The sequence below is a fragment of the Bos mutus genome, chromosome 10 (assembly GCF_027580195.1).
Source record: "Bos mutus isolate GX-2022 chromosome 10, NWIPB_WYAK_1.1, whole genome shotgun sequence".
NCBI classification, from domain to species: domain Eukaryota; kingdom Metazoa; phylum Chordata; class Mammalia; order Artiodactyla; family Bovidae; genus Bos; species Bos mutus.
In genome coordinates this window covers 49,557,122-49,629,210 of record NC_091626.1, presented here as the reverse complement: position 1 = coordinate 49,629,210, position 72,089 = coordinate 49,557,122, and the positions used below count along the sequence as shown (strand labels likewise).

General features: G+C 42.5%; 1 protein-coding gene and 1 non-coding gene across 2 annotated transcripts; both read left to right on the top strand.

The window, feature by feature from the left end:
• Nucleotides 1–21,712: 21,712 nt before the first annotated feature.
• Nucleotides 21,713–55,580, top strand: LOC102277416 (aromatase). The gene is made up of 9 exons (XM_005900467.2): nt 21,713–21,997; nt 25,183–25,333; nt 38,521–38,675; nt 41,710–41,886; nt 44,348–44,462; nt 47,244–47,358; nt 48,015–48,177; nt 50,602–50,843; nt 52,013–55,580. Exons 1-9 carry the CDS (start codon nt 21,853–21,855, stop codon nt 52,259–52,261), a joined length of 1,512 nt encoding a protein of 503 aa, XP_005900529.2. The 5' UTR covers nt 21,713–21,852; the 3' UTR covers nt 52,262–55,580.
• On the top strand, nt 33,336–33,407 carry TRNAR-ACG (transfer RNA arginine (anticodon ACG)). Its single transcript has one exon. It is a non-coding gene; the product is annotated as a tRNA-Arg (tRNA).
• Nucleotides 55,581–72,089: the final 16,509 nt, after the last annotated feature.

The window sequence follows — 72,089 nt, the reverse complement described above, 5'->3', positions numbered from 1 at the left end:
AAACAGGCGATCCTCCTGTGAGCCTAACTGCTCAGTCTAATATCACAAATACCACGGACCACCTTTGTTGGAACTGCTTTCAGAAATCAATGGCACCTTATTTTTAATATCCTCAGTAAGCTTCTGGTTCAAGATGATGGGTGAAGCACATGCTACAGCCTTTCCTTGTCACCCCCAGTCTCTGAAAGTGATAGAAAAGATAGTTTTTACCTTCATAACTGAATTATAAGACAAGAAGTGTAGCCCTCCTTGGGCCAGAAATTCTGGTAGTGTAAAAAATGTTGGGATCAACCCAATGAAGGAAACAAATCAAAATACATATGGGAGAGAAGAGTATCCCTCCATAAGCAGGACAAAACCCAGTAGGGCTCCACACTGAAGGCCATGGATAAAGGAAGCTGGAGAGAACCAGGGGCAACCAGCAGATTGAAGAGCTGGCCTCAGGAGCTCTTATGCATCTTCTCTCCTCCTACCAAGTGGCAGCTGAAGTGGGACTCTGCCCAAAGAAGCTATGGATAGGGAGGAGTGGGGCTGGAGACACAGAATATACCCAAGCCCTGCAGCCTCGGCGCTAAGGTATTCTGACTAGTAGCATGCCTTCCTCACTCTTCCTGAAAAGAGAGTACAATCTGCAGCAGAATATCTGGCTTCTTCCAGTCCTTCCCCAAAAGGTGGGAGAACAGAAGCAGCCCAGCTAACAAAGAAATTCAGCCACAAAAATGAGCATATAGTTAAGACTCACCAAATATTTGGTGACTGCCAATACCGTGGAAGGGAGTTTATTTCATGAACTGTAAACAGAAGAGTTTATAATCGATGAAACAGGGCTCTAGAATATATTGCATCAGTGGCCTCAAAGACACCAGCAGACATTGCATCCATAAAAGGAGGAACAGATAATGGACATTAGTACTTTGGCTTTTGAGATATAAATCTGAATGAATGGACTGAAAAGCCAAATACATAACAGTTGAAGTGATGGCTGGGAAATTCAGTCAAGGAAGTACCTTAGAATGTGGCACAAAGAGATAAAAGAGATGAGAAATATAAAAGAGCAGGTAAGGAACAAGAAGGATGAATCTGTCAGACCCAGTATTTGTCTAACTGGCAATCTAGGAAATATTCAAAGAAATATGAGCTAAAGATATCCCAGAATTGAAGAGGACCTCCTAAATACTCAGCACTATAAATAAGTCACAGGTATCTCAGTGGGGCAAGTTTTTCATCCACTGTAGACAGACTTGATTTGGGAAGCAGCAGAAAGCCATTTTAAGCCCAATGTAGTGGAAGAGATCATCAAACTCCGTTCTTATTGACAATGAGATATAAGCTAAATTAGATGGAAATTTAAGACATTTTTGCAAGACTCATAAATTAGTTCTGAAGATGCTTGCTGCCTCGACTGTTAGCACCCACACATACAGTTTAGCTAGTAGGATTTCCTGTTTTCTTAAAACTTCCTCTAGTTTCCTTGTATAGGAGTATACATATGCTAGCTTCCTAGCATAAGAGTATCTACACAAATTAGAAGCCAAGGAGTCAAGTAAGAGAGCAATGCCTCTCCTGCATCCTCCCTCAGCATCCTCACCCCTACTTCTGGTTCCACCAGTGGAAATTATTAATGCTTCCCAATGTGACTCCAGCTCCTTTGGTCTCATCATCCCAACTACACTGCTCGGTCCTACCTCCAAGCATTGCCAAAGCCCTCTTTTCTGCTCACCATCAAAATCCTAGCCACGTTCCAAGGCTCGGCACAAGTCCCACCTTTCACATAAAGGCTTCTTGGGCCGCCTTCTGTGCTAGTATCTCTTTATGCTTGTGACGACATCATGCTTATTAGTATTTCCTCCTCCTAGCCTGCAGGCTCCCACAGAGTGGAAAGAGTGCCACACGTGAACAGTTCCACCAAACTGCTTCAGGTGCCTGTTAAAATGAGAATACCCTCAGGAGAGACAATAAGCTGAAGGATTAGCCCCTGGAGACTAATTGTTTTGGTGAGATGATTTCCTCTGACTGGTCAGGGAGAAGGAAGCAAGTGGATAGGAAATGAAGAGAGAGAGTACAGCCAAGGAAATGTGGTGGAGAGTGGCTCTAGAGTTGTACCCATGCCACATCAGTGTCCCACGACCACCAAATTACTCCACAGCACCGGGGTCACAACTGCTGACACAAGGACCACCAAGGAAGCTTAGAGATCATCTCATTCCCAGGCCCCTCAGAGCATCCAAGAAGGTGCGGTTACCTGCCTGCAAGGACACAACTCCAGTCCAGAGACTCTGCTCTTACCAACTGTACCCATACTATCCCTTATTACCCATACTCTCGTGGGAGACTGAAGACTAACGGCAGTAACAGCGTTTATTGAACTCCATGTGTTTCATATAGATACTCTGGTAAGGCTTCAACATGCTTTATCTCTTTTCCTCCTCACAGTTACCATATCAAGAAACACTATTATTTCCCCAGTTTTTCTGATAAGGAAACTGAAGCAGAGCTGTAGCAGTAAATGTACTCGCACAGTGATAGGGAGTCCATCTGAACCCTGGAAATCAGATGGCGCTGGCAGGGGTGCAGGAGGAACTTTGAGTTCCCCCCGTCAATTGTTTTCTCATTCTCTGAACCTGCAATGCCTTTCCCTCAACTTGATGTCTTGAAAACAATACTCCTCCTTCAAGTCCTGCTCATTAGGCCATACCCAGACTTCCAGGATAATCTCTCCTCTACCCTATCATTGATCATGCTTCTGGTTGAACAATTGTAATTTGAGCTTATATTAACAGTAATAGGGCTTCCCTTGTAGCTCAGTCAGTAAAGAATCTGCCTGCAGTGCAGGATACCTGGGTTCGATCCCTGGGTTGGGAAGATCCCCTGGAGAAGGAAATGGCAACCCACTCCAGTGCCTGGAAAATCTCATGGACAGAGGAGCCTGGTGGGCTGCAGTCCATGGGGTCGCAAAGAGTCGGGCACGACTGAGCGACTAACGCTAACACTTAATGGTAATATGGATGACTCTGTCTTGTCCAAATTAACTTCTTGAGGGCAAGGGCCTCATATGGTTCATTGCATTATTCCCAGGGACTAGAACACTGGCTGGTAATTGTAGATATTAAATTTTTGGAGTGAATACAGTAGTCTGCATGGGCACTTGCTCTCGATAAGACAGGCTCCCCCATGGCAGAAACCCAGAGATCCCATCAGTCTGGATGCCCACTGAGGCTTAGGGCAGCTGTGGACAGTGTCAGTATGAAGTGGGTCCCGGACGTGTCCCTCATTCTCCCTCTAAATATTTCTCACTGGGTCCGCTGGCTGCATAATTTACCACTGTATCAAGCCTTCCTCATCTGAAAGATGTTGGCGCCCGGTGAAAAGTTAAATGACATCAAAGTTCAAGGAGATTTCATTCACTTAACAACCTGGAAATCACACTCTACTGGTCAACAAAGGTGGTTCTGATCTGGAAAGAGCCTCTGGGACATTGGAAACCTGAAGTAGTAGGTGGATAAAGGATCTTAGGAGTTGTAAATCCTGCAGGGAGTCCAGAACCCAGCATTGTATTCAAAGTATATTGATTACTGAGTGTTTCTCCACAGCTTTCATTAGATTCTTAGAATGATGCGTTTATTCAAAGTATATTGATTACTGAGTGTTTCTCCACAGCTTCCATTAGATTCTTAGAATGATGCGTCTGGGGCTCTAAAGAGAATGAGAAGAGCCAGAGGAGATGGCCAAACCTGGCCACTTGCACCTCACATTCCCTGACATCCCAGGTCAGTGCCAGGTACATGAGCCTATAGGTGACACTGGCTGGCCTGAGGGTAATCGTGCAAAAGAGCCAAGGAAGGTGAAGAGGGAGAACGCACTGGGGAAATCTGTGAAGGGAAGCTGAGAGAAAGGGTAAGAACCCTGGGCATCAGATCCACAGCTCAAAGAGGTCATGTGGCCCAATCCCCTTGTTTTATAGATAAGGGAAGGAGGTCCAGAGAGGTTAGGTAACCCCACTGTTTGAGGTCAGTCAGTGGCTCCCTCACCAGAGATTGGCCCTGCTCTAGGCCATTTCTATGGCCTCACAGTTTGTTCATTAAACAACAGATAAGCTCACAAGTAAAGGCCGGTATTGCTGCATTTATCTGACTATTTGGGTGGTGGCTTCGGGCCAATTCATTGCTGGAATTTGGCATTTGGAATCAGAGATAGGGTAAGGAAAACATCCCTCTGGGCACATGTGAATGCATCATGACCCCATTAAGAAGCGTAGCTTGTCAACTGTTCATTCATTCCCTTCACCAACATTTACTGAGCACATACTAGGTACAGGCACCCACGGTGTCCTCATCAGAGGCTCCAGAGAGGAGTGAATAGTGAGGATTTGCCTTGGAGGAACTTGCGCTGTGGTGATGACGAAGGACATCCCACTGCAGAGGCAGCTTTGTTACTGCCCTTCAAAGGACTTATCACAACCAGGTAGGTGAGCCAACGCAAGGCCTCTGGGGACCTCGATGTGGTAAATCTTGGACACCAAGGCTCAGACGTGGCTATGAATCTTGCCACAAGAAAGAGGTTCAGTGGCCTCTGGCTGGTGGCCCCGGGGCTGCCCACCCCTGTTTAGGAACCTTTCAGGTTGCTTTTGGAGTTGCGGAGTCACACAGCTCTGTGTGCCAGGGAGACTCTGAAGCTTGAGGAGCAACAGCCGAAACTGCTGGTGCCCAGTCCCAGAGGTTTCAGTTTGACCCGGGGCTCAGTGAATCCTGAGGCAGAGAGGATCCACATCCTTGACTGGGGCCCCAGGGAGGCTTGGGGAGTGCACAAGGTCACAGGGCTGGTTAACCACAGAGCCTAGACTGGAACTTGGGTTCATGACCCCGAATCCCACTACTGTGATGCTGTCACTTCTGCATTTCCTCACCTCAGGTAAAAAGTCAAAATTGGGCTGAAAAATCCCACTACTAATAACCCTTTGAGGCCAGATAACATGTTGTGAAGCCGCTCAGTCACGTCTGACTCTTTGAGACCCTATGGACTGTAGCCTACAAGGTTCCTCCCTCCATGGGATTCTTCAGGCAAGAATCCCAGAGTGGGTTGCCATTTCCTTCTCAAGATAACATGTTAGATCTTTTAAAATTGAGTTGAAAAGTGAAGTGGTGGGAAACCTCTTGAACTGCTGCTATGGGAATGATGCCCAGCCTGGCCTGTTCTGCCTCTCCATGAGACAGGCTCAGCCTGCTGGTGAGAAAAAAGTATGGTTTGGATGTCAAGTGGCTCCTTACAAAAGGCTCTGAGGATGCCATGGGTCTCCAGTCTCTCGACATCAAATCCCCCCCCCCTCCACCCCCAACCCAACTTGTCTCATGGCCTGAAAAGGCCATCATCTAGAAGGCTCTTCAGGGGTCAATGTTGATACTTTAAGACAAACTCACCTGGGGCAGGATATCAGATGCAGCCTACTGGGAAGACAATGGATTGGGTGTCTGAAGGACAAGAGGGCAGCCTCGGACGGGTGAAGGTGAAAGCTGAGGTAAAAGGGCAGTCAGTAAGCAGCTGTGGAGAAAGGAGCAGTTTCACAAGCATGCATTGGAGTCATGGGACCTCAAAGATGAGTAGGAAAGCCCCAGGCCTGCCCGACACCCAAGAGCTTTGGGTCTGTGTGTTCATGTGAAACGTGGATTTTGGTATTTACTAGAGAGGGAAACTTGCCTTTCAGGCACCATCAACTGTCTTTCCTATGTGTAAGGAAAGCTTGTGGCTGAGGTCTCCCTATGGTGCCCTAAAGGAGAGTCCAGGCCAACCACAAATCTTTATCCCACCAGATCTCCCTTGTTGGTTTCTATTATCTCTCCTCCAGAATAAGAAATTCCCAGGGGCTCACCTGAATGCCTGCTAGGAAAAATGACTTACTCACCAGTGTCATGACCCCAACGCCAGGACATGGAAATCAGATCACAGAATGTGCACACGGAAAACTTTTCCCACTTTTAAGTGACCATTGACAAGTGATCTGGCTTCTCTGGATCTCATGTGGTTGGTTCAGTTTTCAAAGGAGAGAACTGTGCTATTGTAAGATCTTGGAGTTTTGCTCCCCCCACCACAACCCCGCCTGCCATCCCAGATCTGATACTCTGTGTTTCCTCGATGTAGAAGTTCATGGGCAATTTTGCCTCCCATCTTACAGACTTGTGGTCCTCACATGATGTCCTGGTTTACAGCACCTTCCTCAGAAAATTTTCCACATACCTCCTGTATCTGAATGTAGTGCCTTGTTCAGACAGGGCCCTAAAAGTTTAACGAGAGCCTCCACAACTCTAATGACTTGGCAGTCAAAAGCAAGAGTCTCTCATGACCCACATCAAAGGGAAAGGAGGAGGGATGTTTCTACTAGGTGAGAAAAGGCTCAAGGAATGAGAGGAAGACACAGACCGCTCCTGGGAGGCTCGCAGGGCAGAACCAGTTGAACTCGGGTGACATGGGGGAGACATGAGGTAGGTTATCTGTGGTTCAGTGAGGCGTCAGAGTGTGGGTAGAGAGAGCCAAGAAATAAGGCTGACTAAGGATAATTCTGGAAGCCTTGTAGTTATGTGGAAGCAAAAAAAGTTTTTAATGGGATCGATGTAATGAAAACTGAGTTGGAAAACAATCTGGCAGCAGCGTGCAGGATGAACTGAAAGGGATGGTCTGAAGAGCAGGACGTCAGGTGACATTGGAGAATAAAAACCTGCATAGAGATGGAAATGGTTCAAACACAGGGGACAGATTTGTAGTGAGCACATGCATAGCCCTGGACACTGTTTCCCCTGTGGGACATAGTTGTATAGGATGTAGATGCAGACCCCCAGCCTTGGGGGACTTCATCTTCCAGGAGCCAAACAGAAGGGAGACAACCCTTAAGAATGAAGACTTCATTTTATTCAGCAAAGGATTTGAGGAAACATACACATCCAATTCAGAAGGATACATATAAATTTAACTGTTGTCCTTAACATCCCTTTAGATGAAACAATGATTTGTGTGTGACTGACCTTATAAACGGAGAAGGCAATGGCACCCCACTCCAGTACTCTTGCCTGGAAAATCCCATGGATGGAGGAGCCTGATAGGCTGTAGTCCATGGGGTCACTAAGAGTCGGACACGACTGAGCGACTTCCCTTTCACTTTTCACTTTCATGCATTGGAAAAGGAAATGGCAACCCACTCCAGTGTTCTTGCCTGGAGAATCCCAGGGACGGGGGAGCCTGGTGGGCTTCTGTCAATGGGGTCGCACAGAGTCGGACACGACTGAAGCGACTTAGCAGCAGCAGCAGACCTTATAAGTCACTCGTAGTTGAAGGCCTGGCGCCACAGCACGACTAGGCAAAGGCAGCTGCAGAAGGGATTTGCACACCAGGTCCAAGTGTGCAACGCCTGAAAGGCTGTGGTGCTTGACACTCAGCAAAGGCTGCAAATGGGCTGGAGTCTGGATTGGACCCATGGAGAGATGTTATGTTTGGCATCACATCTGAAAATCTGAGAGGAGTCCTGGGCTCTATAACATCTACCCATCTCCACAACTGTGTCATCCGTGTAGTCCTTGAAGTCATCAGATCTTGGGAATGCCAAGAGTGGAATGAAGGGTCCACCAGAAAACTTCAATTTGGGGAGATTTTTCCCAACAGAGGCTTTTGAAAACCACTGGATATTAGATTTTAAGGTAATGTTTTGCAAAAGTCTACAAGGAAGACATTAATTTGCATTCAACTGACCACTGAGAATACGTTTTGATCATTAATGGAGCAGAGGGTAGGGTTAAGGTCCATTTCAAAAATTAAGATATGGGTTCAAAGGTAAAGGGAAATCTTGTGTTAGAGACAAGACATTTTTAGGGAATATCTTTAGAACCTTGTGATAATGTGTTTAGACTGGGATATGGAGCAAATATTCCTAGGGGGTAGGAAAGTAAGGGTAAGGGGTAAGTAAAGAAAGATTTTGAGAATGACTGGGGAAACGATATATGAGAAAGTTGGGGTGGGAGGAGAAGTTTAGAAGGAAGTTAGTGGATTTGGTTTTAGCCATAAATGTGGAGTGATGGTGAGACATCTAAGTGCTGATGTTCACTAGGCACTTGATATTTCAGATATGGGGGTAAAGAAAGAGGACAGGGCCAAGAAGGGAACTGAGGGTGGGTACGCACACAACAGAAAGAGCTAAAGTCAGGAAAATAAATGAGTTCTCAAAAGGAGTATGAAGCCAAGGGCTAAGCTCTTAGGCTGGGAAATGCTCAGGGAGCTAGGAACAGGTACAGAGGAATTTCTTATTACAGAGGAGCAGTGGGAGAAAAGGAAAAGCCTATCAAAACAGCCATGGGCAAACAGATACAAGAAGAGATAGCCAAATGGGTCCAAAGCCATTGGAGTGAAATCAGATGAACAAAGATGGAAGGGGAAAAGGTACAGTCTAGGAGGTAGGAAGGGCATTAAAATCTCTGGGGACTGATGGGAGTGTAGGTAAAGCAGAAGCCGGAAGTTATGAGGAAATGGATTTAAGGGAAATGGTAACATGGGTTATTTGGAAGAAAAAGAAGTTAACCTGCAAAGAAGATAGGAGGCCAGAGATGTAAAAGGAAAACAAGGAGAGGCAGCCAGGAAAGAACCAGGCATGTAGCGAGAGGACACGGAAAGCGTGTTTGGGTTAAGAGTATGGGCTTTCAGCTCTCACAGATTGGTGCTCACCTCCCACTTTACCACCTGCTTTGACATGCTGAGGCCCAGTTTCCTCATCTGTAAAATGGAGGTATAATGAACTCATTCTAGAAAGTTGTTGTGGTGACTGAGCCCTAATACATGTAGAGCACTTGGTGAAACATTCCGGGTGAGAGTGAAACTGATGCTACAGATATCTGGTCTTGTCCACACTCTTCAAGGGACTCTTGACACCCACATCCAGGTTGTTTGTTTCTCTTGTAAAACAGCAATAACAGCTGTTATAACTTTTTCTAAAAATAGAAAAAATTAGTTTTTGGAGATTCATGCCTTTTGAACATTCTCCAGCTTCCATCTTCCTCTCTCTCAATTATCATAGCATCCTAGCCACGCCTCCTTGCTCATCAAAAATGCTAGCACTTAGCCATGAGCAGCCTCTCCTGGTTTCTTGTTAGATTTGGGCCAGTCCTCCCCCACCTTCTTTTTATAAGTTTATCCTCTATATTCTGTCATCAAATTTTGGTGTCCCTTAAGACACCCTTCTCAGTCTATACACTTTCCATAGCCCATAAGTCTGCTTAGACCTCTTTCCTGAATTATAAATTGTATATTGCCTCTTGGATATTCCAAACCTCAAAACTGGTCCAGGTTCAGAAAATGGCACACCACCCCTCTAGATACAAAGTGTGGAGACTTAGAAGGCATACTTAACATTTTCCTTTTTCCTCAAATCATTGTGTTTATATCATGACCACCATGCCAATTTAACCACCAAATATCTCACAAACCTGTCCACTCGTCTGTTTCCCAAGACCACGATACTGCCTTCTATTGCCTGAAAAACTATAGGAGTCTCCTCCACCCTCTCCAACACCCCTCCCCGCACTGTGTTCTTCCCACTGAAGTCAGAGATTTGTATTTTTAAAATGCAGGTATGACTTTGTTCATTCTTTGCTTAAAGCCCTTCGGTGGCTCCTCATTTCTCTTAAGACAAATTCTAACCTTTTTAATATTCCTACAAAACTTTGCACAGGTGTATGTTATCACTTCAGCTCAACCCCAGTGCACCCCACACTCCTCCTGCTCTCTGGGCCCCAGGTCCCCAGCCTTCTTCCTGTGCCTTGCTGACCCTTCTTTCTGCTTTACATCATGCTCACCCTCGCTCTGCTCCCATTGGTCCCAGGTCGCCAGTCTCATTCCAGAGCCCCTCCTTGAGATAGGACCCTCTGCAGCCATAGGTCTTCCTGTCCTCAACTGGATGTTCTCACTCACTTGGGGGAACCATTCAATAAACATCTGTAACTTCTCCAAGACTCTGTCAGTCCCTGGGGGCTGAGGTCACATCTGTCTTCCTCCTTGCAAGAGCCCCAGTAGTCAGGCTTCTATCTATGGAGACTGAGATCAGAAGGTGTGTTAGGGAAAACCAAGGTGACTGGGTTGTGGGGGCATGAAAGAGAGATGGGCCAGGTGTACTAGAGAGAATGAGGAGGGCAGGCTTGGCACCCAGCGCTCAGACCCTAGGTGGCTGTGTCTTCTCCCTGCTGGGCAGGTCACTGCCATGCTGCAAGGTAGGATCTGTTAGGGTCTGGCCAAGTTGGACAGCACTTTTGCAAGGTAAGAGCCTGCCTTCGTACCTTGCAGAGGGTCAGGGCTGTATCAGGGGATCTGGGAGGCCCTTCCAGCACTGTGGGGCCCAGAGTATATTCTGACCCCAAGACACTGGTACACCCAGCCTCTGCTGTGCCCCCAGCTGACTTTGCCCTTGCTCACACTGGGGACTCTGTACTGGTATTTCTTTATCTCGAGGTTGTAGGGCATTAAGGTGGTAGGATACCTGTGCTCCACGAAGCATGGGAGCATGGGCCTAGTTCAACAGGAGGCCAAAGTCTCTGCTTGGTACAATGTGGGATGCTTCAGTGAAGGAGACCACTCTGCAAACAAATTCCTGGAGAGCCAGGTATGTGAGATGGCTTTTGAAGGTACGTAGCCACATGTGTGTATATGTATGTTTGTGGGTGAGGGGAAACTCTTCCTGGCACAGGGACGTATAAGTAATCTCTCTGAAGTTCTAGGACCTTACTCCATTCCTGTACCATAGCTCAAAGGCCTATGTTCAACCTGTGTGGCCCACTGGAATGTTCTACTGGACAGGAAAACCAATATGCAAGGCAGGGAGAATCTTTAAGGACCTTTCCATTCAGAGGTCAGAAACGCTAACTTTTTAAAAGGGAGTTGTTCTGAATAGGCTGGGAATGAATATACATAACTGAAAGGTCCGTGAATGTAGAGACCAAATGAATCCCATACCAGGGAGCTAATGCCATGATTCAGAGCATGGGCTCTGGAAACAGACTCCACAGGTTCCAGTCCCACCTCTACAATAACTAGCTGGGTGCCCAAGGGCAAAATACTTATCCACACTTCAGTTTTCTCATTTATAAAATGGGTACCATCATACTTAGCCTACTTATTGTGAGGATGAATGACTTACTATTTGTAAAGTGCTGGGAACATTGTGTTGACACACAGCAAATGCTTTGTAAGCATTAAAAAAATTCTCATCCATTGGGTCTTTAGTGCCCTTTGAGGCATCTTTATGACATATTTTTGAGGAAGATGAGGAATCAGGCTTCTTTGCCCCTGCAAACATTTAGACATACAGGCAGTGCTAACATTGTGCAGTAGTGCAGGACAGTAAAATGACCATTCAAGCTGAAACCATGCAAGATAATCCTAAAAATTGCTCGGTTCAGTTCAGTTGCTCAGTCGTGTCCAACTCTTTGCGACCCCATGAATCGCAGCACGCCAGGCCTCCCGTCCATCACTACCTCCCGGAGTTCACTCAGACTCACGTCCATTGAGTCAGTGATGCCATCCAGCCATCTCATCCTCTGTCGTCCCCTTCTCCTCCTGCCCCCAAGCCCTCCCAGCATCAGAGTCTTTTCCAATGAGTCAACTCTTTGCATGAGGTGCCCAAAGTACTGGAGTTTCAGCTTTAGCATCATTCCTTCCAAAGAAATCCCAGGGCTGATCTCCTTCAGAATGGACTGGTTGGATCTCCTTGCAGTCCAAGGGATTCTCAAGAGTCTTCTCCAACACCACAGTTCAAAAGCATCAATTCTTTGGCACTCAGCCTTCTTCACAGTCCAACTCTCATATCCATACATGACCACAGGAAAAACCATAGCCTTGACTAGACAGACCTTTGTTGGCAAAGTAATGTCTCTGCTTTTGAATATGCTATCTAGGTTGGACATAACTTTCCTTCCAAGGAGTAAGCGTCTTTTAATTTCATGGCTGCAATCACCATCTGCAGTGATTTTGGAGCCCACCAAAATAAAGTCTGACACTGTTTCCACTGTTTCCCTATCTATTTGCCATGAAGTGCTGGGACCAGATGCCATGATCTTCGTTTTCTGAATGTTGAGCTTTAAGCCAACTTTTTCACTCTCCTCTTTCACTTTCATCAAGAGGCTCTTTAGTTCCTCTTCACTTTCTGCCATAAGGGTGGTGTCATCTGCATATCTGAGGTTATTGATATTTCTCCTGGCAATCTTGATTCCAGCTTGTGCTTCTTTCAGCCCAGCGTTTCTCATGATGTACTCTGCATAGAAGTTAAATAAGCAGGGTGACAATATACAGCCTTGACGTACTCCTTTTCCTATTTGGAACCAGTCTGTTGTTTCATGTCCAGTCCTAACTGTTGCTTCCTGACCTGCATACAGGTTTCTCAAGAGGCAGGTCAGGTGGTCTGGTATTCCTATCTCTTGAAGAATTTTCCACAGTTTATTGTGATCCACACAGTCAAAGGCTTTGGCATAGTCAGTAAAGCAGAAATAGATGTTTTTCTGGAACTCTCTTGCTTTTTCGATGATCCAGCGGATGTTGGCAATTTGATCTCTGGTTCCTCTGCCTTTTCTAAAACCAGCTTGAACATATGGAAGTTCATGGTTCACGTATTGCTGAAGCCCGGCTTGGAGAATTTTGAGCATTACTTTACTAGAGTGTGAGATGAGTGCAATTGTGTGGTAGTTTGAGCATTCTTTGGCATTGCCTTTCTTTGGGATTGGAATGAAAGCTGACCTTTTCCAGTCCTGTGGTCACTGCTGAGTTTTCCAAATTTGCTGGCATATTGAGGGCAGCACTTTCACAGCATCATCATTCAGGATTTGAAATAGCTCAACTGAAATTCCATCACCTCCACTAGCTTTGTTCGTAGTGATGCTTTCTAAGGCCCACTTGACTTCACATTCCAGGATGTCTGGCTCTAGGTCAGTGATCACACCATCGTGAATATCTGGGTCATGAAGATCTTTTTTGTACAGTTCTTCTGTGTATTCTTGCCACCTCTTCTTAATATCTTCTGCTTCTGTTAGGTCCATATCATTTCTGTCCTTTATCAAGCCCATCTTTGCATGAAATGTTCCCTTGGTATCTCTAATTTTCTTGAAGAGATCTCTAGTCTTTCCCAGTCTTTCCCATTCTGTTGTTTTCCTCTATTTCTTTGCATTGATCGCTGAGGAAGGCTTTCTTATCTCTCCTTGTATTCTTTGGAACTCTGCATTCAGATGCTTATATCTTTCCTTTTCTCCTTTGCTTTTTGCTTCTCTTCTTTTCACAGCTATTTGTAAGGCCTCCCCAGACAGCCATTTTGCTTTTTTGCATTTCTTTTCCACGGGGACGGTCTTGATCCCTGTCTCCTGTACAATGTCATGAACCTCCATCCATAGTTCATCAGGCACTCTAAAAATTGTACTGTGATCTATAAAAATTTTCTTGAAACATGAAAAACTCTATTACTATAGTTGTTAAGTGTATATGGAAGTGTAAAAAAAAATAAAACCAATATTTTAATACATTGTAATATAAACATTCGAAACATCGCAATTCTTAAAGTGTTTTTTTCTTTGTAAAAAATATTTAGCAAGAGTATGTCAGCAGTCCCTGCTGTCTTCTTTTTGTAGAACTGGAACATTTTTTTCTATGCCTTGCTGAAAAAAAGCCGTAATATTCCTCCTTTATAAATTTGCATCAGCTTCCAATATCTTATACTTTGTGCTCCCAATATTGTAATATCTCTCTGAGAGTTTCTTAAATGAGAAATTTTTGCTCTCAGCACTTCCTCTGCAACATCATTCTCCTTCACTTTCTTCACTTATGCTTTTAACACTGGTTTCAGGTTTCATCAATGTAGACAGAAACCCTGAGGGTCTTGACTGTCAGGAAGTCACAAGGAGCTTACTCAGAATGAGCTTTACTTACTCAGTAAAATTTCAGTCTGGAAACTGAGTACCTAAAAACTCAATCTGTTCAAAGGAACTGCTCACTAACAAAGGAACCAAATGATAATAGACACAAGGCTGACTTTTCAGTCTCAATTTACATATATTTTTTAAAAAGGAAAAAAACTACCCAACATATGTGCAAGAAGTTTTAGTGCCTTGCACTTAGCTGTTAATGATTACTTAAATAGTAGAATAATAGGATGAATCAATAGCGTGAATCAGGCAACTGAATGAATTCAACTATGTCATGAAATTTCTGTTCTTGCCAGAAATGTGTCCTTGATTGCATATCTAAGATCTCATATAGATAAGGGGAGAAAAGTAATTATATATACTTCAGGAATCTGATGAAAATTATGGCTTCTTTCCCCCATAAAAGAGCAGATATAACATTTTATTCAGTATTTCAAGGAGTTTGCATAACCCCTGATATCCACTTAAAAACTTCATTAAGAATCTAGAACTTTATCGCTAGGTAAAACTCAGCCAGTTGGATCATAAAGAAGGCTGAGCGCCAAAGAACTGACATTTTTGAACTGTGGTGCTGGAGAAGACTCTTGAGAGTCTCTTGGACAGCAAGAAGATCAAACCAATCAATCCTAAAGGAAATCAATCCTGAATACTCATTAGAAGGACTGATGCTGAAGCTGAAGCTCCAGTACTTTGGCCACCTGTTGCGAAGAGCTGACTCATTGGAAAAGACCCTGATGTTGGGAAAGATTGAAGGCAGGAGGAGCAGGGGACAACAGAGGATGAGATGGTTGGATGGCGTCACTGACTCAATGGACATGAGTCTGAGCAAACTCTGGGAGATAGTGAAAGACAGGGAAGCCTGGCATGCTGCAGTTCATGAGGTCACAGAGTCAGACATAACAACTGAACAACAAAAACCCAGCCAAAGTCTGTTTCAAGAGCACTGCAAGTCTTGGAAACTCAGAACACTTTTCAAGGGAAGATAATCCTTGGAGTAGTCACCTGGGACCAGGAACTGAATGGAATGGTTGCTCATTCTTCATTACATAAGACTATTCAATATAAGTCTCTTCAACAAACTACAATCCTTGAAACTCTCTTCTGAGAGTATAGGTATTAGAAATCCTTATTGAAAAGAAAGACTCAACACTACATTGTTGAAAAACACTGCAGAGAGGAGTGGCCAAGATGGCAGAGTAGGAAGACCTTGTGCTCACCTCCTTCTGTGGGCAGTCCAAAATTTTGATTATTTACAGAGCAACTATCCATGAAAGTGATTTGAAGTCTAGTAGAAAAGATCTATAGCTCAAGATTTAAAGAAGGAACTATAATATGGGTAGGAGGAGCATATATATAGTAAAGTCAAGACCCATACCTCCAGGTAGGTGAATCCACCAACAGGAGGATAATTACAATTGCAGATATGGCCTCCAATAAATGAGGGGTCCAGCCTCACATAGAACTCCTCAGTCTGGGAGTTCTACACTGGGAAGATGAGCCTCCAGAACATTTGGCTCTGAAGGCTAGTAGGGCTTGCTTTTGGGCTTCCCAGGTGGTACTAGTAGTAAAGAACCTGCCTGACAATGCAGGACACTTAAGAGATGTGGGTTTGATCCCTGGTTAGGAAGATCCCCTGGAGGAGAACATGGCAACCCACTCCAGTATTCTTGCCTGGAGAATCCTGTGGACAGAGGAGCCTGGTGGGCTACAGTCCATAGAGTCACAAAGAGTTGGAAATGACTGAAGCAGCAGCAGAAGCAGGGCTTGCTTTCAGAAGCCCCAGAGGATTGTGGGAAATAGAGACTCCACTCTTAAAAAGTGTACACAAAACCTCACGTGCTCTAGGGTCAAGGGCAGAAGCAGTCATTCAAAAGCTAGCAGGCCCACTGGTGGATCTTAGAGATGCTCCTGCAGAATCAGTAGGCAACTGAACCTCAATTTGAGGATGACACTAGCAGCAGCCATTTGGGGGTGTGGATCCCACCACAAGGATATTGTTGCTGGTAAGCACCATTTTGGAATCCTCCATCTAGCTTATTAGTGTCAGGACCTGGCTCATCCCCACCAGCCCATTGATACCAGTCCTGGAAACTCCCACGTCAGGTGACTAGGCTAGATGGGGACACATTCCAGCCTACCAGCAGGCCTGTTTATATACAAACCCCTGAGCCTCTAGACACCCTGGAACATGGCCCCCCAACCAGGGGACCAACATTAGCCCTGGACCCAGTTTCACTCATCAGGGAGAAACCAGCCCTGGGATCTCCTGGGCCCCAGCCCTGCCCACCTACAGGCCAGCATCAACTCTGGGACCCCTGAAGCCCTACAGGCAAAGACCCCGAAGACCAGATCTGCCCACCACTGAGCTGGAAGTAACCTCAAGACCTGACTTCACCCTCCAATGGGTGGACAACAGCCCTAGGACCCCCTGGGCCATGGTTTTACCCACAGGCCGACGGACAGAGCTCTGGGACCACCAAGGACCTGCAGCTGGCTGTGTCACAATCCAGTGAACTCACCAGTGTGCCAGCACCAGAAATGGGAACCCCTAGGCCTACAGCCAGAGAACCCATGACCTGACTCTGCCCATCAGTGGACTGGCAGTAGTGCCAGCACCTGCCCTTATTGGTGGTTGGGCACCAGCCCAGGGCCCACCCACCAGCAGGCAAAACAACCAACCCAGGATCACAGTAGCCCCAGAGCCAGCTATGTCAAGACCCAACCTACCCACCAGGAGATTGGCACCACCCAGGAATGCCCTGGGCTCTGGCCCTGGCTAACAGCAGGTCTACAGCAGATCCAGGACACCTTGGGAGGACACCCTGGGAGGACATCCTGGGAGGACAACTCTCAGCCAGCCAAGTCAGGATTTGACTATCTATCAGATCTAGACCCTTAAATCTATTTCTCACCTAAATACATAAAGAGAAATATTAACAGACATAAAGAGAGAAATTGACAGTAATACAAAAATCGTAGCGGACTTTAACACCCCTCTTACATCAAAGGACAGACCATCTAGACAGAAAATGGATAAGGAAATATTGGCTTTAAATGACATATTACACCAGAATAAATTAATAGATGTATAGAATGGTCTATCGAAAAGTGATGCATGTGCATGTAAATCATTCTCCAGGATAGATCACATCCTATGCTACAAAACAAATCTCAGTAAATTTAAGAAGACTGAAATAAAATCATGCATCTTTTCCAGCTACAAAGTTATGAGCCTAGAACCCAACTACAAAAATGCATAGAAGCTAAACAATATACTAAACAGCCAATGGATCACTACAGAAATCAAAGAGGAAATTTAAATATCTGGAGACAAATGAAAATGAAAGCAAATCATAAAGGTAAGAGCAGAAATGAAAGAGAAACTTAAAAAGAAAAGATCAGTGAAACTAAGCGCTAGTTCTTTGAAAAGATAAGATTGGAAAACATTTAGCCATACATCAAGGAAAAAAAAGAGGACCCAAATCAATAAAACCATAAAAAGTTACAACTGACACCACAGAAATACATAGGATCATAAAAGATTACTACCAGTTATATGCCTATAAGGTAGACAATCTAGAGGAAAATGACAAATTCTTAGAAGTCTACAACCTCTCAAGACTGAATCAATAAGAAATAGAAAATATAAACAGACCAATTACTAGCTATGAAATTGAATCACTAATACAAAAACAAAAACCTCCCAACTAAAGTCCAGGACCAGATGGCTTCATAGGTGAATCCTACCAAACACAAGATAATCTAACAGTCTTTTCAAACTATTCCAAAACTTTTCAGAGGAAGAAATACTTCCAAACTAATTCTACAAGGCCAGCATCACCCTGATACCAAAACCAGATAAAGATAACACACAAAAAGAATATTACAGACCAATATCACTGATGAACATAGATGCAAAAATCTTCAACAAAATATTGGAAAGCCAAACTTGACAATACATTAAAAGGATCATACATCATAAATAAGTGGGATTTATACCAGGGATGCAAAGATGGTTTCATATCTGCAAATCAGTCTATGTGATTCACCACATTACCAAACTGAAGAATAAAAATCATAAGATCATCTCAATAGATGCAGAAAATCTTTTGACAAAATACGATATCCATCTTTGATTAAAAAAAAAAACTCTCAACAAAGTGAGAATAGAGGGAACATAACACACTAAAGCCATATATAACAAGCCCACAATTAACATCATACTCAATGTTGAAAAGCCGAAATATTCTTTAAGTTCAGGAGCAAGGATGCCCACTCTTACCACTTTTATTCAACATAGTTTTGGAAGTCCTAGCCACAGCCAACAGAGAAGGAAAAGATACAAATGGAATCTACATTAGAATGGAAGAAGTAAGACTGTCACTGTTTGCTAATGACTTGATAATACACATAGAAAATCCTAAAGACACACCCAGAAAATTTACTAGAACTCATCAGTGAATTCAATGAAGTTGCAGGAGACAAAATTAACATGCAGAAATCTTTCTATACATTAATATTTATTAATATTAATATTTAATAATATTGCATTTTTATACAATAAAAGGCACACTACTAGAGAAAATTTAAAAAATAATCCCATTCACAATAACATCAAAAAGAATAAAGTACCTTGGAATAAATCTAATCAAGGAGGTAAAAGACCTATACTTGGAAAACTATAAAGACACTGATGAAAGAAATTGAAGATGACACAAACAGATGGAACGATATACTGTTCTCATGGACTGGAAGAACTAATATTGTTAAATGATCGTACTACCCAAGGCAATCTACAGATTCAATAAAATACCTATCAAAAGATAACATTCTTGAAAGAACTAAACGAGTAATTCTAAAATTTGTATGGAAACAAAAAAGACCCCCATTAGCCAAGACTATCATAAGAAAGAAGAACAGGAGGTATCACACTCCATGATTTGAAACAAAGCTATAATCATCCAAATAGTATACTTCTGGCACAAAATCAGACACATGGATCAAAGGAACAGAGTGGAAAATGCAGAAATGACTCATTTCTGATATGGGCATGTAATCTACAACAATGAGGAAAAGACAACCTCTTCAATAAATGGTACTGAGAAAACTGGACAGCTACACACAAAAGAATCAAACTAGACCACTCAGACCATATACGAAAGAAAATTAAAACTAGATTAAAGACGTCAATGTAAGACCTGAAACTTTTAGAAGAAAATACAGATTTTGACACCAGTTTTAGCAATATTTTAGGGGATATGTCTCCTCAGGCAAGGAAAACAAAATAAAATAAATGGGAATACAGTGAAAAAATCTTTTGTACAGCTAAGGAAACTATCAACAAAACAAAATGATCATCTACTAAATGGGAGAGGATGATATGTCCAACAGTGTTAATGTCCAAAATATATAATGAACTCTTTTCAATATCAAAAAAAACAACCCAATTTAAAAATGGGCAGAAGACTTGAATAGACATTTTCCCAAAGATACACAGATGGCCAACAGTCACATAAAAACATGTTCAACATCACTAATTATCCAGGGAAATGCAAATCAAAATCACAATGAGATATCACTTTATACCAGTCAGAATAGCTATTATCAAAGAGAGAACAAATAAGTTTTGGTGGGGATGTGGGGAAAAGGGAACACTTGTGCACTATTGGTGGGAATGTTGATTGCTATAGCCACTCTGGAAAAAAGTACAAAGCTTCCTCAAAAAATTAAAAATAGAACTATCTATGATCCGGCAATTCCACTTCTGGGTGTTTATGGGAAAAAATGAAAACACTAATTCAAAAAGATACAGGAACCCCTATTTTTTTGCTGAATTATTCACAATAACCAAGATATGGAAGCAATCTAAGAGCTCGTTAACAGATGAATGGATAAAGATGATGTGGGGAGTGTGTATAAAATGAAACATTACTCAGACATAAAGAGGAGTGAAATATTACGATTTGTATCAACATAGATGGACCTAAAGGGTATTATGCTAAATGAACTAAGTCTGACAGAGAAAGGCAAATACTATATATGATTTCACTTATATGTGGAACCTAAAAACCAAAACAAATGAACAACCATAAGTGAACAAAGTCATAAATACAAAGAACAAATAGGGGTTGCCAGAGGTGAGGGGTTTGGGGGAGGGAAATAGTTGAAGGAGATTAAGAGGCACAAACTTTTAGTCACAAAATAAGCTAGTCATGGGTATGAACTTTACAGTGTTGGAACACAGTAATAATTACATAATATCTTTCTGTGGTGACAGATAACCACTAGACTTATCATGGTGATTATTTTGAAATGTATAGAAATACCAAATCACTATGCCATGTGTACCAAGAACCAAAATGGTGGTGTACTTCAATTAAACCTCAAAAACAAACTCATAGAAAAGGAAATCAAATATGTGGTTGCCAGAGGCAAAGGGTGGAAGCTGGTGGGGGGGCGGGGCAGGGAATTAAATGAAGGTGGTCAAAAGGTACAAACTTCCAGTAATAAGATAAATAAGTGCTTCCCTTGCGGCTCAGCTGGCAAAAAATCCTTCTGCAATGCGGAAGACCTGGGTTCAATCCCTGGGTTGGGAAGATCCCCTGGAGAAGGGAAAGGCTACCCACTCTGGTATTCTGACCTGAGAATTCCATGGACTGTATAGTCCATGGGGTTGCAACGAGTCGAACACGACTGAGTGACTTTCACTTTCCAGTAATAAGTACTAGGTAAATAAGTACTAGGAAAGATAAAGACAATATGATAAAGATAACCGACACTGTGCATCTTATATATGAATTATTGAGAGACTAAGTCCAAAGTGTTCTCATCACAAGGAAAACTATTATTTTTCTATTTCTTCAGTGTTGTATCTGTATAAGATGATAGATCAGCACTAAACTCATTTTATAATCATTCCAGGATGCATGTAAGTCGAATCATTATATTGTACACCTTAAAATTATATACTGCTGTATGTCAATTACAACTCAATAAAGCAGAAAAAAAAATGCTCTCCAAGAGGAAAAAGGAAAGAGAAAACCACATCAGAACCAGAAAATCAAACTGAAAATTATCCTGTACAGGAGATTAGCTGCTGTGGAGAGCTTGGTGGCTGGGTGGCATCTGAGCCTACTGCTGGTGGTATCAACCAAGCCATCTCTTTTCTTCCTGCTTCCCCACTTCTCTTTTTCCTCCTCTCTTTTTTTATTCTTTCTCTCCTCTTCTTCTATCCTACCACCTCTGTCATAGTCCAATGTGTACTGCTTCAAGCAGCACATGGTGCAAGAGGTTTTCAAGCTTTATTAAAGCCAATAGGAAAAGATTGTCCTGTTGAATTCAATAGACAATTTATGGGAGGCTCTGAGAATGCCTCAGTGATGCCTGAGAAATACCTTCTGACTGGAGAAGCCTACCCTATGGGGGAAGTAATCCCAAGCAAGCAAGGTAGTTGGGGATTGTGCTTTAAAAAATGTATTTGGCTTCGGGGGGAAAAATATTGCCTAAACAGAAACTGCTGATGAAGTCACAGAATGACTCCACCTCTGGAATGAGCTGCATTTTCATGTATTTTGGTATGAAATTTGGCTCTTAATTGAGAACTCAGTCACTCTACCCACTCAAGGGCAAGGTGATAAGGTTCTATCAGACCAAGCGTCTAAACAAACCTGAGACTCTACCAAGGTCAGAAATGCTGCACTTCAAGCCAAAAGATCTCTCTTGGGCTTGCTTGTTTTGACTCGTGACTATAAATTTGTCTTGTCTAAGTGTCCAATCATATTATAAAACAAAGTGCCAATCTCTACGGTACAGCATCCTCTGAAGCAACAGGAGTCCTAAATGTACATTTTGGGGATTTTCTAATTTTTCCACTCTTCTGATCTCCACAGGACTTTAAATTACTTCCCCTGAGATCAAGTAAAACAAAATGCTTTTGGAAGTGCTGAACCCAAGGCATTACAACGTCACCAGCATGGTGTCCGAAGTTGTGCCTATTGCCAGCATTGCAATCCTGCTGCTCACTGGATTTCTTCTCTTGGTTTGGAATTATGAGGACACATCCTCAATACCAGGTAAGGTAGTCGTCTATTTCTGTATCTAAAGAGATTGTTTCCTTGGGCTTTTGATCCACGAGGGTAAAGGAGATTCTACAAAATGACAAAGAGTAAACCTGGGGAGCTGGCTGAAGTCCACAGCATGTAAGCAAATGAGGACTCAGGTGAAAAAATGTTTAGCCAATTATCTGCACATGTTTAATGACAACATTAAAACAATACCTCAGATAATCTCTTCCAGGCTACACTTTACTTTGGTAAAATAGACTTGGCACAAGTATCCTTTAAAATAAGTTTAAGATGGGGACAGCAAAGTAAAATTCCAGGAACTTATTTTTCTTTTGATTCAAATTCGTTCCAATTTTGCTCTGAAGGTGAAAATGTCTCTGGAATGCCTTCTGTCCCCATTTCTGTCTCATTCCCACTTTGCCTCAGCCATGTCCTCTGCCCTCTCCCTTCTCAAACTTATTCCTTCTCTTTATCCCATTCTTTATTTTCTTTTATTCTTGGATAAGGTGGTGATGTTGATGCCAACATAAGAGCTGGATGGATCCTGGATAGTGGAAGAAAAATGGGGGACCACTATCATTGCCTTGAAAACCTAAAAACATCTTCACAAGCTCTGTGGACCAATCAAAAGTAGAGCATAATATAGTTATCCAGATAATTCCAGTAGAAACACCATCACTCTACACTGTCATACTAACTCAGAATTCTCAGAAATATCAGATTGCTTTTTAATTTTCAGGGAAAATTCCTCACAGCAAGCATCTGTCTCCAGTCCCATAAGATACTTGATAAGGCTTTATTTCAAGAGCATACTCATTACACACTTTCAAGTGTGGGCCTCTTTGCACAGTGATGGAAAGTGGGAGTGTAGGGCTGCTGCAAAATGCCCTGGGTCTGGTTTCTTTATCATTTTTGAGAGAACGGCCTGTCTCTCTGTTTGATTCAGCCTGGTATTTTAGGTTACTTTAAATGCCCAATGTAATGGAATGCTTAGTTGGTTTTCTTCTCTACTCCCTGATAGGGGTCTGAAGGAAGACTGTTCCATGGTCTTTAGCTCAATGAACCCCTTCTCCGTCACTGCCCCTTTCTCACTGGATTCTCTTCCCCCAGTGGGCACCCAAGTCAGGGTCCATGAATGGTAGAGGGGAGGGAGGGGCTATTTTTAACAAGTCGCCCCAGAGGTTTGCGTTGCAGGTGATGGTAGAACTGCCTTGGACCTTTGGGCAGGTGGGGGGAGGCAAGCACAGAATGAGCATCCCTGAAGCTCTGGACCAGGAGCCAGAAAGGGGCAGCTCCTCTGTCTACCACCTCTGGGCTGGGGATATCAGGCTGTCACACGCTGACAGTCTGTGACACTATCACACAGTGCTGTCATTCTCAGCCCTGCCTGAGGTGGGTCCTCACGTGGACTTTTCATTTCCCAGGTGGTTTTCCTGAGCACTCAGGGTTGAGAGCCACAGAATGGAGCCCAACCCCTTCATTTGAAAGAAAGGGAAATTGAGCACCAGAGACAGCCTCTGCCTGGTCCAGGCGGTATGAGTAACTGTGGAGCCAATCTCTTCTGTTCATAGGTGAGGGGTTAAAGCCCCAGAAGAGAAAGGGCTTGCCAGCATCTCAGCTGGAAGGCAAGTGGGAATAGGGGGAGCAGGGGGACCACCAGGAAGTCCTAAATCCCAGATGGATGTTCATTTTGCTACTAGGGAGCTTCTATTGAATAGTTCCATGCTTTCCCTGGGGAAAGGTGAGGTCTGGTTAGAACTCTCTAGTTCTAGAACCCTCTAGGCCAGATCCCTCCAATCATCAGCTCTCTGGGCTCTGAGTTTTATGCATATGGAGAATCTCGGGGTCAGTGGAGCCAAAGAGTTGAGAAGGTACAGTGAGCCAAATCCCTCAGTTTAAAAATTTTGAAAGCAGTTTCACACCCACTTTCTCCTGTGAACCTCTGGGCACTCTGGTGAGGTAAGTGTGTTGATCCCTACTTTGCAGATGAAAAAGCTGAGACATAAAGAGGCCAGATGTCCATGGCTAGTAGACGACGAAGCTGGGACTCAAATTGAAGCTTCCTCAACTCACATTTACTGAGAGGCCCCGTATTATCAGGTCATGGGGAAGGGGGTCCAGGAGTGTGAGAGGTAACCCACATAGGCAGAGGACATAGTGCCAGGGAGGGCCGTGAGGGTTGGAGAGGAATCATTCCTACTTGGTGATGTGCAAGCTTCAATTTGGAGAAACTGCGCCAGTTCGCTGATCTCTGACAAGACTACTGTTACCTGGCGCCTGGCAGCTCTCCCTTCCCCAAGGTTACAGGGTGATGTCTAACCTTGCACGTGGGCCCTCTCCCCCAGACCCTGTCTCTGCCCTGTGCACCACATTCTTTATGGGAGCGCTGGGGAAAAAGGTATGGTGACACAGTTTCCTTTTGCCTGTTAAAAATCTGTTCTACATAAAATGCACAAATAAACATGTGATCACAGATCAGAACGAAAAGGAGGATGCTAGCAGGATCCCAGAAACTCCTCTTGTGCCTTTCCAGTTATACCCTCTGTCACCCCCAGAAGTAAATAGCCTTCTATTCTATAATGATCACTCCCCTGCTTTCTGATAGATTTTTCACCTAATTTCATATTCTAAACAATATCCTTCAGTATTACCTGCTCTTGCATGTTTTAGCAATAGGAATCCTATATTCCTTATTCTTCTGTCTTGGTTTTTTCCTTACATTTTTGCCTGTAGGTTTCATTCAGGTTGTGGCATGCAGCTGCAGTTCATATAGTATGCAGTTACATGAACACCTCACTGTTTAGTCACCTATTCTACTGCTAATAGACATTTGGGGTGTCTTCATTTTGGGGCTATTGTGAACAAGGCTGCTACGAACATTCATGTGCACAGGTTTGTTTTGTCTAATGAGGTTTAGCTTAAGATTCTCTTCTTAAACCAGTCCATTCAGACTGAAATGATTGAGACCATAAGGAATTGGTGTGGTGTGGACTACTTTTTACTTGTAGAGCTGTGAAGAGCCTCATGTTAATTAACTTGTGTTGTTTTAATTATTTTGTGTGTGTGACTCACCCATATAGATCAGAAGATATAAAAGGACATTTGGATTTATAGGAACAAGAACAACAGTATCTTAAACAATTGCTCTTTTGAGTAGTGCTGAAATACTGATTATGATCTGATGACTTTCCTAGGTCCCAGCTACTTTCTGGGAATTGGGCCCCTCATTTCCCACTGCAGGTTCCTCTGGATGGGGATCGGCAGTGCCTGCAATTACTACAACAAGATGTATGGAGAATTCATGAGAGTCTGGGTATGTGGAGAGGAAACCCTTATTATTAGCAAGTAAGTCTCAATAATTGGAGAAATACTTTAAAAATCAAGGTTGGGATATTTCCTATTAAAAAGCAAACTCATTTTGATATTTTGCCATCTTTGTTTCCAATGTCTTTACTACTTAAATAAAGATGAGTGATTACCAGGTTAAAAATCTAACACTTGAGACAAACAGAATAATTGGGTTTTGCTTGAAACCTGAGGCATATATAATGAATTCTGGAAAGACTGGAAATTATTCAAAATATCTCTGAGCAGGGAATGTGGAAACCTAGAATACAGAGGATTTGGTTTTGACAAAACACTTGAAGGAGAGGTGTTATCTTTTATACTTCCCTAAGATTTTGGTCTTAACTGTAGAAGTAAGCATGAAAACAAATGAACAAATAGTAATAAAAAAACAAATACCTGAGGGGAGCGGAATTCTGATTGCATCAATTTGCTGATGTGTTTCTAATGCCAACAGGAGGGTAGACAGCAGACGAAGAAGGCGTTCTTCTCTTTACAGAATGCTGCTGTCCTAAAGTGACTGTCAGTGTGCTGGTAAAAGCAATGGTATTCTCCTGCTCCATTACATTTTCCAGATAACTGGTAGACTGAGTTCACTTCAGTGTTAACAAAATATGGATCAACTAAAGAACTAGCTTTGTGAAATATTAGTTTTCTTACTGACTGATCATAGAAAATGAAGCATTTAAAATAAAGCACATATCATAGATGTTCAGCTACTTTGCTAGAATTTAGCAAAGCTAACTGCCAGAATGTCTCATTAATGAGATTTTATATTTATAATCCCTGACAAAGATTTACTCAGAAACTAAGACTGACCAGGGTATTTTACTTATTTATTAGAATTGTTTCTTCAGATACATAGACTATTGCCCAGAAATAAGTGAAGCATTTCTGGAAACTACATTGGCTTTTTTTCATGCCATATTATACATCATTTCTGAAAATACCATGGTAAACACAAAGCCTGAATACTTTGAACCAAATACTTGAAAGAAGGGAGGAGGGGAGAAAAATATGTTATCCTTTCAAATATTTCTACCTATCCAAGAATGTTATTTTGAACCAAACTAATTCCTCAATCGTTGCCTGGGTGTTTTCCCATTTCATTCAGTTTGCTGTTGTAAGAGTCTTAATAGTAACTAAGACAGACCATGTTTATATAACTAAACATGTTTATACAGCTTCAGCGGAAATGTCATTTTGGGTGGAAATGTCATTTCACTGGGTTAAAGTCAAACACCCCAGTACAGTGGTTCTCAGACTGTGGTCCCCTGACCAGCAGTAGACACATCTGGCTTTCCATCCTTGGTCCCTCCCTGACACTCTAAATGAGAAAATCTGGGGTCGGGGCCCAGGGATCTTTGTCCATGAGGCCTCCAGGTCATTCTGAGGCACACTCCAGTTTGAGACTCACTGCTCTAATGGTGAGAATATAGGTGCTCTTAGGTTCTACTCCTCTTGGTGTATTGAGCTCTGCTTAGCCAAATTTAAATGAATTTGACATGTTCTCACTTTCAGAATCATTACTTCACTCATTTTTGCAGCCAATTTTGAGTCTCAAAATTGTCCTGGAACAGATGACTATTGAGCTTGGGGGACTGGGACACTACCTCCTGCTCTTTGATCTCCCAGGGCAGCAAGTTGCCTTCCAGCCCTCCTCAAGTCAGCATCTGCCTGTCCCTCAGATACAGGTGAAGGGACCCACAGGATATTTATCCAAAAGGATGACACCTGCAGCCCGGGATCTAGAGCAGTGCTTCTTGTCTTGGCTTTACATCAAAGTCACCCAGGGGGCTGTTCAACATCCCAATGCCCAGGTCACATCCCAACTTTTATAGTCTCTTGATGGGGGGACCCAGGCATTGATGGTGTTTAGAGCCCTCCAGGTAATTCCAATATGCTGCAGACTGGAGGGAGGAGAGGAGGTAAGAAGCTCCCAGGACAGAGGGCTTTTCCCTTCAGTATGGGGAAATGCTGAAGCAGGTTGGAGTGGATTCATCTAATTTTCTCCCTCTAAGGTCTAGGTCAGGTGATGGAGGTGCAAGACTAGACCTGGAGGGAAGAATGAAGCACCTGAGAAAGGATCAGATGACCAGGACAGAAACAGCTCATAGACAGTAGATACTCAGATCCCCAGAATAATGCCCAGGAGCCTCACAGGCAATTCCTGAAACAGGATCCTTGTCACAGCACGTGCCATCTGACCAGTCTGCACCTTACAGGAATGTGACCTTACTGACCCTCAAACTGTCAGGTGCTTCCTTCACACTGAGGACACAAACAGCCTTCTGCCTGTGCCCAGCTCCATCTCTGCTCTCCCCGTTCTTCCCTAGTCCTGTCCTCACAGGCTCTTCTCTGGTTGGAGTCTCTGTGTTCTCTATAATTGCCTCTGAGCCGCTCGATTTTGTTGTTAAGGGCTGAGCTCCCCACAGGAATAGGACGTGTTTGTCCCCATCTCCTTCCCTCGCTGCTCTTCAGATCCTTCCAGAACTTCCTGTACCTCTTGAAGAGACCCCACTGGACCCCAGAAAGCTTTTTCTTTGAATAATATGCCAGGTCTTTTCTCTTCAGAAAGTTTGATATCTGTCATCATTACAACTGTGCTGAGATTATGGCCCAACTTTTCAATTCAGCTTAGTTCTGAAGTGGTTGGGGCTGCAGAACTTTGGGTGGGGGGAGAGTCAGGCACCAGGGCTGCTGGGCTTCTGCCTGAGCAGCTGGGGGGCGGGGGAGGCATCTGATCATCTGTAGGTAAAGTGTGCACAGTTCCCCAGGCAGGGTGCTGTAAATAATGAGGGGCCACAGACACTTCGTGCCCTAAGTATATATTGGTGTTTGCAAGAATATCAAAAAGAAGAACATGGGTAGCATCAATAAGGGAGTAGCACTTAATACGCTAACAGGGGTCAAATTGGCCCATCTGCTACCAGTTTAAATACTATTGTTATAGTGTTTATATATCTGTTTTAATAGTGCATAAATTTATCCCCATGTTGTGGGATTTTTATGGTAAAACTCAGATAGTTCCAGGCAAACCAAGATGGCAAACCCACACTATTATCAGGTAAATATGTGCTGTATAAAAGATGAGGTGGGTGGAACATCTTTCGGATGGGGAAAAATCAGGATTCCATTTCAGATATGTTGACTTGACTTGCCTAGTACCACTGAATGGGATATTAAGAAGGAAGTTCTGACCATCCAGACCTTCTACTGTAGTCATAAACTAGCAAAGGAGCTGAGGAGGAGAGCCAGACAGAAAAGGGAAAACCAGGAGAGTGTGGTGGTCTGAAAGCAAGATGAGGAATGCGTGGCAGGGAGGATGGAACTGTCAAGTATCCAGATAGTGCCACAAGACTAGACAGAGATGTGAGCATTGCATTTAGCACCAGGGAGGTTAAGGGTGACCTTGACAAGGGGAGTTTCAGTGGAGTTCTGGGGGCAAAATGTGGCCACTGTAGAGAATGGGAGAGAAGAATTGGAGGTGGCAGGTACAAACTCTTCAAGGAGTTTGTCCTAAAGGAGGCAGAGAAATAGAATAAGGTTGAAAGGGGTATTTGGTCCAAGTCTTTTTGTTTGCTAAGATACAAGATACTATGACATGTGTGCTTTGATGATAATGAAGAGTCACAGAGGAAAACCATCGATGCAGCAGAAAGGAGGAGTGTGCCAGGTGAGATGACAAAGAGGTTCAGGTGACATGTGGAATTGGCCTTGAATAGGGACATGGAAGTTCATCCCCAGTAACAGAAGTGAAGTTGAACATATGGCACTGATCCTGATGGTTGGACTTGCTTCTGTTTTCTCATTAAAATAGGAAATCAAGCCTCTATGTGTGTGTTAGTGGTGTCCAACTCTTTGCGACCCTATAGACTGTAGCCTGCCAGGCTCCTTTGTCCATGGGATTCTCCAGGCAAGAATACTGGAATGTGCAGCCATTCCCTTCTCCAGGGGATCTTCCTGACCCAATCAAGTCTGTAGTTGAGATTAAAGGTGAGGAAGTAGAACAGTGAAGAGAGGAGGCAGGATATAACAGTCATAGAGGAGACAAGAGCATGATTGGACTCAGGAAATGTACTAGATTGGGCAACTGCACCATGGGCCCATTTGAATTTAACTGAGACTCCTTCTGTGTGTGTGTGTGTGTGTGTGTCTTTGTGCATCTATGGTTTTTCCCTGGCCCCATTCAGCTGCCAGGTGCAAGCAGACTAATCTAAGAGTTGGCTTTAGCAGGGTTGAGATTTTACCAGGGAACGAGGACAAAGTAAGTAGAGGTCCAAGGAGGTGAGGATGCATGACAGGCAGAGACTTTAATGATAAACAAGAAATATTTTCCCAACTTTTTAGTAAGAAAAGTTCAAATGAACAAGAACGTTAGAAGAACAATCTCCGAACAATCTCCCTACTTTTTGTCCCCTGACCTTAACCTTCTGAAGAAACCATGTCAGTTGTCTTACAGGATGCCCCACATTCCATATGCCTTTCATTGTCTCATTATGGTGCATTGAACATACTCTTCTATTCCTGGTATTGCTTATAAACTGAACACTAGGTTTATAAGCTCAATTCAATTCAGATTAACTGTTTTGTAAGAGTATTTTCCTGTTTAGTCCTAGATACTTCATATTGCATCATAATCGGGAGCCCAGGGAAGGTGGTCCCATATTATGAATACTAAATCTGATCAGCTTAGGGTCGTTGCAGTCAGGTCTCTGTTATATTCATTTTCTCTTGCAGTGACCTCAGTATTAGAGCTGCATAAGATTATTAGAGGGCAAAGGACAGGGAAAATGTGGTAAGACTAATGGAGTGTGAGTGACAGGCACAGAACAGGTGTACAGGAAGCAAGTGTTTTTGAATGTTTGGTACCAGTTGTTCCATTGATTATCTCCCCATATTTCTAGTACTCATCAGTCTTGAACCTCACCATGGGTCTGTGAGTTCTTTAAACTCAGAAGGGAGATCTTTTTTTTTTTTTTAACCACCTAAATTTCTTTTTTACCACCTAAACTGACTTCCTGACTACTTTTCATTCTGAAGAGACAAAACATTTGCCTTCTTTGGAGATAGCTTTTGACTTCGGTCATGTTTTGAGAAGAATAACAACTCCAGGGACCAGGCATCTTAAACTACCCAGTATCCTTTCTGAGCTTGGGGACTCTGGTCTCTTCTCAGTGGTGAGAGGCCCTCACTCTCTCAGTCAGTCAATCAATGTAACATCCCCCTTACCTAGTGTTACAGCCGGTACAATTATGGGAAGGAGGTCTCCTCTGTCCTCCTAAATGTCAGGAGAGCTCTGGGCTGAGGTCCTTAGCGCCTCACCAACCTTCCCTTCTTCGCTCTCCTGATTTACTCTGGTTAGATAAGACCAGCCTACTTTTGATAAGTGATCTTGTTTTAAACTGCTTGTCTTTAGTCACACTTTCCTTGCTGTGTGTATCACCTCTGTCTTGCCTGCATGTGCGTGCTAAGCTGCTCAGTCATGTCTGACTCTTTGTGACCCTATGGACTGTAGCCCGCCATGTTCCTTGGTCCATGGGATTCTCCAAGCAAGGATACTGGAGTGGGTTGCCATGCTCTCCCTGAGGGGATCTTCCCAGCCCAGGGATAGCTTGTATCTCCTGCATTGACAGGTGGGTTATTTACCACTAACACTACCTGGGAAGCATTCTTTGCCAAGTCAGAGCCTCTGTCTCAGGATAAGTAAGATATTGGTGCCCCTTAAAGAACACATTGCCTTTAAATGGTAGCTCTTTATTAACCGGCATTTAGTTGGATTGATTTGGGATTTCTTACTCTCTTTTTTTAAATTGATGAGGTAGTTCCTCAAAACATATGGAAAGACCAATATCTTTTATGAAATATGCCAAAGCTCTAGGAGTCAGAGTAGAAAAATACTGTTCTGCCTGTTTCCTAATTAAAATGTGTATACTAGTTTGTGAATAATGAGGAAATAAATTGCTTGCTTTCTGCTTTAATTATAGAATGAGGAGGGGGAAGATGAGAAAGCTAGAGGCCTAAAATCTTTTAATTAATAAGAGTTTCAGTCCTTTTATACCATGACATTTCCACACAGGACAAAATTTGGCTAGTTGGTTAAACTAATTCCCTGAAACACAAATAGAAGCATCTGGATATTTGGTTTTTTGCTTTTATAGTTGCTAGGAAGAGAAAAACTTACCCAAAACTTAGGATAATTTGATTAATATTATCTGGGATTAAATCAAGAATATATGTGACTTAGAGAGTATTTTGGTTTGAAAATAAGATTTTGTTCCTAAAATATATATCAAGTAAATTCATTCATATGATAATTTTGTTTTCATCTCATAGCACTGCCATTATTTCAGGGGCTTTCTTTTAAAGTTTAAATGGGATCTTGAAATCCATCACAGATGTGTGGGTTTGGCTAGTACTTAGCCCACCACCTAATCTACTCAGTTGGAGCTGAGCTCCTTTGGCCCAGGGTCTTCTATGGCAATATGTTCTCACAGGCATTCACTGAACAACCTCATTAGAGATAAGTCATCCTTTCAGGAGCCAATTGCAACTTGGAGCGAGAGGACCACTCTAGCCCACTGGAAGAATAAATGCATAGGGTATAGTAGCCACTCCCAATCTTTGAGTGTTGTCTGTTCAGAAAACAGCCATAGTAGGAGAATTTGCAGTTGAGAAACAGAATTTTAGTATAGAAGGAAGGATGAGCCAAAGTAGTAGTGAATACATGAAAATCTGTACAATATTAAGCACCAAAATAAGGGAGAAAATAACATCTAAAGTAAAGCTAACATCAGAAATAAGTTATGCGTCTAGAATTTGCACAATTGAGCACTGTGTGATTCTTTCCAACTTCTATCCCCTGCACACCAGAAAAATTCCAGATTCTCCCTCTTTTGCAATGTCAAAAAGATGTTTATAAATATATCCTAGGGATTTTACTGGCAGTCCAGTGGTTAAGACTTCACCTTCCAATGCCTGTGGTGTGGGTTCCATCCCTGACAGGGGAGCTAAGATCCCACACGCCTTGCAGCCAAAAGAATCATGACATAAAACAGATACAATATTGTAACAAATTCAATAAAGACTTTAATAATGGTCCACATCAAAAAAAAATTTTTGTTTAAAAATATATTTACTTTCCTGTTATAACGTGCATATTTTCCTTTATTCCTCTGCTCAAATGTTTGATCCCTTTCTGATGTCATGATCTGTGTCTCTTCTGAATTCCACTCTGGCCTTGGACACATGGAATAGTGGGAAAGCTCTAGAAGGTCTATTTTAACTTCCCTAGCAGACTTGAGCAGATTGGCTCTTGAGCCCCAAATTTAAGGGTTATATCATTTTAGCTCTGCCTCTGGCAGCTCCTCACCAGAGCACACAAAGTGGGCATCTTTTATACACATTCTGGCTTCTGTCTTGTAAATACTGCTGAAGCACAGACTAATACTGGTTCACCCTGCACTGACTTTCTTCATGTCTCCAGCAGCTGCACTGCAAAAAACCTCTACTTCTCTCCTCACCACTCTGTCCCTCTTTTTAATTTCCAAACTCTGCTTCTTTTTTCTGATTATCTCTGTGAAAAAAAAGGCTGTCAATTTGAAGATACTCAAGTGGAAATTTTTTGAAGTTTCAGAAACATATAAGGAGGAAAGTCACTCTGCTATGCTTATGTGTCACTAAGATGTATTTACACTTGGCCATGTGGTCCACATATAAATACTGTGTGACATAAACCCTGTAATCTGAAGAGCCTGTTGTCCTGCCCTACAGAGGGGTCTGGGTAACAAGCTTGGAACAGCTGTGCTAGCACAGGGAGGTGGAAGGTGGTACATGAGACCTAAGGTTGGTCCAGTGATTTGTGTAAGCTTTGTATAGGGTGAGATTTATGCTGAGATTTTTTTTTTCCCTCTGATGGGCAAGGCTGAGTGAGGTGGTAATCCTGTCTGCTGATGACTGGGTTTGTATTTTTGCTTTGTTTGTTGTTTAGATGAGGTGTACTTCCCTGGTAGCTCAGATGGTAAAGCGTCTGTCTACGATGCAGGAGACCCAGGTTTGATCCCTGGGTTGGGAAGATCCTTTGGAGAAGGAAATGGCAATCCACTCCAGTACTATTGCCTGGAAAATCCCATGGACAGAGGAGCCTGGTAGACTACAGTCCATGGGGTCGCAAAGAGTCGGACACGACTGAGCGACTTCATGTACGTACATGTACGTAGATGAGGTGTACTGCACAGGGTGCTAGTGGGGGCTGGGTGATGCCAGGTCTCGTATTCCAGCGGTGTCCTTTGTGTGAGTTCTCACTATTTGATACTCCCTAGGGTTAGTTCTCTTTAGTCTAGGGTCTTGGAAGTCAGTGCTCCCACTCCAAAGGCTTAGGGCTTGATCTCTGGTCAGGAACGAAGACTCCACAAGTGGTTTGTTATGGCATTAAGTGAAATTAAAATAAATACCCCAAAATGAGAAACCAAAGATGAACCCCAGACAAATGACAGTTACAAAATCAGGCAAATAATAATTATGATAATGGAATATACACCTATACGTACACACCCATAAGCAAAATCAAAACAGTCCAACAAAAACAAAGTACAGTAGATTGATCTGGTGAACAAAGGAAATACTTATATCTACCAGTTAAGAACAAAACTAACTAAAGCACAAGCTGGAAAACAAAACTAAAGCACAGTGCCAAGTGGGGAATAAAACAATGGAAACAAAACTAACAAATACATTGAGAGGAAAGGAAAGAAAGAAAAGAAAGAAAGAATAGGTATGCAAAGTTAAATAGAGGTAGATAAAGAAGATTTATATACATTAAAGATTAACTGCAAGGGGAAAAGAACAGTAGGAAAAGCAAATAAAGGGATAATGTAGAAAAAATAATAATAGGTTTAAAAATTAAAATTAATAAAAGGAGGGAAAAAAAGGAAGAAGAAAAAAAAAAAGGCAAACTCCATAGAACTGCAAAAACCCAATGGAGAGGCAGAGGTTTATAACAACAATAAAAAATGTGACTGAGAAAAAAAAGCTCAAAAGCTTAATTAGATTTCATAGTGTCAATAAAATCAACAACTACAACAGAGGGGGGTAGGAAGGGGGAAAAAAAAAAAGAAAATTAAAAAAAAAAATCCAAAGAATCTACAGAACAAATCAAAACATAAGAATAATAAATGTTTTTCTTGAGTCACTGCTGTCAGAGTCCTTTCCCTCGCTGGGAGTCACAGTCCGCCTCACCTCCCTAGGATGCCCTCCCACACTGTGCTGATCTCTGGACCTGCTGTGGGGCAGCTCAGATTCTAATCTGGTCCTATTCCTGTGTGTTCTTTTCTCCAATGTCCACAGCTATCAGAACTAGTGCGTTTTCTTTTGTGGGAGCTCTCAATGACCTTTTATATATTTCACAGACACAGAGTCTGCCTAGTTGATCATGTGGATTTAATCTGCAGCTTGTACAGCTGGTGGGAAGGTTTTGGGTCTTCTTCCTTAGCTACACTGCCCCTGGGTTTCAACTGTGGTTTTATATCCACCTCTGCATGTGAGTCATTCATTGGGGTTTGCTCCGGAGGCTGCACTGGAGGACTTGAGTCTGTCCCTGTGAGGGCCAGGTGTGGAGGTGGAGCAGCTGTTTGGATTGCAGGGGTTCCGGCGGCACCAGGTGCTCAGGAGAGTTGGCAGCTAGGACAGAAGGAAATATAGAGTTCTAGAAGGGTATGGCAACCAGTATTGGCCAATACGCTCCAGTATTCTTGCCTGTAGAAACCCCCTGAAAGAGAAGTCTGACAGGCCACAGTCCACAGGGTTGCAAAGAGCTGGACATGACCAAGCAACCCTGCATGCTTAGACACAAGACTTTTGTTGCCTGTGGCAGCTTTGCCCCAGTAAGGGTTGAGTGTGAAGGTGGCGCAGCTGCTTGGCTTGCAGGGACCCTGGCAGCGCCAAATGTGCAGGGACACAGACTGCCTCCACTGCAGGAGTTCTTGCCCTATCAGAGTCTTTTTTTGAGCCTCTTGTAACTGGCAATTGGAAGGCCTCTTTGGCCAGTCTTTCTCCATAGTTCTGCCCATTCAGGCATTTAGAGGGCTCCCTTGCCTGGGGTCCTCCTCTGTTGTTCCGCACGTCAGACACATAGACGTGGCTGGGCTCCTACTCTGTAGATCAGCATGTCAAGCACTTAAAGGGGCACCCTGGGTAGGATCCTACTCTGTAGTTCAGTACATCAGGTGTTTGATGGGCCAGCCTCTCTATTGTTCAGCTGAGGATGCGAGTTTTGCATGGTTCTAGAAGCCAATGGCACCCCACTCCATTACTCTTGCCTGGAAAATCCCATGGACGGAGGAGCCTGGAAGGCTGCAGTCCGTGGGATCGCTGAGGGTCAGACACGACTGAACGACTTCACTTTCACTTTTCACTTTCATGCATTGGAGAAGGAAATGGCAACCCACTCCAGTGTTCTTGCCTGGAGAATCCCAGGGATGAGGGAGCCTGGTGGGCTGCTGTCTTTGGGGTCTCACAGAGTCGGACATGACTGAAGTGACTTAGCAGCATACATTATTTTATGCTGGTCAGGTACTCTTGTCTGCTCTCAGCTGGTGTTCTGCGTGCATTTCTGTGTCTGAAGGTGTATTCCTGATGTATCCGTGAAGAGAGATGTACTCCACGTGCACCTACTCCTCTGCCATCTTGTCCTCCTAAAATTTTTTATTGAAGTATAGTTGATTTACAATGTTTTGTTAGTATCAGGTATACAGCACCACTTTAATTGAAGAGACTGTCTTTTCTCCACTGTATATTCTTGCTTCCTTTGTCATAAGCTAATTGACCATAGGTGTATGGGTTTATTTCTGGGCTTTCTCTCCTGTTCCATTGATCCATATGACTTTTATTCCAGTATCACACTATTTTGACTACTGTAGCTTTGTAGTACGGAGAAGGTGATGGCACCCCACTCCAGTACTCTTGCCTGGAAAATCCCATGGACGGAGGAGCCTGGTAGGCTGCAGTCCATGGGGTCGCTAAGAGTCGGACACGACTGAGCGACTTCCCTTTCACTTTTCACTATCATGCATTGGAGAAGGACATGGCAACCCACTCCAGTGTTCTTGCCTGGAGAATCCCAGGTTCGGGGGAGCCTGGTGGGCTGCTGTCTATGGGGTCACACAGAGTCAGACACAACTGAAGCGACTTAGCAGCAGCAGCTTTGTAGTATACTCTGAAGTCAGGAAGCCTGCTTCCTCCAGCTCCATTTTTATTTCTCTAGATTGCTTTAATTACTCAAGGTATTTTGTGTTTCCAAATTAAAAAATTTTTAGTTTCTAGTTCTGTGAAAAATGTCATTGGTAATTTGATAGGGATTACATTGAATCTGTAGATTGCCTTGGGTAGTATAATCATTTTAACAATATTCAATCTTCCAATCCAAGTACATGGGTATATCTTTCCATCTGTGTGGTCTTCAATTTAGTTCACCAGTGTCTTTAGTTTTCAGAGTACAGGTCTTTTGCCTCCTTAAGTAAGTTTATTCCTAGGTATCATATTTTCATTGATGTTATTGTAAATGGTAGTGTTTCCTTAATTTCTCTTTCTGATCTTTCATTGTTTGTGTATTTTTGCAATATCCACAAATCAATTGGTGTGGTATACCACATTAACACACTGAAGAGTAAAAACCATGTGATCATCTCAAGAGACACAGAAAAAGGTTTTGATAAAAATTAACAGCCATTTGTAATAAAAACTCACCAGAAAGTGGGCACAGAGGGAATCTATGTCAACATAATAAAAGCCATGTATAAAAAACCCACAGCAAACATACTCAATGGTGAAAAGCTGAAAGCTTTTTCTCTAAGATCAAGAAAAAGACAAGGATGCCCACACTTGCCATTTTCATTTGCTATAGTTTTGGAAATCCTAGCCACAGCAATCAGAGAAGAAAAGGAAATAAAAGAAATTCAAATTGGAAAAGAAGTAAAACTGTCACTTTTGGAGATCACATGATATTACACAGAAAACCCTATCCTTTCAATTATTAAATTATTTAAATGATTGATTTATACTTCCAATGCCATAGCCTAACTCATAAGCAGCCTTCATAAAAGAGCTTCTCACCAAAGTGAGCCTCTCTGCAGAAGAATTCTGTACTGCTGTCCTAAGATAATATTCTCCTCACATGTGGAGGCCCCATGATGCGTTCAGCTAGAATTTTTAAAAATTCTATAATACTCAGTGTCTTGTCATGCCCTAATTCTATTGGTATTGGAGGTAGGAAGCAAGCCCTGGAGGAGATCTGTGGGGAGGGGGGCTGCCTCCTTCCTACCTACTTGTTCCGAAGGCTGAGCCTAGGCTGTAAGAACTGGTCCAGGAGCGAGGGTAGAGGGCAGAGTAGTGCAAGAAGAACTGGGAAGTTGAAGGAAGCCTGGGGTATTGGCAAAGTCCCAGGGATGCCACATCAAGGGCTATCTAATGGCTCAACATATCCTACATCTTGGGAGAACTCTGTGACCCTCTAGACCCTGGTGATTCATGATGGATGCAGAGCCCCAAAAGAATTGCTGTCACCACCACAGAGAGCCTTCCAGGTCCACCCAAGTCAGTCAAGCTCAAGGCAGAGGTACCCAGGTATATCCTTCAGTTCCAGAATGATACCCCTGGAGGGACCAGGCCTGATTAGAGACTCTGGGGAATAGGTGGTACAAGGCAGAACTGCTGCTTCCAGACTAAAGTGATGAGACTTCAAATATTCCAGCATCTCCCAATCCTGAGATTCACCTCCCGGGGAGGGGAGAGAAGGGCACCACCTGGCTGCTTCAGGGCTGGAGGTTCTTGAAAACGTGGTGATATGGAGGGTGCAGTTTCTTACAGCCTTGCAGCTTTGACCACATTAATGGGTAATATTTTAGAGACTTGGTGTTAGAGAAGAAGGGCAAATAACAAATAACTCTGTGTGTGTTGTGTGTGTTGTTTGTTGATCTTTAGTGATGCCCAAACAGAGAGCTAGTAGTTAGAAATGTTTTAACTGGAGGAGGAGGTTCTTGTGCTAACACAAATACTTATTTAATCTAACACTAGAAATTATGCATTTTTGTCTAGATCAAATGCATTTGCTACAAGAGCCAACAGGTAGTCAAACTCATCATTTTGAGTTCTTGACCCTTAAAATTCAATACCAAGTTTTGCTTTTGCTGCAGGTCCTCAAGTATGTTCCACGTAATGAAGCACAGTCACTACATATCCCGATTTGGCAGTAAACTTGGGTTGCAGTTCATCGGCATGCACGAGAAAGGCATCATATTTAACAATAATCCAGCACTCTGGAAAGCTGTTCGACCTTTCTTTACAAAAGGTATTCAGGTGCCGGGTACATTCTGCTGCTTTGTCTATGAACATGTCTGTTTTGAAATCATTTTTAACTTCTTCTGCTTCATAGTTTTAAAATGGTTACAGCTAACATTCATTACTCATGTATTATATAGTAGGCACTATTTTAAACACTTAATTCTTAATTCCACAGCAACCCCAGGTGGTAAATAATAATACCACCTACATTTTGCAAATGAGAAAACTGAGGCATAAAGAGGTTAACTATCTGGCCCGATTTCCATCATTAGTAAATGTTAGCACAGAAGACAACCCCAGAGCCTACATATTTAACCACTTCGATCTGGTTCTTCCTGTTTCTACATCCATCTCATGGATTTAAAAAAGAATTGGCTCTTTATACACTTAATGTCACTTCAATTAAGAATTTAGTGTGTCAGCCATATTTCGGCCTTCCCTCATAGCTCAGTCGGTAAAGAATCTGCCTGCAATGCAGGAGACCTGGGTTCGATCCCTGGGTTGGGAAGATCCTCTGGAGGAGGAAATGGCAACCCACTCCAGTATTCTTGCCTGGAAAATCCCATGGACAGAGGAGAGGAGCTTGGTGGGCTACAGTCCATGGGCCGCAAGAGTCGGACACGACTTAGTGACTAAACCACCACCAGCCATATTTAGCATAGCCAACATGTTTGCTGAACCATTGGTTGACATCTCACATGTTTTAACAGAAAACAATTTGCAAATAACTTAGAGAATTTTAAAACTGTGAGTGGCTATATATGTCATTTCTTCCAGGCTCTGAGTTTTTTACTTAAGTAAATACATTTCTAGAGAGCTTGTGACTTTTCCCCAAGGCAACATAGCCAGATTATGGAATAGCAAAAGCTAGATTCCAAATATCTTTATCTAGTGTTTTCCCTCTTTACCATCTGCCACTGGAATTGAAGTCTTATAGTTTTATGGGTCAAAAGTCTGATGTGGGTCTCACAGGGCAATAATCAAGATACTGCTGCTGCTGCTGCTAAGTTGCTTCAGTTGTATCCGACTCTGTGCGACCCCATAGATGGCAGCCCACCAGGCTCCTCTGTCCCTAGGATTCTCCAGGCAAGAATACTGGAGTGGGTTGCCATTTCCTTCTGCAATGCATGAAAGTGAAAAGTGAAAATGAAGTCGCTCAGTCATGTCCGACTCTTAATGACCCCATGGACTGTAGCCTACCAGGCTCCTCCATCCATAGGATTCTCCAGGCAAGAATACTGGAGTGGGTTGCCATTTCCTTCTCCAATCAAGATACTGGGAAAACTATTCCTTTCTGGAGGATCTATGGAGAAAATGTTTCTTTGCCCTTTCCAGCTTCTAGAGGCTGCTCACATTCTTTGGCCCATGGCCCTATCAGTGATATTACATTCTGTTTATACATTTGAAATGTGGCTTCAAACTCTTGAACTTGAAGGAAAATCAGACATCAGCCTGGAACTGATATTCAAGGCCAATCCTTTCATGCAAAGGATTGATTCATGAAGGAATTAGCTGTCCCACTTGTGGATGTGACAGTCACCCAGAAAACAGCATCCCCACCTTCCATATCTCCAACTCCTTCCTTAAGTTAGAAATTATGCTGCCAACCCAAGCTTCCTTTTTATACATGGGTGGAAATGCTTAGAGTCTAGAACCACTTACAGGTCTCTTTCTTATTTGTAAAGTGTGTCTTCAGGGGCTCTGCAGTACAGCTGATTTGCTTTGTTTGAGCACTATGAATTTGACAGAAAATCTGAATAACAAAAGACATAAAAAAGCAATTACTCCTAAAGAAAACTCAAAGAAACTTAAAACAAGGAGAGAAATAATTTTAAGAGTTAAACTCTCAAGTTAGACCATCTACCATCATGACCCACTAGCTTCTAAGACAGTCAGGGACAAAGCAAAGGGAGAGAATAGAGCTAGTTAACTCTACCAGGTTTCATTCATTCCTCTATTTGACAAATACATTTGGAGACCCACCATGTACAATGGACTTGAAGTACAAAGCTAATAGGTTATCATTGCCCTGAAAGAGTGCACAGTTCTATGAGAAAGACTGCTCAAACAAGGATTTGTTTTGTTGTTATGACATTGATTGAGTACAATAAATGATTGCAGTTTGAAGAGAAACTAAGATTAAGAGAAAGTTCTATTTGGTAAGGGCTTCCCAACTGACTCAGTGGTAAAGAACCCACCTGCCAAGCAGGAAATGCAGGTTCGACCCCTCAGTCAGGAAGATCCCCTGGAGAAGGAAATGGCAACCCACTCCAGTATTCTTGCCTGGGACAGAGGAGCCTGGTTGGCAATAGTCCATGGTGTTGCAAAGAGTCAGACATACCTAGCGACTAAACAACAACAAAAACATTTGGTAATTTAGAAAATTAGCTGCGACCCCATGGACGGTAGCCTACCAGGCTCCACGGTCCATGGGATTTTCCAGGCAAGAATACTGGAGTGGGCTGCCATTTCCTTCTCCAGGGGATCTTCCCAAACCAGGGATCAAACCCAGGTCTCCTGCATTGCTGACAGACACTTTACCATCTGAACCACTAGGGGAGCCCAACCTATACCAAATAGTAAGCACCTTAGATCAAAACAGTAAGATCCAATTTAAATAGTTCTGTAGCAATATTCTGCCATCCAATGAAACATAAAATATCCTATTACCAAATCCAAATCTTCTTTAGAAGGGTATATAATAAACATGGAAAATCACAGATTTGTGATTTATAACCACAAGTATTACATAGTTCAATTGCAATCTCACAAATGATTTGTTATCATATGAAGAAAAGTATAATTTTGAATAGCCTGTTTTTAAAATATTTATTTTTTTCATTTTTAACCATAAATGTGATGACCTGCTGTAGAAAATTAAGAGAATACAGAGAAAGCATAAAGAAGAATATGAAAATTTCCACCCAGTTATTGAATAAAAATATGTGGTCAGTTAAGCTCCGAACATAAAAAGCCAAAATTGCCTGATTGCTGTGTGTCCTGGAGTTGGAGGTAGCTCACTCTGATGTTGTCCCCTTCAGCTTTGTCTGGCCCTGGCCTGGTGCGCATGGTGACCATCTGTGCTGATTCCATCACCAAGCATCTGGACAGGCTGGAAGAGGTCTGCAATGACTTGGGCTATGTGGACGTGTTGACCCTCATGCGGCGCATCATGCTGGACACCTCTAACATGCTCTTCCTGGGGATCCCCTTGGATGGTACTGAAATTTTCATTCTCATGACTTGACATTCAGCCTTTTACTAAACAGGGCATGAGAAGGATAATGAACTCATGGAAAGATACACTTTTTTGTACACTGTTCTTATTTAAATCTTTCCAAGTATTCCTAAAGTGTTTTCCTAGTATGTCTGCATCCTTTATTTATAAACTCTTAAATATTCATAGCAAGAGCCATCTTCTATTTCTTTTGTATCTCTTCTCATTGCTCTAGGAAATAGGATAATTCTACCCACAGCTGAAACTTAATAGATGTGATCATTTCATTTGGTCATAAATACATCCTACCACCAAACCTATGTATTCAACCATTACCAACCTTCTTTTGTATATGATATATATGCATACATACACACATACATACAAACCCATAGCCACATTCAATCTATTTAACTTTCTATGTATATATACAAACACACACACATAAATATACACTTACACCTCTCCCTCAAAGCCACTAAGTATGAAAACTTTGAGCTGATGCTGCTTAAAATGATGATGATAACTACCATAAATTTAGTATCTACAATGTGCCAAGTAGTATAAAAAATTGCTTCACATAAAGCTTGTGATTTAGCATTTATAACAATCCTGGCAAGATTTCTCACTCAAGAAGATGCTTTCCTCATTATATTATAGAAACAAACATTAAACACATCCATTTAACTCTACCACCAACAAAAAAAACCCCAAACATTAATCACGTGGACTCATTCCATTCTGCTGTTGTCAGCTTAAAGAAATTTCTCCCGGTTTGATTTCTAACAGTGTTCACTGATTCATACATTCATTCAACTAATATTTATCAATTGCGTATTTTATGGCAGGTTTAGGTTCTGGGGTTACAGCAATGAACTAGATAAAGTCCTTGCCTTCAAAGAGTGTACATCCCAGTGGCCATATGAAGAGTAAACAAGTTACTGTCTAGTAATATTTTAGGCAATAATAAGTGCCTTGAAAAAAAAAAGTAGGGCAAAGGGCTAGAAAGTGAAGGGGGGCAATTGGAGACAAGCCAAAACTATAGTGGAGAGAAGGGGTGATCAGGAAGGTCTCTGATCCTCTGATGTGGAATGGACATCTGAACAAAGCCCCAGATGAAGTTTAGCCCTGAACCCCCTGCAGATCTGAGGGAAGAACATCACAGGAATAAGAACAAGGCATGATTTTCACTCTTGCCCACACCAACTGAGCTATCACACCTGCTCCCTGATCTACCACATTTGGACAAGCAAACAAATGATAAGTCCTCCCTTCCTTTTCTCCACTCTCCTTGTCTCCTGTCTCCACTCTTTAATTATTTCTTTCAAGAGGACATTATAGTCTGATTGACATCAGGATGGGTGTCTCATTCACTCTGAGGACCTTAGTCACAGCCTCTTGTCTGAACTCCTTTCAGACAGGCACTGTAGAAGTCCTATTTGCCTGTCCCACACACTCCTAAGGACTGACAGTTACCTATTTTAGAAGTCCCTTCTCCTTGATTCCCAAACAGCCTTGACTCTTAGGAGGGGTAAGGAAAAGTGCATTGTACAACTCTCTGTTAACTTATGGATGCAGATTTTGTTGCTAAGAGCCTGCATAATCCATACAGAGTTATGTGTATTTCCACCTGCTCACTGGGTCCTTGTTAAATTCTCAATGGTCCTGGGGGACACGGTGCACCAAAGAGGAAAGGACATGGCCCTGAGGTCAGATAGGACTGGGCTGCAGCCTAAGAGCTGCCAGCCACACTGGCTGTATGCTGTTGGGCAAACTTCTTCATTTCTATGAATTGCAGCTTCTGCATCTGCACAATGAGGACATTCTCACTCCCTTCGCAAGACTCTAAGGATGAAATGAAGTTTCTTTGTAAAGCACCTTACCCTGCACCTGGTGTTTAGCAGTTGAAAATACATGTCTCTTCCCTTCCCTTGTGTATAATTTGAGAAAAGCAGTGTTTTTTCTTTTCTCTAGTATTCAATGTAATTCAAGAAAATCAATTAAGAACTGACTGTTCAGGAGACTTAGGATAAGGCATTGAAGACTACAACATAAATTCTACACTCTGAACTGAAATATAAGCAGAAGAATGGCAAGGCTTTTTGCCTTTGGTACCAAATTGAGGCCATAATAGCATTAATTACTTTTTATTTCCCATGGTCAGGAAAACAGAAGGTGTTGGAGGCTCAGCCAAAGAGAAGCATGTGAGATTCTAAGCTGGATCTCTACCATAAACATGAAAACTGGCAAATCTCTGGTTAACTTGGCCATTTAGGTGCTAAAGTAGAATGAATTAGTGTTGATTTCTTTGGTGACATTCACGTGGCTGTAACACCCACTGAAGACAGAACTTTGTCCTGCTTAGAGTCCAAGATGCTAGGAGAGTCTACAGGGGATCTTCTTTCATCAGCATACCCTTCTTGGACTCATATTTTTGCTCATCTGCTCTGATGTTTTTGCAGAAAGTGCCATCGTGGTTAAAATCCAGGGGTATTTTGATGCATGGCAAGCTCTCCTTCTCAAACCAGACATCTTCTTTAAGATTTCTTGGCTGTGCAGAAAGTATGAAAAGTCTGTGTAAGTAACACATTTTGGAATAATTATTGATGAGACTGATTTGTGTGTGTCTCAGATATATCTGGCCTCTTTGGCAAGCTTTCTCGTCCCCAGAACCACAGGGAGCTGTTGATTAAGATGCTGGTGAAGCACTTCTTACAGCGCTTTGGGCACATGTGGCCAGACCACAGCGGAAAGGCAGCCTTTGGCCCAGGGATGCTTTTCATCTAGGAAGCTAAGAACCCCAAATCTAGAACTAGGACACTGCAGTGTGTTTTGAGTTGAAGACAAAAGGGTTGGCTGAACCTATCATTATTATTTGTCAAAATTTTCTTTTCATGTCTAGAAAAATGGAAACATGAAATCATTTATTGTATTACATTGAAACAATTTAATTTAATGCAACTTGTAAGAATTGACAGTAGTCACAAAAGAATTTTTTCATGATGAACTTTTATAAGGTGTGTTTTTTTTTGTTTGTTTAATTATACATCTTATGTCTTGGGAGATCCTAAAATTGTCATTAAATGGCTTTGCCTTGGTCTCAGACTAGTCTAGCAGAAGACTGGACAAATGCCCAATGCCTGCTGGATAATCATTGGGTTTTTAGGTGCAAGTGTTGTTGTTGTTTAGTCACTAAGTCATGTCAAACTCTTTTGCAACCCCATGGATTATAGCCCACCAGGATCCTCTGTCCATGGGATTTCCCAGGCAAGAATATTGGAATGAGTTGCCATTTTCTACTCCAGGGGATCTTCTTGACCCAGGGATCAAACCTGTGTCTCCTGCTTGGCAGGCAGATTCTTTACCATTGAGCCACCAGGGAAGCTTCAGTGTATAAGTTGCCAGCCACTAAACATGCCACCTCTAACCACCAATGGAAAACCCAGGGGATTTAGAGGTAGACAGACCTGATTTGTATCCTATCTCTACCACTTAGTAACCAAATGGTCTTGGGAAGTTCTTTAAAATAAAATATAACCTACTTTCCAGGGTGGGATATGAGTTAATGAGATCCTCTACGTAGGTCAATCAGCACAGGGCATGACACGTAGGCGACAATAAACATGTTAGCTGTCTTCATACCTCTGTTCATATCTTACTCAGATGTCCAGACTGTCTTAAATTCTCCAACTCTTAAAGTTCCTAAACTTGGTTGAAGAGCTAACTTCATCCATTAGCACATGTTGAAATTCAGTAATATTAGTCTCCAAGGAGGAACTCAGCTTCATGTTGCTCTTACATGTTCGCAACTGGTCGATGAGTATCAGGTGGATGATTTGGACACGTGGTCCTTTAAATACTTCTCTTTGTCTCAACCAGAGCTTAGTGTGACTTGAATCAATAAGGTCAATTATTCATCTCTTCACTCTGGTCAGATTTTGTGGTGGTTTAAAGAGTCATACTGGTCTGCAGCTACATTTGGTCATTATTTTATCTTCACTATTGTCAGCAGGCCCACAGAAACTTATCACATGAGACTGTTCCTCTTTGTTTTCTTTAAAATTAGCTCAGCAACATTCTCTCGATATATAAAATTTGCTAATGGATAGCGAACTAGGTAACATCTCCTATGACCGAGAGCAGTAAAGATCTAGAGAAATTTTTTAGTCTTCTTCCCCATATGCCCTTGCAATATGCCAATATTTGTTTTTTGTTAAGATATCAATAACATATAAAATTATGTTTCAGTTATACAACATAATGATTCAATATTTGTATACTCGGCAAAATTATCATCATAATAAGTCTAGTATCTTTCACCATACACAGTTACAAAATTTTTCTTGTGATGAGAACTTTAAAGATCCCTCTTAGCCACTCACAAATATACAACACAGTAATATGAACACATACTGTTCATGACATCTCAGTGACTTATTATAACCCAAAGTTTGTATCTTTTGATAATCACCACCACCAGTTGGCCCCACCCTCAGCGTCATGCCTTGGTAGACAACCATCTGCTCTATGTGGTTATGAACTCCCACTTTTATTATTTTTAAATTAATTAATTTATTTATTTTACTTTACAATATCGTATTGGTTTTGCCATCCCACTTTTAAAAAGATTTCACACGAGGCTCTCCTGGTGGCTCAGGGGTAAAGAATCTGCCTGCCAGTGCAGGAGCACAGGTTCGATTCTGGTCCAGAATGATTCCACATGAGCCAGAGCAACTAAGCCTGCGGGCCACAACCATGGAGCCTGTGCTCTAGAGCCTGGGAGCCAGGACTCCTGAGTCCAAGTGCTGCAGCTACGGAAGCCTGCATGCCGCAGAGGCTGTGCTCTGCCTCAAGAGAAGCCATCACAATGAGAAGCCCACACCTCAACTAGAAAGTAGCCCCCACTCACTGCAAATTGAGAAAAGCCCAGGCAGCAGTGAAGACCTAGCACAGCCAAAATGAATAACTAGAATTAAAATACAAAGATTTCACATATAAGTGAGAAAGATTCCACATGCAAGTGAGAAAGCCAGTATGTATTTTCTCTATCATGCCAATACTTAAAAAAATACATTGGATTTAGCCTTTTGGTAACAATTCTCAACATTTAACTATAGGTCATAGCCTTGATTTTGCTACCAGTAGCTAGATATGTGGCTAACTCTGGTTCCTTGATATGAATTGTAATGTATACATAATTTAAGGATATTTGCACGTAATTAAGCATAAATTTGGTTATTCATGAGTACTAATAGCTTCATCTACAGCATTTCATTTTATTTAAATGGCAAATAAATCTATTTTTTGGTGTCTTAACTGAGTACAACAGGTAGATTATATTTTCACTTTTATTTCCAGCAAGGACTTGAAAGATGCCATGGAAATTCTCATAGAAGAAAAAAGACACAGGATTTCAACAGCAGAGAAGCTGGAAGACAGCATAGATTTCGCCACTGAGTTGATTTTTGCTGAGGTACAGATCTCCACTGACCATAATTCCCACACAACATATGTGTATGACTGTATGCGAGCGTACGCAGTTGTTCAGTCATGTCCTACTCTTTGTAACCCTATGGACTGTAGCCCACCAGGTTCCTCTGTCCATTCTCCGGGCAAGGATACTGGAGTGGCTTGCCATTTGCTCCTCCAGAGGATCTTCCTGACCCAGGGACTGAACCCAGGTCTCCTGCATTACAGACAGGTTCCTTACCGCTGAGCCACCTGGGAAGCATGTATGATTGTGTATAGGTGTCTAAAAATTCGCCCTTGTCAATTGCTGCATGTTTCTGCTTTTAAATGTTTGCTTTAGTGTTTATATAATACCCAAACTAAATAGCTCAGTATTAGACAATCTGATTAGACTGATCCTTAAGATTTAAACATCTCTGTGTCTGTACAATACAAAATATGAAAACCAGGGAGTGCAAAGACATTAAATACATAGATAAATGTCTAAACTGTTCAGCTTTGAGCTGAAGATTATTCATAAAAATGTCCATTGTCAATTCCAGAGACTTGTAATTCCTACGATTTCATTTTGTTGAGGTGATTGATCCTTGAGTGCCACCTCCCTTTCTGTTCTGAACCTCACTCACTTTCCCAATATTTCTCTCCCTTCCTATTCTTCAGAAACGTGGTGAACTTACAAGAGAGAATGTAAACCAGTGCATATTGGAAATGCTGATCGCAGCGCCAGACACCATGTCTGTTTCTGTGTTCTTCATGCTGTTTCTTATTGCAAAGCATCCCCAGGTTGAAGAGGCAATAATAAGGGAAATCCAGACTGTTGTTGGTAAGAATTTATCAAACAAACAATAGAGCTCAGAAAACAATTTCTTGATATTAGCTTCTATGTCCTAAAATTTTTATGTCAAAAACTTTGTTAAAATCTGCTCAGAGAACAATAAGGCAAGTCATTGGGTCGTATTTTCATTATGCCAGACAGGTTAAAATGATGGTTCCTCCTGTGTTTTCCTAATTTTAAAATAGCACATACTCATTGAAAAAATCCAAATAATGGAGAGATGTATAAACAGAAAATAATGTCACCTGAACCCAACCACTTTTCTCCTCAGCCTCATCCCAATTCCCAGAGGGAATCACTGTTATTATTTTGTGTATTCTTCAAGGTCTTTTTAAAGGGTGACATAAGCACATACATGTGGTTTTATATGTCTGTGTTTAAAACACATGAGATCATCCACAAGGATTTGCTACCTTGTCAGTACCAAAGGCTTTTGAAGGTCCACTTAGGGAAATGGCTATCATTTAAGGCAGCGTTTCCGGGTTTCCAGCAGTCCTTTCTTCCAGTTGGGAGCAGAGGGAGGAAGAGAAGGTGATAGCAAAGGCAGAGGAGTAATCAGTTTCCCTCCCCCACGGTCCTGGACTGCCAGGCCCTTCTTCCCCCTACCCTCTCCTCCTCTGCCGGGGAGCCCCCAGGTCCCTGCTCAGCTCTTCCCAACTCCATCTCCTCCTGCTCTGCCTCTGCTTCACATCATTCTCGCATTGCTTCTGATATCCCCACTTTCCCCTAAAAATACTGCCACATTCAAGTCAGAATTGCTTTCTGGGAGAAAATGAAATGCTTTATTTGGAACATGCTTCACATAAGTAATCTCTTTAGGAGTACATTTCAGACACATGTGAAGAGATATCTGTAATGATAGATTTTTCTTTGTTGACTTTAAAGAGTCTCTATGAAACAACCTATTTCTTTGATGAAAGGCAATACATTTTAAAAAAAAATTTTATCTTATTTACCTTTAAAACAATTGAGTGCTGCTTGAAATAGTTGACAATAAGGTGAAATTTCATACAAGTATTAAATATGTGAAAGAAGGTTTCTGCAGATGTGCTGTTGTAGGAGGAAAGCTGCCTGGGAAGGTAGATAGCGAGGAACCACAATAACCCCCAGGCTTTGGTTCTGGAATGTTTTCTCGAGCACCCATTTTAGGTTATGGGTTCTGTGCCAGGTGTGGGGGCACCGTGGTGAAGGAGCCAGAGCCATCTCTGCTGTCCTGGGGCTCTCAGTATCATGAGGAAAAGAGAACTCAACAAGCAGGCTCACTGGAGCGAGAAGGAGAGCCATAGAATGACAGACTGTAGACAACAAGGAGGAAATTGCTCTTGAGATCATAAGCCTTTAATACAATTTCCTTGAGAGGTGAAAAGGGCTTGTGCTCCATGATGTCTCCCTGACAAAACAGTCCTCTTGAAACATAAAACCGGGACAAACACTAGTGCATGTACACGTGCTCCCTCTAGACCCACACACCTGGTCATTCCTAGGAAATGACTTGGATTACCTTCCCCATCAACTGCCCTCCACCTCCCCACCCCAGATAAACACAAAGAGCAGTACATGAAGGGCTGGGTCAGTAGAGTTCTCTGACCAAGTAAGACCTCTCCTGGATAGCATAGTTATACAGGAGACAGACCTGCCTTGGGACTCTGGGTTGAATTTCATTCTATAGAACTGATACTCCATTTGAGAATGCTTTAGAGTTATCTGAGCCTGTCTGACCAGTGTTGGGCCATACTGAGACTGTAGAGGTGTCCACCAATCCCCAGCTCACCTAGGGCTTATCTCAGGACCCCCTTTTGTGTGGTGGGGAGAGGGAGTTCTTGGCACCTTAACACACCAGGTTGTCCTGGATGAGATGGGGAGGAGGGATAATCAGAGACATTTTCTGACAGATGACTGCACAGGATACCAGAAGAGAACATTTCCTTGAACATGATTAAACTCACCATCTCACTTTGACTAAAGAAGAAATTAACATCTTCTAGAATTTAGAGTAGGGAACCAAACTCAAGAACCACAGAGGTGGCAGATAAATGTTTGAAGCAGACTGAGTAGATCTACATCATGCTGCAGAGAGTTTTTCTATAGGGCTCCTCAGACACTCAGCCTCAGCCAACTGCGGCCATGTGGGGATGCGGATCCAATGTTTTTCATTTTTGTTATTTTCTAGAAATTTAGACTTAACTATGAAACCCCTAGATGTTCAGATAATAAAATTCAAATCAAAATTTTCATAAGACGTTCTACAGAACAAGCACAGGATATTTTACTCCAGTTATTGGTTTACATTAGAATTATAGATATACATTTTTTCAACTAAGAGCAAACTGTTCTGTGGAAAATGTATGATTTTAAACACTGACCATATATTGAAACTAACATGAGCTGTGTCTTTTTAATCTTATTCTACAGGTGAAAGAGACATAAGGATTGATGATATGCAAAAGCTAAAAGTGGTGGAAAACTTTATTAATGAGAGCATGCGGTACCAGCCCGTTGTGGACCTGGTCATGCGCAAAGCCTTAGAGGATGATGTCATCGATGGCTACCCGGTGAAAAAGGGGACTAACATTATCTTGAATCTTGGAAGAATGCATAGACTCGAGTTTTTCCCAAAGCCTAATGAGTTTACTCTTGAAAACTTTGCCAAGAATGTAAGAGTCCTTCCTTAAAACTGAGCGTGCCACCCTTGAACGCATCAACTGTTAAATCCCCTCTGTATTTGTGTTTGTACATTTCATTCTATTCACTCATCCCCTCCAGCCTCACCAGGAGAGAACACATTTCCCCTGGCTAGAACATGCCCATCAGTTCTGTCCTCGAGCCAAGGAGGCTGGCTTTCCAGCTCTTGGAAATGTCTTCATGGAGGGCACATGAGAGATCAAAGTGTGAACAATTCAGGCCCTTAATTTGCCTAAAATGAGATGAAGTTTATTTAACCAACCCACTTTTCCATTTAAACTTATCATATTGTCATCATGTAGATTCAGCTGAAGCATCATCATCAATGATGATTAGATGGAAATCAAATGAGAAGAAATGATTTGTTTTTTGCAGTCTGCCTTTGGTTCTCCAAATGGCCCCACAAGTACTAGTCTCTATTCTAAACAGGATTTAGTAATTAGAAGAACTCCCACCTTGTTCTTAATTGAGGTGTACTGGAGATTCTGCCTCTGTTATGTCAAATTCCAGGCAATTTAAAAAAAAATCTGAATTATCCATACAGTTCCCTCTGTGCCCCTTTTTCCATTGCCATATTGGGAAGAGATATGATCTAAGTTAAACCAGTTCTCTAATTCATTTTGCTTCTATGTAAGCAACCCATGCCATGTTGCCAACTGGTCTAAAATAACTAAGCATCTATTAGGTGCCAGAATCCAAATGGGGACAAGACAGAGAGGTGTGTCCCTTTAAATATTTGTATGACAAAAAAATATTTAGATTCTTGGCATTAATAGGACAGGAATGCACACTTTTGCCTAAATTGTCCTTGGCATCAGGTTATATGGCCTGGCACAACAGTCTTTGCCTCAGTGACTGGCAGAACAGCAGTAAAGATGTGGCCTTCCCACAGAGCTAGCTGAGTACTTCACATGAAAACATAACTGGGGATTATTGAGGCTGTGTCTGTATCACAAAGGGTGAATCAAACTGGAAGGAGAAAGTCTTATCTGAGTCATAGTCATTCCTGTCTGTGAAGAAGCAGTATGGCCAAATCACTAAAACCGAGCATTCTGACTGACTGTGGTTTCAGGGTGAATCAAACGGAGACGCATGACTCTAGCCTTTACTACTCTGGCTAATTGTCTGATCTCTTTCCCAGGTTCCTTACAGGTACTTTCAGCCATTTGGCTTTGGGCCCCGGGCCTGTGCGGGAAAGTACATCGCCATGGTGATGATGAAGGTCGTCCTGGTCACCCTTCTGAGACGCTTCCACGTGCAGACTTTGCAAGGTCGGTGCGTTGAGAAGATGCAGAAGAAAAATGACTTATCCTTGCATCCAGACGAGACCAGAGACCGGCTAGAAATGATTTTCACCCCAAGAAATTCAGACAAGTGCCTCGAGCGCTAAAGAAGTTTGGTCAGTCCCTGCCCCAGAGCACTGCTCAACAGAACTCCACATGGGAACCACCCATCTTTGCCAGGTAGTCCTCCTCACATGAACAACCATGGCCTGTGCCGTTTTATAGGCTTACCTCCTGTGGGTTGTCAGCTAGGCAGGAGACACGGTTCATCTGACCAGATCCAAACCAGACACCAGACTGCAAGAGAAAATAGAGGCCAAGAGTTTGTACAGGAAACTGCAGCCCTAAAGACCCAATTCCACAAAACATGCTTTGCATGAAAGTGAAAAGTGAAAGTAAAGTCATTCAGTTGTGTCCGACTCTTAGCAACCTCATGGATTTGCAGCCTACTAGGCTCCTCCGTCCATGGGATTTTCCAGGCAAGAGTACTGGAGTGGGTTGCCATTGCCTTCTCAGTTGGAAAAGACAAGCCACCAGCAAAACTCACCCCAGCTCCTTACTGTCCTACACTGAATTGGGAGCTTTTTAACATCTGGGGCAGAAGCACTCAATTTGATTACAAAGGCCAGGCCAACATCTACGTACCTCGGACCTCCTAGTGTGAATAAAATGGTTTTCATTTGCTTTTTGGTGGGGTGGGGACTACAACATCCATACCCTTGGAGAAATGCTTACAAATTCAGCATTTGACTTTTCCTACAAACTATATTCAAGTAACTCTTGTTTATCTACATGTGACTTGTCTGCAGAAAAAGTTAAATTGAAGACTATCCTTTCCCAATTTCTCAATTTATTCCTCTCTTACCTCTGATACAACAGGTGTAGATTCAGGTATATGAATACAAAGTAACTTATTAATAGCCTGAATAAGATATAATTACTACCATTCATCTGCCATACTAAAAAATTCACACAATACATTTTAAATTAAATAAAATTCCTCTTTTCATGTCTACATAGTTGCTTAGCTCCAGGAGTGCAGTAACCAAGAGATAAATTTAGATAATGGCACCTATTAACTCTTACTGAAGCTTCTGTGATTTTCAGGGAGGGTAAGACTCTGAATGTATATCTAAATCTACAACCCAGTGGGTTCAAACTCTAAGGAGTGCTCCTTGTACCATTATCCTTCTCTCTCACCATTTCTTCCCTCTTCTTTCTTTCCATGACCCTAAGCCAAGAGCAACAAGCATATCAGTAGAGAACACAGCCAGGGTAGAACCCCTACAATCACATTTTATCCTAGCTCCAATTTAACAGTTACCTATGAGATTTAACAGTTAACCTGATTTACTGAATCACCACTATATGTAACCGTAGAAAAATGCACATCTTGGAATTAGCGCCAAATCAGAGGAGTGAATTTTCCAAGTATTAATAGTATTTTCCTTGTGTATTATTGATATGGCCTTACAAGTGTATCTGCTGAATGCCACATAAAAACTAAAAAACTAAATTCATTTACAAATATGTAAATGTTTGCCATTGAGTCAACCTGAATATTCTTCTCATCCTGCTGTTTGGCAGTAGGGCAACAGCTGAGTATAAAATGAGAATGTAAGCTCCTGAGAGTGGAAGCTCTTTTCTTTCTTTTGGAATCCATGCCTGTCCCTTATTCTCACTCCCCATATTTATTTTCAAGATCAATACTGAATTGACACTCTGGCCCAGAGATATTCTAATTGCCCCAGAAATCAAGTAAAGGAGAAGCAGGAATCCTAAAAATTAAAGGATGGGCATTAATAAAGCAGCAAGTATTTGAAATTGAAATTATCTAGATCATCTATATGACATAAACATATGCAGAAATATATCTGTGTATCTGGATGTATCTGTGTTGTCAGGTCTAGAAAATGAAAGTCACTCAGTCATGTCCAACTCTTTGTGACCCATGGACTATACAGTCCATGGAATTCTCCAGACCAGAATACTGGAGTGGGTAGTCTTTTCCTTCTCCAGGGGATCTTCCCAGGGATCCCAGGGATTGAACTCAGGTCTCCCACATTGCAGGCTAATTCTTTACCAGCTGAGCCACAAGGGAAGCAGTCAGGTCTAGATGAGTATCCAAACACTTCAAAAGCTTGAAAGAAAAGGATTTTAGACTGAACGGATCCTCATTAATTCACTTGGTGATTATTAATGGTTTCCTTTGTCTGGCTGGAGCTACATAGTAGAGCAAAACAGACTTTGGATCCCTGTACTTCATCCATCTAATTCTCCTGAACATCTACTGTATTTAATATGCATATATGCAGCCAAGGTCATACTCTGCCTATACAAAGTGAAATGGAAGGTGAATATAGTTGTATATAGATAATGCAGATACAAAAATATGCTCGGGGAAAACTGGGGTGGGGTGGGGGCAAGGAGAGACGGAAAATATAGGTTAGCGTTGTCTAAGCAAACTCTCCCAGAAACAAGTTACCTGGGTAATTGTTCAGCTTGTCACTCTTTTCCCGGTATTGACAAACCTCATAAGTATGTACAGACTTGGCTTAAGGAATATGGAATGTCATTGACTTTACATTGGGTTGATGAATGTATATTTGAAAATCCTGTTTTCGCTTCAGAATTTTGCCTTATTGTTAAGTACTTAATTGTGACTCTGAATGTGCTGTGTATTCTGTCTTCACCAACTCTCAAAGAACTGGAATGTATAAATTATTAAGGAAATGCATACACATGAGGGCTCTATCATTTTCAACCTGTGAGGAAAACTGTAGTCTCCCATCTTTGGAAGTTCCAGACACCTGCCTCTGCCTTCATCGACCTCTTTCTCTTCCCTCCCCCAAATGGAAAATCATCTCATTTAGAAAGACTAATGGGAAATGCCAGTTGGAAGCTGTCACTTTTTATTTCTAAGCAGCACCCCTCACCATTCATGGTGCTAATATTCCACAGAAGTGTGGGGCACTGGCCCACTGGAAAGAGTGCTAGCTGGGCCCTCCTCATTCTCCTGTAGTAGTTGGTCTCTGGAACTGAATTTCTCATCTGTATTTGCAAAAAACTGGCTAAACTTTGTCAAAGTATGGAGTTGAATGGAATTTGCGGTACTTTCAGTTGAACTTAGCTCAAAAACAAAGTCAAGCGCTAAGGGTAAAGACAAACTCTCCGTGGCTCAACTCAAGATGTTACTCATTACTTACTGAAGTTTTTAGCCGGTTTTGACCTATGTCTAGGGAGTCACTGCCATGCCATTTCCACCAGGTCAACAAGACAAAAGGAATGCATATAGATAAGGTAATCTGGTCCTCAAACCCAGCCCATCAGGCATACATGCCTCTTTTATGTTCCACCGAGAAAGCATTACAGGAAACCCAAACAGGGGCTCTGTATCAACCTAGAGGGGTGGGATGGGGAGGGAAATGGGAGGGAGGTTCAAAAGGGAGGGGATATATGTATACCTATGTTGATTTTGACAATGATTCATGTTGATGTTTGACAGAAAACAACAAAATTCTGTAAAGCAATTATTCTTGAATAAAAAAATAAAAAGAAACAAATATTACCGACTACAGAACAAGTTAAAATTCTTATGAGAGTTTTTATGTTAAAGTTAATTAAAGTTAAAGTTCTTATGAATGATTACTATAAGAATAATCTTAAATGCACTGTACTTACAGCCTAAAGCAAATTTTTCACAGACTTTAGCATTTTAACTTACTGATAAAACATTTCTTGTAATAAATATTGTAAGTCGCAAGACCTGGAAGCTGAGCCTGCAGTCCAGGTGTTTTTAATGTTTCTTTCACCTACAGATCTACAAATAAGGAGGCAGTAAAGTCTTGACTCTGGGCCCAGCCTTTTTACAAATGTATACTTGGGTCAAATGTTTATTTACTTTCTCATATCTCAGTTTTCTCATCAATCCAATAGGAATAATAAATTCCTCAGAAGGTTGATGTGGCAATTACAAGGGATAATTTAGGTGCCGCTCTCAGCACAGTGTCTGGTATAGGGCAACCTCTCAGCAAGCCTTGCGCCTGATAATGGTGATGCTCAGTAACTAGGCTGATGATGACACTCTGAAACCTCTTTTCATGCTCTGGAGGGGCAGAAGATGTGCCAGATGCTTCTGCATTCATGATCTCACATTAAATTTCCTGACAACTCTCACATTAGTATGATTGCCTGGGAAGGCCCACACTGTATAGATGATAAGACAAAGGAGACTTGCCCATAAGGACTCAGCCAGTAAAGGAGTTAGATTCTTGGCCCATTTCTCATTCCAAACCCTCAGCCCCTCCATCATGCTGCCTCTCTGCAGCAGGACTCACTGCTGGAAGGCTGAGGAGTCTAGACCCAGGTTCTGGGCTCTCACCCATGTGATGTTGGGTAAACCCTTTGCAAGTCTCACTTCACCTCATGTTCATCTCATTACCCAAAGAAAATAAGTCAGGAAATATCTTGGTTTCATCATCCATAAAATTTGGATGATTCTACCTGCCTTACCCACTTCCCATGAGTGCTTGGAGGCTCATGCTCAAGATAGGTGTTTCATGGGAAAGTGCTGTAAAACTTCACTTAGTATAAGTGGATGGTATTAACATGTGGATTGCACCAGCTGCCTCAACTGGAAATTATCAGATTCCATTAAGCTATTACCTAACCATCAGGAACATTCTTAGTTTTCCATAATCTCAATTCATGTGGTACTGCAAGAAAAAAAAGAGTGGAGGAAAAAAGTAGTAATTTACTATTCAGTTCAGTTCAGTCGCTCAGTCGTGTCCGACTCTTTGCGACCCCATGAATCGCAGCACGCCAGGCCTCCCTGTCCATCACCAACTCCCAGAGTTCACTCAGACTCACGTCCATCGAGTCAGTGATGTCATCCAGCCATCTCATCCTCTGTCATCCCCTTCTCCTCCTGCCCCCAATCCCTCCCAGCATCAGAGTCTTTTCCAATGAGTCAACTCTTCGCATGAGGTGGCCAAAGTACTGGAGTTTCAGCTTTGGCATCATCCCTTCCAAAGAAATCCCAGGGCTGATCTCCTTCAGAATGGACTGGTTGGATCTCCTTGCAATCCAAGGGATTCTCAAGAGTCTTCTCCAACACCACAGTTCAAAAGCATCAATTCTTTGGCACTCAGCCTTCTTCACAGTCCAACTCTCACATCCATACATGACCACAGGAAAAACCATAGCCTTGACTAGACGGACCTTTGTTGGCAAAGTAATGTCTCTGCTTTTGAATATGCTATCTAGGTTGGTCATAACTTTCCTTCCAAGGAGTAAGCATCTTTTAATTTCATGGCTGCAGTCACCATCTGCAGTGATTTTGGAGCCCCAAAAAATAAAATCTGACACTGTTTCCACTGTTTCCCCATCTATTTCCCATGAAGTGATGGGACCAGATGCCATGATCTTCATTTTCTGAATGTTGAGCTTTAAGCCAACTTTTTCACTCTCCTCTTTCACTTTCATCAAGAGGCTCTTTAGTTCCTCTTCACTTTCTGCCATAAGGGTGCTGTCATCTGCATATCTGAGGTTATTGATATTTCTCCCGGCAATCTTGATTCCAGCTTGTGCTTCTTCCAGCCCAGCATTTCTCATGATGTACTCTGCATATAAGTTAAATAAGCAGGGTGACAATATACAGTCTTGACGTACTCCTTTTCCTATTTGGCACCAGTCTGTTGTTCCATGTCCAGTTCTAACTGTTGCTTCCTGACCTGCATACAGATTTCTCAAGAGGCAGGTGAGGTGGTCTGGTATTCCCATCTCTTTCAGAATTTTCCACAGTTTATTGTGATCCACATAGTTAAAGGCTTTGGCATAGTCAATAAAGCAGAAATAGATGTTTTTCTGGAACTCTCTTGCTTTTTCCATGATCCAGCAGATGTTGGCAATTTGATCTCCAGTTCCTCTGCCTTTTCTAAAACCAACTTGAGGGCAAACCAGACCTCATGATGGCCATAAAATCCTCTCAATTTTGGCCAAATTGAGAAATGCTAAGAAACCCATGTGAATTTCTGGTAAATTAAAAAAAAAAAAAGAAAAGAAACCCATGTGAAGTCAAGTGGGCCTTAGAAAGCATCACTACGAACAAAGCTAGTGGAGGTGATGGAATTCCAGTGGAGCTATTTCAACTCCTGAAGATGATGCTGTGAAAGTGCTGCACTCAATATGCCAGCAAATTTGGAAAGCTCAGCAGTGACCACAGGACTGGAAAAGGTCAGCTTTCATTCGAATCCCAAAGAAAGGCAATGCCAAAGAATGCTCAAACCACTGCACAATTGCACTCATGACACACGCTAGTAAAGTAATGCTCAAAATTCTCCAAGCCAGGCTTCAGCAATACATGAACCATGAACTTCCACATTTCAAGCTGGTTTTAGAAAAGGCAGAGGAACCAGAGATCAAATTGCCAACATCCACTGGATCATCGAAAAAGCAAGAGAGTTCCAGAAAAACATCTATTTCTGCTTTATTGACTATGCCAAAGCCTTTGACTATGTGGATCACAATAAACTGTGGAAAATTCTGAGAGATGGGAATACCAGACCACCTCACTTGCCTCTTGAGAACCCTATATGCAGGTCAGGAAGCAACAGTTAGAACTGGACATGAAACAACAGACTGGTGCCAAATAGGAAAAGGAGTACGTCAAGGCTGTATATTGTCACCCTGCTTATTTAACTTATATGCAGAGTACATCATGAGAAATGCTGGGCTGGAAGAAGCACAAGCTGGAATCAAGATTGCCGGGAGAAATATCAATAACCTCAGATATGCAGATGACACAACCCTTATGACAGAAAGTGAAGAGGAACTAAAGAGCCTCTTGATGAAAGTGAAAGAGGAGAGTGAAAAAGTTGGCTTAAAGCTCAACATTCAGAAAACGAAGATCATGGCATCTGGTCCCATCACTTCATGGGAAATAGATGGGGAAACAGTGTCAGACTTTATTTTTTTGGGCTCCAAAATCACTGCAGATGGTGACTGCAGCCATGAAATTAAAAGACGCTTACTCCTTGGAAGGAAAGTTATGACCAACCTAGATAGCATATTTAAAAGCTGAGATATTACTTTGTCAACAAAGGTCCATCTAGTCAAGGCTATGGTTTTTCCTGTGGTCATGTATGGATGTGAGAGTTGGACTGTGAAGAAAGCTGAGCACCGAAGAATTGATGCTTTTGAACTGTGGTGTTGGAGAAGACTCTTGAGAGTCCCTTGGACTGCAAGGAGATCCAACCAGTCCATCCTAAAGGAGACCAGTCCTGGGTTTTCATTGGAAGGACTGATGCTGAGGCTGAAACTCCAATACTTTGGCCACCTCATGCGAAGAGTTGACTCATTGGAAAAGACCCTGATGTTGGGAGGGATTGGGGGCAGGAGGAGAAGGGGACGACAGAGAATGAGATGGCTGGATGACATCACTGACTCGATGGACGTGAGTCTGAGTGAACTCTGGGAGTTGGTGATGGACAGGGAGGCCTGGCGTGCTGTGATTCATGTGATTCATGATTCAACTCACAAAGAGTTGGACACGACTGAGCGACTGAACTGAAGAAACCCATTATGATGGAGATGGATATCAGACAAACTCTTCTTTTGGCAAAGATGTCAGATATGAATGAAATAGTTCCTTATCTGGTTATTTCCAAATATCCAGATATTTAATCCAGCCAGACATAGGCATGGGGGTTTCCTCTTCTAGCCTAGTTCAGCTTGGATAGATTAGGAGCTGAGAACACTTCGTTCTTCAGCCTTTCTTATTTCAATTTATTGTGAAGTGTTCATTCTTTCACACCAAGAAAGCAATCATAACTGTAGGTACTTTCTTATTGTGTTCAGCCCTTTACAAAATTATTTCATTTAATTCTTCCAATAATACTACAAAGCAGATATCTCCCCCATTTTACAGATTAATTCTGCCCTTTCAGCCATTAAATTCTTGCTACTAGCTTTGTTAACTGTTCACTGTGCTTAGGTACTCAGTTGTGTCTGACTTTTTGTGATGCCATAGACAGGACGCCACCAGGCTCCTCTGTCCATGGGGATTATCCAGGCAAGAATATTGGAATGGATTGCCTTGCCTTTCCACAGGGGATCTTCCCAAACCAGGGATCGAACCCAGGTCTCCTGCATTGCAGGCAGATTGTTCACTGTCTGAGCCACCAGGGAAGCCCAAGAATACTGGAGTGAGTAGCCTATCTCTTCTGCAGGGGAACTTCCTGACCCAGGAATTGAAATGGGGTCTTCTGCACTGCAGGCAGATTCTTTACCAGTTGAGATGCTTGCTTTGTAGAGTTTCTCAAACCTCCCCATACAAACTTCAGCATACATGCTCCGTGTCTCAGGTTCTCTTATCAACACCTGCCCCCTCCAGTTTTTCTTGATCTGCTGAATTTATCTACCTCAGTTATAAAACATACATAAATCCAAAATCTTTTCCTCCCTTCAAACATAGCTATTTTCCCAAAGAATTGCTTAAGAAAATTATAAGCATCAGCAAGCAGGACTTGTGGAAGGAAAGGAGGTTCGGCCTTCCAGATACCCCCAAAACAACAGCATTTTCTTTACCTAAAGATGAGGCTGTTCCTACCTGTACAGTGGTGTCTAGGTTACAAGGGTTCCCTACTCCAAATGTCTAGAGGAGCAAGGCACTTATGATCTGTAAGTAGGGCCTGTGGGAAAAAAGGAGCATGTCTCACCTGTAGGCACCAAACACAGGTTCAACGTTCCGAAATACAGTGTCAACCAAACCAAGTCATCCATGAGCTGGACTGGCTCACTAGTACCTCCCTTCCCATGGGAAATTAACGCTTTCCCTGACCATCAACACTTTCCCTCAGGCAAGCTTACCACCTTCCACAAACATAGGTGAATGCGTTTACTACTCATTGTTGTTCAATCAGTTAAGTCGTATCCGACTCTTTGCAACCCCATGGACTGCAGCACACCAGGCTTCCCTGATCTTCACTATTCCTGGAGTTTGCTCAAACTCGTGTCCATTGAGTCAGTGATGCCACCCAACCATCTCATCTTCTGTTGTCCCCTTCTCTTCCTGCCCTCAATCTTTCCCAGCATCAGGGTCTTTTCCAATGATTTGGCTTTTTGCATCAGGTGGCCAAAGTATTGGAGCTTCGGCATCAGTATCAGTCCTTCCAATGAATATTCAGGATTGATTTCCTTTAGGATTAACTCGTTTAATCTCCTTACAGTCCAAGGGACTCTCAAGAGTCTTCTCCAACACCACAGTTCAAAACCACCAATACTTCAGTGCTCAGCCTTCTTTATGGTCCAACTCTCACATCCATACATGACTACTGAAAAAATCATAGCTTTGACCATTGTTGCAAAGTTATGCCTCTGATTTTTAAATGCTGTCTAGGTTTGTCATAGCTTTTCTTCCAAGGAGCAAGCATTTTTTAATTTCATGGCTGTGGTCACCACCCACAGTGATTTTGGAGCCCAAGAAAATAAAGTCTCTCACGGTTTCCATTTTTCCCCCATCTATTTGCCATGATGGGACCAGATGCCGATCTTAGTTTTCTGAATGTTGAGTTTTAAGCCAGCTTTTTCACTCTCCTCTTTCACCTTCCTGAAGAGGCTCTTTAGTTCCTCTTCACTTTCTGCCACTAGGGTGGTATTATCTGCGTATCTGAGGTTGTTGATATTTGTCCTGGCAACCTTGATTCCAGTTTGTGATTCATCCTGGAATCAGGATGTGATTCAGCCTGGCATTTCTCATTATGTACTCTGCATATAAGTTAAATAAGCAGGGTGACAAAATACAGACTTGACATTGGTCTGTTATTTCTATATCTTTAAGAATTTTTCACAGTTTGCTATGATCCACTAAAGTCAGAGACTTTAGTGAAATCAGTAAAACAGAAGTTGATGTTTGGTTCCTCTGACTTTCCTAAATCCACTTTGTACATCTGGAAGTTCTCAGTTCATGTACTGTGCAAGCCTAGCTTGAAGGATTTTGAGCATAATCTTGTTACCATGTGAAATGAGTGCAATTGTACGGTAGTTTGAACATACTTTGGCAATGTCTTTCTTTGAGAATGGAATGAAAAACTGACCCTTTCCAGTCCTGTGGCCACTGATGAGTTTTCTGAATTTGCTAGCATATTGAGCACAGCACTTTAACAGCATTATCTTTTAGGATTTTAAATAGGTTAGCTGGATTCCATCACCTTCATTAACTTTGTTCATGGTGATGCTTCCATATGGCCCACTTGACTTCACACTCCAGGATGTCTGGCTCCAGGTGAGCAACCACATTATTGTGGTAATCTGGCTCATAAAGACTTTTTTTTAAACAGCTGTTCTGTGTATTTTTGCCACCTCTTCCTAATCTCTTCTACTTCTGTAGGTCCATACCATCTCTGTCCTTTATTGTGCAAATTATCCCCAAACTCACCACCATTAATCAGTCATTTATTATGCTCATGGATTCTGGGGTTTAGGAATTTAGACAAGGTACATCAAGAGTGGCTTGCCTCTGCTCCATGATGTTGTTGGAGGTAGCTGGAAAGCTTGAAGCCCAAAGGCTAGAATCTTCTGAAGGCTCCTTTACTCACATACGTCACATACATCTGCCCCGGGAGCCTCAGATCCCATACACGTGGCCAGTTGGGCTTCCTTACAGGATGGTGGCTGCTTGGGTTAACTACTGTACAGTCACTTCTTCTCACTTTGTTATTACTAAGTAGCTTATAGAGAGATAGTATGAGGCTGAATAAAAACTCTGTATCTCAATCATAACTTTTTCACTACTTTTAGCATCTACTGATGATTTTTGCCTACAGCAATTCATGTACTATTGTTGCAAACTCTATTTTTAAATGCCAGTTTACTTCACAGACAACTACATTTCTTCAAGAAGTTCAAAATCCAAACAGATTACAGGTTAAATCTCAGAGACATAGAATCCCTCTTGCTCACAAAACTTCATCATTGATAAAGCCTCTTGTTTTTCTAGTTTGACAATCTTTGTTAATCCAATAGGCTACCAAAAATGATATCTCATTATACATTTAATTACACTTCTATTCTTATACACCAAGTTGAGCATCTTTTCATGTTTGAACCATTTACATTTCCTTTTTGATAACTGTTCATATCATTTTTCCATTTCACATTTACTTGCAGGATGCTTTTTATATATGGGCTTCCCTGATAGCTCAGTTGGTAAAGAATCCACCTGCAATGCAGGAGACCCCAGTTCGATAGCTGGATCAGGAAGATCTGCTGGAGAAGGGATAGGTTACCCACGCTAGTATTCTTGGGCTTCTGTTGTGGCTCAGCTAATAAAGAATCCGCCTGCAATGCAGGAGACCTGGGTTTGATCCTTGGGTTGGGAAGATCCCCTGGAGAAGGGAAAGGCTACCCACTCCAGTATTCTGGCCTGGAGAATTCCATGGACTATACAGTCCATGGGGTTGCAAAGAGTCAGTCATGACTGAGTGACTTTCACTCACTTTTATATATGCAGAAGTGATTATTGTATAAAATAGCTCTTTATCAGTTACACAGGTAGCAAGTATTTTTCTCAGCTTTGTGTTTGCCCTTTCTCTTTTAATTTTGCTTGAAAATTCTTTCTCATGCACACTTGTTTTTGTTATTTCTATGTAGTTGCTGCTAAGTCACTTCAGTCGTGTCCGACTCTGTGTAACCCCATAGACAGCAGCCCACCAGGTTCCCCTGTCCCTGGGATTCTCCAGGCAAGAACACTGGAGTGGGTTGCCATTTCCTTCTCTAATGCATGAAAGTGAAAAGTGAAAGTGAAGCCGCTCAGTCGCGTCCGACTCTTAGCGACCCCATGGACTGCAGCCTACCAGGCTCCTCCGTCCATGGGATTTTTCCAGGCAAGAGTACTAATTTGTGTGTATGTGGTTTGTTAAAAGATTATTTCACATTCTGCTATTATTAGTCAAATCACTCATATTTTCACATATTACATTTATAATTTTATTCTTTATGAATTTTTTGGGGTCTATCTGGAATTTGCTGTTAAAAGTGAGTTAGAGATCCAACTTTTCTTTTCATATAATAATGTATTTAATAGTTGTCTGAACATCATTAAATGAATAATTTACCTTTTCCCTACCTGATACAACTTTTATAATGTAATAAATTCCAGCATATATTTGCCTTGCTTTTTAGTCTATATTAGTGATATAGTCATGTTTTAATTATCATAGATTTATAATATTTTAATATTTGGTCTGACCAGTATCTTTTCATTATAATTTTTCTAAGAATATGCTTCTTTTTCATGTGAACTTAGATTCAGGTTATATGCATAAAAATGTGAGTTTAATCATATAGACAGATACACATCAAAAACATGTTTAGAATGCTATGTTAAGCCACACCAAAGAGGATACCAAAAAAGTCTTGAGCAGTGGAAAGGTCTGATATGTTTGAACTTCTATGGATTTGAAAAGACTTTGATACTGATACATCTGTGTGAAAAGATGTAAAGTCTCCCTAACTTAATCCAGAAATACATTACTTTCACGATAACATTTATTTGGGGAATACTTTATCTGCTTCTCACTGTTGTAAGCGAGAAGCAATTGCAGCTTCTATATAGTTAAGCGTTCACAAGTACTCCGAGAGTTTATACATCCCATAAGTTTATATCGCTAATGGAAGAGCATGGTATTTCTCTCAACATCAATCACCAACACACTAAGCAGGAAACGAACCTAGGGCTCCACACAAAGGCAAAAGACCAGTATTCTGTCCTCTTCTTATCCGTTCTTCAAACGACCTCATGGGGAGGGAGATATGATAACTCTTAATTTTTCAAGAAATATAAAATCAGCACAGTTGTATGGCTTCCTTGACCTCTACAAAGTCAATGCTTCTGCTCAGCCAGCTTCGACAACTTTCTCTGTCTGTCTCCAGCTGGTTCATCAAGTAACCCCTATCGCAAGGCTTTGTCCCTACTGTGTGTAGAAACCTAAATAGGAAAAAAAGGAGAAAAAGTGGTTTATTTCAAGCCTTAGAAGAGGCAGAGATAAACTTCATAAAATCCTAGAAAAGAAGCTGAGATAGATGGGCAAAACTCAGATGGTACCCCACTCCAGTACTCTTGCCTGGAAAATCCCATGGATGGAGGAGCCCGGTAGGCTGAAGTCCATGGGGTCGCTCAGAGTCAGACAGGACTGAGCGACTTCACTTTCACTTTTCACCTTCATGCATTGGAGAAGGAAATGGCAACCCACTCCAGTATTCTTGCCTGGAGAATCCCAGGGACAGGGGAGCCTGGTGGGCTGCTGTCTATGGGGTCACACAGAGTCGGACACGACTGAAGCGACTTAGCAGTAGCAGTAGCAGCAGGACTCCTATACGAATGAGTTCCTCAGGAAAGTCAGGCAGGATAGTGGATAATGCCTGGTTAGAGAAAAATGGTCATTACATTTGTTTGTAGGTTTATTCTGAATGGTTTTACAATCCTTAAATACATCTTTGGTAAATTTTCAACTGTTGTATATAATGAAGATTTGAGTGGTATTTTACAAAGAGAAATTTGCTTTTATGGAGCTGAAATACCATGAGGCTAATTCTGTAGTTTATCAAAAAGCAAGTGTTCTGCAGGGAATCCTTTGGACAGCAAGGAGGTCAAGATCAGTCCTAAAGGAAATCAACCCTGAATATTCATTGGAAGGACTGATGCTGAAGCTCCAATACTTTGGCCACCTGATGCGAAGAGCTAACTCATTGGAAAAGACCCTGATGCTGGGGAAGATTGAGGGCAGGAGGAAAAGGGGACGACAAAGCATGAGGTGGTTGGATGGCATCGCCGACTCAGTGGACGTGAGTCTGAGCAAATTCCAGAAGATGGTGAAGAACAGGGAAGCCTGGTGTGCTGCAGTCCACAGGGTCACAAAGACTGACTGAGGGACTCAAGAACAACTGCCGAGAGGCAAGTGAGTCTCTCTTGCGACTTAGGAAACATTTCTGAATGGGAAATAGCAAAGGAAGGTTCCATTTGACAGCCACTGAGAGGATAGAGAAGTCTAGACAGAAAATCCATAGTTGTCATTTCTGAATGGAAAAATCTTGAAAAACTGCTCAAAGTATTTAAAGTGAAGCATCACAAATAGAACAGGAGCTCTGAGACCTATGTACCATGCTTCTCTTCTGCTATACAATATAATTTTCACATTTCCTCTTACCCAGAGTCCTGCTTTGTTGACTTAAGTATTCATATTCAGTGGATGGACCATGTGAGCTGACCATAACTCAATGTTCAAACCTGACTTACTTGACTCTTCCACCTTCAAAACTGCCTTCTCCTCTGGCACGAACCCTCCCTGTTCTCCAGATGCTACAACCTGTCATCTAAGGCTATCGTTTCTACATTCAAACTATTTTTAAATTAACACTTCCTTCCTACTGCAACATCCCAATCCTGCCCTTTATCCTTGAATTCTGGATTCTCTCATTTATTCAACACATTTTGACCATGCACTGACTGCTGGTATATTCAGCCACACACTGGGCAGGCGGTAGAGACATGAGGCAGCACCACCTGCGGACCGGGGAGAGGGCTTATTCACAGAGGATTTCAGGTGAAACTGTGCAAGTCCAGAAGGATGAGGAGCTTCCCTGCTGGGCCTCTTGACACGAACTCTTTCTAATTCAATCCACCATAACTTCTCTTCAGCCTGACTGCTCTCTCATTCTTGAGTCAAAGCTTTCAAGTTTCCTCCTTCATCCAGGCAGCTCATCCACCGAATCTGTCTCGCTCTGTGATCAGAGATACAGATGGGGTGAAATCCAGTCCCTGGCCTTAAGGAGTTCAAAAGGAGAAAGACCAACAGAACCACAAGTATGGAGCTGCCTGAGGCAGGGATAACAGGTGCTCTAGGGGCCCAGAGAGGGCATAAGAAGTTCTGCTAGGCACTGGAATAGAGCTGGACTGGTGGGGGAGGGGGGCAGGGAGCGTTGTTTTCCAAGAGAAGGTGACATTCACACTGGACCCTGAAAGATGAGAAGGTTATCAGCTGGACGTGGGGGAAGGCTAGGCAGAGAGCATCCCAGGCAAAGGGAGCTGCAACTGGAAACACAGAACAAACGGAGGGTCTGTAACTGCAGTCCCTCTCCATGGTGGGAGAGGAGGTGCACAGTTAGTGGGTAATGACCCAGATTCTGACCACCTCAGAATGGTCGTGATGGCCATATGTTCCCTCCACCGGGTAGATTTATCATTCCAGAGGGTGCCTGAGGCAATAACAACTAATAATAAGGTTTCAAATGAATGAAATCCCATGCAGCCACTTCTGACTCATTTCACATGCCACTGCACTGATATGGCTGGGCTTGTATGGGGCTCAGCAGTCACTGAGAATCGGGCCCTGGGATCAAGGCTCATATTCACAAGTCCCAGTGTGGACTGAGGTGGTGTGTGTACTAGACTGAGGCACCGATGACCAGCTGCAGGAGTGCTGCCATCTGATGGCTCAGATGAGTTTTCCTCTAGGATTGCTCTCAGTTGAAGAGAACAGCCTCATTCAAAGTCATGACCCCTTCCCACAGATAACCCACATCCAGCGATGGATGCAGGGAACAAAGCCTGGGCCTCCCACCTTTATACAGAACAACTTGAAGGGATCATTGCAGCTCCAGGGCCTCCCGTGGGATTGGCTGACCTCTGTCACATCTGCACAGCACTTCAACTCCCTCTCCCCACCCTGCTGTCTTCATACCACCAGAGGTGTTCATCCCAAGAGTACCCCCAGTGCACATACATCTCTGCCTGTGAGTCTGCTTTCCAGAGAACCTGATCCACAACAGATACCCTAGGTGACTTGGTTCCAATGTAAACAAACCAGATGGTATTAAAATAGTTTCAGAAAGACTGTACCGATCTGAAGGAAGTTGGTCAGCCACGGAAAGCCTGGAGAGGTTCACCCAAGCTCTGTAGAGAAGGAGCCTCGTTAAGGCCTTACCAGCTCTGTTCCACCTGGAAGGATGCTTCCCTCATGGGGACAGAGGGTTGCTGAGATCTGGTGCCATTAAATGAACCCATATCCTATAATTAAATCCTCTCTCCCCATTCTTACGCTCAGCAATAGATACTCTGATTCTCATCTGCCTTTCTGTGTACCTGCAGACAGAGAGTCCTGAATGTGCAGTCCATCTGGCGGTTACAATTTCTTATTTTCATCAGCACATTGACTTTCAGGCTTGGAGCTTGTCTCCACAAACTCCATTAGCCTGGGTGGATTTATTGGTGCTGAGACAGTGAGGGAGACATATTGCAAGCCCATAAAGCAGAGCCTAAAACTTGGATGATGGTCAGTTTACCATGGCAATGACCTTCTGGGGGTGTCTCAGTGGACAGACAATCCACTGCTTCTTATGATGTCAGCTAGACTTTCAAATGTCTATAGACTTAGTTCAGAGGGAACACAGAAGCAGTTCTGCTTTCCCCATGTAGCCCCTTCTCAGACCAAACTCACTAGGAAACAGACCTCTTTTACCTCAAATGTCAGGGGAGATGACTGATCAGAGGTTGAAGAGATTTTTCACAAGCAAAGGAAAGGAAAAGAATTGAGAATTTTCCAAGGAATGAAACATGACTAAGGCTATGTAGTTGGTATATTAAAGCAAGATTTGTATAAGTAATTTCCTTGGAATAAAGGAGATAGTTTCACTGGTAACTGCTTTCTGAGTTCATTTTAAAACCTCAACAGTAAACTGAGTGATGCTGATAAAAATAAAAATTCAATTTTTAAGGAAACACCAGAAAAATTTAAACATATAGCTTTTTCTCTTTGGCCCTTTTTCTCCTGTCTAGTGTGCACTGTGCATCTGTATTTACATTAACCAAACCACCCCTCAAAGGCAGAAATACCTGCTTAGCCATAAAGATCAATTTTTCTCCTTCTGACACCAATCAGGTAGCTCCTTAAATGATAACAGTTTTTCTTAATCCTATAATGGACACAAAGACCCATAACTCACCATGTAGATGTAGACATCTTTGGTGATCTTTATATACAATGCCAACATATAATTTCCCTTAATCATAGTGGTTGGTGCAGGTCAGACTAGTCAGACAACCTTTGGAGATAATGGACCAAACCTAATAGAAATTCTTTAAATAAGAATTTAAATAATTATTTATGATTTCACCAAAGTTCTTAGCTATGTGACTTGTATCTACCTATTTGCAAGATTGGGCTTCCTGGGTTGTGCTAGAGGTAAAGAATCCACCTGCCAATGCAAGAGATATAAGAGACTTGGGTTGGATCCCTGGGTCAAGAAGATCCCCTGGAGGAGGGAATGGCAACCCACTCAAGTATTGTTGCTTAAAGAATCCCAAGGACAGAGAAGCCTAATGGGCTACAGTTCATGGGGTCACAAAGAGTTGGACACAACTAAAGTGACTGTGCACACGTGAATTTACAAGATTATTGTTCCTGGTATTACTAGATGTGTATCTGAGCCTCAGATAAAATGAATGATGATTCAGTTCAGTCGCTCAGTCATGTCCGACTCTTTGCGACCCCATGAATCCCAGCATGCCAGGCCTCCCTGTCCATCACCAACTCCTGGAGTTCACCCAGACCCACGTCCATCGAGTCAGTGATGCCATCCAGCCATCTCATTCTCTGTCGTCCCCTTCTCCTCCTGCCCCCAATCCCTCCCAGCATCAGAGTCTTTTCCAATGAGTCAACTCTTCGCATGAGGTGGCCAAAGTACAGCAGTTTCAGCTTCAGCATCATTCCCTCCAAAGAAATCCCAGGGCTGATCTCCTTCAGAATGGACTGGTTGGATCTCCTTGCAGTCCAAGGGACTCTCAAGAGTCTTCTCCAACACCACAGTTCAAAAGCATCAATTCTTCGGTGCTCAGCCTTCTTCACAGTCCAACTCTCACATCCATACGTGACCACAGGAAAAACCATAGCCTTGACTAGACGGACCTTTGTTGGCAAAGTAATGTCTCTGCTTTTCAATATGCTATCTAGGTTGGTCATAACTTTCTTTCCAAGGAGTAAGCATCTTTTAATTTCATGGCTGCAGTCACCATCTGCAGTGATTTTGGAGCCCCCAAAAATAAAGTCTGACACTGTTTCCACTGTTTCCCCATCTATTTCCCATGAAATGATGGGACCGGATGATTAGGCAACCTGAAACTATTATCAAATATATAGTCTTATAAGATTAACCATCTTAACAATGTAACTCTGGATATGGGAAGAAGCAAAAGAGGAAAGTATTCCCTGGACCATAACAGGCTAGTAAAATAGGCAGTCCAAAGGCCTACTCCACTAATAAGTAATAATAAAATCCACCCTTGACATGGGAATAAAGCTTCCTGGCACCTTGGAACAAACTGGTCATGAAATGCCTATCAAACTTGGTTGAAATAAAGACCAAAAGAGACCTCTTTTCAAGGGTCTATTGACCATCCTTGATGAGGTCAGGGGTTCAGAGCATAAATCATGAACTGTCACTGCTGAAAGGACCATGGAGGTGAGAACAACACTTCCAATCTACAGATAAGCGACCCGAGGCCCAGAGAAGGGCTGTGGCAAGTTGGGAGAAGAACCAAGGCCTGCTAGTAGGCAAGCCCCCCAAATGCCAGTCTTGGCTCAGAACCTGAGCGGACCCTACTGCCAGCTGTACTTCCTTCTCTACAACACTGGGAGGTAAGCGGAGAAGAAAGGGAAGATGGCTTGATGGAAGGGGCTTCTGAGCCAGACAGACTGGCCAGATCTGCTGCTTTCCAGCTCTGCAAATTTTGCTGTCATAGAAATAGAGTCTCAGTTTCCCCACCTAAAAAGTGAGGACAGAATGTGCCCTACAGGTTGGATGAAGTGAGATGAGATGCCTGATAGGCTCAGCGATCCTGCCATTAGAGCACGTGCTCCCTCAAGGTTGTGTCCTGCCCACCCTCCCTCTCTCCCTCTACATCAGGAGCTCCAGCTGGGGCCACAGGCAGGCTTGGAAACTAATCATGGATGATGTGAGGTGGAGCATCCCAGCAGCTAGTTGCATCTCCTGAAAAACATTAATCTGAAGACCTTATGAGAAGAGACTTTACCTATGTACACAGCTGAGGTTCTGACTCACAGGCAAACTGGGGTTCAGTGGGAAGGGATAGGGAGAAGCAGAGGGATCCTTATTTTGGATCAGCAAAGGCCTGGGTTCACATCAGATACACCCAGGATGTCCAGAAATCTTTGAGGGAAGAGGGAAACATAAAATAGCTGCTGAGAACCTGTGGGCCAGCAGGGATGTGAATCAGTAGTAAAATCCATGTGTTCCCATCAATGGGGTCTCCTGGTCTCCTCAGTCTGCTGAGGACTGCAACTGCCTCACACCCCACATATTACCAGGAAGAAGTCTACAGGGGGTCCTAAGGGTGGGGGACTCCAAGAAGAGCCCATTGGCTATTTCTGTCACCAAAGCTGCTCCTTTCCAGCTTACCTCTCATGCATTCTCCTCCATGTACCTTTCAACCCTTCTGTCTGCACTCCTCTGACTCTCACTTAAAAGCCATGTCTGCTTTATGTCAATGTATGGCAAAAACCACCACAATATTGTAAAGTACTTAGCCTCCAATTAAAATTAATTAATTAATTTTAAAAAGAAAAAAAAAAAGCCAACTTGTACCCAAGGAAGCCTTCTCCTATCTCAATGCCCCTCCTGGAGGAAGTTCTTCTCACCTCCTCAGCTGGAACCTTGGACACATTTATGGTCCTTCATGCTGGCCTGGGTCTCTGTCCCATAGCAGACTCTGACGGGCTGGGACCCTGTCCCCAGACACTGTGAGTCTCCTGGTGCAAGAAACACTGAACTAGTCACCTCTGTACCCTCCCCAGTGCCTGACACAGTGTTGGTGTCTTTAAAATGTCAATAAAATGGAATCATTGGGTAGCTGTCTCAACATTC

What these genes read in the sequence shown, in the direction of transcription:
- LOC102277416 (XM_005900467.2), top strand. Translation starts at nt 21,853, where the DNA reads ATGCTTTTGGAAGTGCTGAACCCAAGGCATTACAACGTCACCAGCATG. An exon ending in TCGACCTTTCTTTACAAAAG is followed by an intron (nt 38,676 to 41,709) that starts GTATTCAGGTGC and finishes TGTCCCCTTCAG; the next exon opens with CTTTGTCTGGCCCTGGCCTG. An exon ending in GGAAATCCAGACTGTTGTTG is followed by an intron (nt 48,178 to 50,601) that starts GTAAGAATTTAT and finishes CTTATTCTACAG; the next exon opens with GTGAAAGAGACATAAGGATT.